We start from the raw sequence: 60,666 nt of genomic DNA on the forward strand, positions 1-60,666 counted from the left end.
AAAGATTTCATTAGAAATTTGTCTGTACCTTCTACTTCTCCTTCCACTTGCTGTCCAGTTCTTCTCTCTCCATATCTTCTTACAGTTTCTCCTCTTGATCTGTCCACTACATCAATGCCCTCCACTCCACTCATCTCTTCTCCCTCTCCTTTTCCTCTACTATATTTATCTCTTCTCCCTTTCCTTCTCCTCTTCTCTTTTTTATGCAGCCTCGGAGGCAGATCCGCCATGGCCTCCCGAGCTCCGTGCTCTGCCGTCGGTCCCGAAACGGGTGCCGCCCTGGAGGCCCTCCGCCCCGGGATCCCTGCCCCTTGAGGCCAGAGATGCGCCTTCCGGGAGGGGGAAGTAAATGTCTTCTCCCCGTTCACTCTGTGTGTTTCTTCGTTTGATTCCTGTGGATTATTAAAGACTGTTATATTGCAATGTTATATTGTTTCCTCATTCCTCGCTCCTGTGTGAGACCACTCTTCTTCTCTTTTGTTACACCCCTTTCTCTACACACTCCACAAACTTTCCCACTTGCACCTCTTTCTTTACTCATCCTCCTTTATTTATTTATTTATTTATTTACCCCCTTTCCCCTTTATAGTCAAAGCAATTGTGATAAATGTGTAATTATAGGGAAACTGTGTTTCCTGTGCTGTGTGCGTTATTAAGTTTTTAAGCATTGCGTGCATTATTAAGCATTTATTGGTTTGGTGCCAACTAAAAATATGCTATGTGCATTTGATGATATGACAAATTACAGAGTTTTGTTTGTTGTGTTTGGACAAATGGTACATACATGTTTGTGATTTGTGACTTAGATCGGCGAACAATATCCAATGGAGCAAGGCAGAGAGATAATCCAGGTACAGGAGCAGTAGTCCAAGAGAGGTGCAAACAGAGTCCGAACGGTCAGGCAAGGGTTAATCCAGGAAACACAGGCTATAATCAAAACACGTGAAAAACAGGCAAGGCAAGACTATGACAACAAACTGGGATCCGTAGAGTAGCTATCGTTTGGAGAGTGATAAACGCTATACAATACTGGTGATTACACAGAAACACGGAATGGCACGGTAAGTCAGCTAACACTAGAAGAAAGCTATAAGCAGATCAATACTCGGCAGTGTGACTGAGAAAGTCCATGGCTGTATCCGAAATCATTCACTATTCCCTACATTAGTCCACTCATACAGTTCACTTGAAGGAGTGAATGAAAACGAGTTAGTGAATTCGAACACTGAGTGCACCGATCGAAGGACTATCCCTTTGCATATTTGCTTGCTGTTTAATAATCATTTGAAACGGGCAGCTCCAGTAGTAAGATTGAAGGATGTACCTTGAACTCTGTCACAAAATTATGTATAAACCCTAATAGTCAATTTACAATTCATTTGTACCTGTGTTGTATTATGCTGTATTACGCCATGGACGAGCGCTTCTAAAATAAAAGTCAATGACTGGGAGACTTGAATGTTTTGTTGAAAATCTGTTATGTACATTTGAAAAACAGCCACGGGTAAAATTTACCCCGTGGCGGTTCTAGTGTTAAAATGGCTATCCCCTCAAATCAACCTGATCTCACAGAATTCCGTGTAATGTTCACGGACTTAATTAACCCCGAATCTGTGGTGGCATCACGGAATCGCCGAAAATTCCGTGATGTGCTCACAGAAGGCTTCAGCCGTGGTCCATGCACGGATTCACTGGTTCAACACCAGCGCTGCATCGGACCACGTAAAATGCACTCCGATGCAGTTATACTTTGACTGGAGTACCTGACCCCACCCCTACCCTAAACCTACCCAGTTCTGAACAATAATGATGACGATAAATTTCCCAGTATCGTGTCGGCATATTGATGCTAAGGGTTTCCGTGCGTGGAGCACGGCTGATGCTTGTCACTGACTTACATTGGTATCACTTCTGTGAACCCATCACGGAATTTTCGGCGATTCCGTGATGCCACCACAGATTCAGAGGTTAATTAAGTCCGTGAACATTACACGGAATTCTGTGAGATCATGTTGCCTCAAATAGTGCACTATTTGAGGGTATAGTGGGCAATTTCGGATACAGCCCATGGTTTATGTAGGGTGTGTGATCATGTGATAGTTCTCAGGTGTGAGTGTGTGATTAGTGCAATCAGCTGTGTGTGTTGTCAGTGCAATGGATGATGAGAATTGTAGTCTGGTGAAGTGCAACAGTAATGTAGTGCAAGAGTCAATGTGGTGAGTGAGTGACCTCTGGTGGTGAGTGAATGGAAGTTCATAGGCCGGATTCATGGCACATGGAGCTTTTAATACAAATTTCATCTTGTTCCCCAATAAGGTGGGAACTCCATAGTTCTAGAGTCATGTTTAATGCAAATTGTCATTGCTATTTCATGCCTCCGTCTGGAGAATGTTTATCTTTCATACTGTACTGAGTCGACAGACACCAACCTAAAGCCCTTATTCAGATATCCACAGATGTAGAGATAATTTTACAACAAAGCAACAGCATACATAAAAAAATATTTTATTAATTCGTTGTCTGATTAATCACGTTGGGTTAAATAACTAAAACAAAGCAGAATGATTTGTAATATAAAAAGTGATATACAAAAACAATAGAAGTGAAAATGGAAAGCTAATCTTAAAGGAGCATTTACCTTACATAAAATGAATCACTTAAATTACATTTATTTAATAAATGATATTTACTCATGGTATGATATCTATCAATCAATCAATCAATCAATCTATCTATCTATCTATCTATCTATCTATCTATCTATCTATCTATCTATCTATCTATCTATCTATCTATCTATCAATCTATCTATCTATTTAGCTATGTAGCTATCTAGCTATATATATATATATATATATATACTCCACTTCTCTGACTATCTGATTAATCAGCATTTGATTGTGATTTCTGGTGCTGAAGACTTCTGTATCTGATGTCATAAACCAGCACAGCAACAGCAGCCACACCCACCAGAGCAGAGAGAGCCAATCGGATCACAGCTTCAGTAAAACCACAGCAGCGGATACAATCTTATAAGAGAAGAAATGAGCAACATAAAACATAGAAATCTGATTATTGTACTATGTAGAAAAATATAATGCCGCAGACAAACCTAAATGTGTGTGACAGAGTTGACTGATGTCCAGATGTCTCGTCTGGTTGCTGATGGGATTGTTGAGCACACAGCTGTAGGTGTTGTTATCCTGATATTCCACCTCCAGAGGTAGAGAGAGACTGATGCTGAGATCAGACACACTGATGCTGGACAATAAACTGTTTCCTTTGTACCAGGAGAGAGTCACATGACCCACATTCACCGCTGAACACAACAATGAACAATTCTGCTGTGATGATGAAGATGATGATGAGCAGAAGATGAGAGGAACAGGCAGATGAGCTGCAAAATATTGAATAAATATAATTCAGTAAACAAAAGGGCGGTGATATGTATAAGTTCATTGCTATTTTAAAATAATTTAAAAGCACTAAAAACAATTGTTATTTTTAATAAAATTATATATATATTTCTATTTACATTAAATGTAATCTTTTAGCAGATGCTTTTATCCAAAGCAACTTACAAATGAGGACAATAGAAGCGATCAAAGTAACTAAAGAGCATAAGTGCTGTGACAAATCTTGGTTAATCTAATGCAGTACACTTATCTTTTTTTTTTTTTTTTTTTTTTTACAATAAATAAAAAGAATGAAAGCTGACTATAGAAAAAGAGAATGCTATTGTTAGAGAGACTAAATATATAGATATATTTTTTAAATATATCATAATATTTTCTATACATATTGCATAAGAATGCATAAAATTATACACAAATAATTTGTGCATCATCACATAATCTTTTTGTAATATTTTAATAATTACTACAGTGATTATTAGATGTAATTCTCTACTCACCATAGACAGTGAGATTGAATATGCTGAGTGGTGTTTCTGTGCTGGTGCCGAGTACTCGATAAAGTCCAGAGTCTGTGGTTCTGGTGTTTGTGATGCTCAAGGATCCAGTCTGATCCAGCGTCAGTCTGTCTCTGAATCTCTTATCAGGACACTCTGTCGTATTGTCCTTTCTGTTGAATTTAGCTATGAGACTGTTATTGTTGTTGTTTCCAAATCTCCACATTATCAGATTCTCTCTCAGCATATCAGCATCATTAGTGTTCGGACTCAGAGTGAAAGAATCTCCCTCCATCACTGACACTGACTTCACTTCATCAACACCAAACACATCTGAAGAACATACAGAAACAATTACTCAGAATTAGGAGATTTACCAGATTTGGAGTCTTTGCCATTTAGGGCATCTAGTGATGGAAACTAGAAAATATTAGAGACAAAATTAATGATGGAAACAATAAAGAACAGAAAGAAATAACTGAAACCATAAAAATACTTACCTGGCAGACTCCATGAGCACAAACAAATGAAAATAAACAGTTTCTTCAGTATTTCTCCAAACATTTTTTTTTTTCCAACAGAAATGTTATAATAATCAGGTGCTGGAACTCTTGAAAAAGTCAAATGAAGCTGTCAGTCTGTAGTGAAGTGGTTTAATGAAACTCTGCAGCGAGTGTGAAAAAGCTTCTCTAGTAGCTCCTCCCTTCACAGACAAACCCAATTATGTATTTTTTTAAGGTCAAGAACCGTTTTTTACATTTTACATTAATGTTATAATTGTACATCTTTTTTTTTTTTCTCTCGGAATTGGATTAGCCTATTATTTCATTCCTATTGGATCTGGACTGATGCACAGGGTCTGAAGTGCTAGAGTGCTGTTTTTCCCTGATTGTAAATGTTATACTGATTTTATATCAATTCCATACACAAGAAAATAGTTGCATAACTAATATTTTAGACACATATTGTCTGTTTTTGCTGCTTTAACAGAAATAGCTCCAAACAAAATCACAGCAGAACCCCAATAAATGCTAATCTACACAAACTCAAACGAGATTTAAGGTCTCCTTGCATTTTTCTGCAAAAATAAAAGCTCTATGGTATAACTTCTGAAAGCAAAAATAAATAAATAAATAAATAAAAAATGAACAAGAAATAAATATTGTAATTTTACTGTTATTTTATAATTTTATTATTATTATTATTAAATACCTTTTTTATTTTAGGTTCACATTCTCTGTTCTTTCTGTAGATAAAACATTGTCATTCTGAGAAATCATACAGTCTGTGAAGGGAGGAGCTGCTGGAGGAGTTTATTCACACTCACTGCAGAGCTTCACTAAAACCACTTCAAAATCGCAATTCACAAATCGACAGCACATTCAACATTTTCACGAGTGTCAGGACCCAATTATTATCAAAGTTCTGTTGTGAAACTTTGCTTTCTGCTGAAGAAAATGTTTATTTTCATATGTTTGTGCTCATGGAGCCTGACTGGTGAGTATGTTTATGGATTCAGTTCTCTTTATATTATCATTTGTCCTCAAACATAATTCATTCGTTTAGCCTCTATTTATTTCTAATATTGTATCAGACTAATATAATCAAATACTTCTTGTTTCCATGCTGCTGTTCCTTTCAATGAATATACATTAAAATTAGTGCAGATTGAATAATTGTTTTGCCATGACAATTTTAAATAGTTTAAAATGACTAATGCTGTCAGAAAGTCTTTTGTTGAGTAAATATCTCTGTGTGTTCTTCAGGTGTGTTTGGTGTTGATGAAGTGAAGTCAGTGTCAGTGACGGAGGGAGATTCTGTCACTCTAAACTCTGATGATACTGATATAATGGGAGATGAACTGATAATGTGGAGATTTGGAAACAACAACAGTCTCATAGCTAAAATGAACAGAAAGGACAATAAGGGACAGTTTATTGATGAGAGATTCAGAGACAGACTGAAGCTGGATCAGACTGGATCTCTGAGCATCACAAACACCAGAACCACAGACTCTGGACTTTATAAAGTCACCAGCACCAGAACAGAGACACCACTCAACACATACAATCTCATTGTTTATGGTGAGTTAAAATAGTTCAAATTTTCTACTAACATCATTCAATGAAAAAAACATTGTCTTTGTACAAATAGTTGCAATAATAATAATAATAATAATAATAATTATAATTTCTAAAAATGTCTACCAGTATACTTCATCATGAGAGAATTCTGTAATTCTTGTCTCTTCCCCGAAAGTTGTGACAATTTCTGAAAGAATATTGTGTTTGATCTTGTGATGGAAATTACATTTTATAATTTTTTGCAATAAATTTATATGTAATCACTTAATACTGATACTTTAATTCCATTTTAAACATTAATCCTTTGTAAATGTTAAGAGAAGGGTTAAGATCAAGATTGCCATTGACATCTGTGAGTGATAAATAAAAATATCTCTTACTTACTGTTAATTAGATTTATTCTCTATTTTTCAGCTCATCTGCCTGTTCCTGTCATCAGCAGTAATTCATCATCGCAAGGATCATCAGTGTCCAGTTGTGTGTTTCTGTGTTCAGTGGTGAATGTGGGTCATGTGACTCTCTCCTGGTACAAAGGAAACAGTTTATTGTCCAGCATCAGTGTGTCTCATCTCAGCAGAAGTCTTTCTTTATCTCTGGAGTGTCTGGATGATTCCTACAGCTGTGTGCTGAACAATCCTATCAGCAACCAGACGAGACATCTCAACAACACTGAGATCTGTCAGCCATGTTCAGGTATGTCTGTGATAGTATTTAGTGTTTATGTACACATTCTCTCACACTAACAACCCTCTCCTTCACATCCTCCAGACTCTGTATCTCTGATAGTGTTGATCTCTGCTGCTTCTGTTGGATCTCTGTTGATCGTAGCTGCTGTCGGGATCTTCTGCATCTGCAGCAAACACAGAAAAACAGACCAAGAAGGCAAGCACTGCTTACTTTTACCTACTGCATGTGTGCATGTGTGTGTGTGTGTGTGTGTGTGTGTAGTGTAAAACAATGCTCAAACATCAGTTCATTGAGTTTATTGTTTCTGTTATATTTTGTTACAGTTCAGACCCGTGATAGAGAGATCACTTACGCTGATCCCACATTTTACAAAAGACATAAATCGGTAAGAGAACATATTTCTGTCTATGATGTTTCTGTATTATTTCAGCAGTGATTCAGATTTAGATGTGTGTTTAATGATTTACAAACACAAGCACCACAACAGACTTTTATAAAAGCAGCAGATTTATTTTTGTGTCTTTTTGTCTTCTACTCTGATACATTCATATTGGGTCGCACAAGACCATCATTCAGAGGCATTAAAATAATGTCATGTCACAGACTCTTACATGTCATCTAAGACCAGTGATGGGCAGTAGCGCTAGTAGTTTAACTACATTTCTCAGTAGCGTGGCGGTAGCGTCACTGCTTTCTGAATCAAATAGCTTTTCGGTAGTTAAGCTCTTTTTTTGATCAAGTAGCGCGGTAGCGTCAACAAAAGCTAACGTTACATTTTCCAAAGAAAGCATTCTGAAACTCAAGCTCAAATCAGAAATATAACAGCTACGGATCACTGATCCTGGATCAGCAAGTGACGCCACAGACACTAAAGCTCGTAACGCCATTGGCTCCTCAAACTGTCAGTCAAACCTCATTATTCCTCCCGCCTCTCTCGTTAATGAAGTGCGGAGCGCAGTTTAGAGCATCTCAGCTTGTTTGCGGTCTGAAGGTAAATAAAGAACTGTTGATTGAATAAGTACAGCTGTTTCTTTACTCAGAAAACACTATTCATAAAGGCTAATGCTGTTTTTGTTTGTTTGTTTTTTGTTTTTGAGGAGCGGAGAAGAGTTTCTCTAGCATTTGTTGTCAAGTCACAGCCAAATATCTCGTGCGAAGCGCTGAATCTTTCATAATATGATACTTTGGCCAAATAACAGAAAAAAAACTGAACTCCCACATAATGACAGAAAACTGGGGAAAACGGGACACGAGTCAGGAAAATAAATAAATAAAAAAAAAACATTCGCTGGTCAAAAGCTTCGTATTTGAACTTGATTTTGGTGAAATATTTATATTATCTAATGACACATGCAACGATGCAAATAAACAGAGCCTATCTGTATTCCTAAACATCTGTATGGTAACACTATACAATACGATTTAATTAAAATACATTTGTTACAGTATTTATTAATCTTTGTTAATATTAGTTAATAAAAATACAGTCGTTCATTGGTAGTTCATGTTAGTTCACAGTGCATTAACAAATGTTAACAAACAACTTTGGATTTTAATAATGCATTAGTAAATGTTGAAATTAACATTAAGATAAATGCTGCAGAAGTATTGTTCATTCTTAGTTCATGTTAACGCTAGTTAACTAATGTTAACTACTGAACCTTACTGTGATGTGTTACCATTTATAAATGTATCTGTATACAATAAAGCCACAATATCAACAATAGGAGGTTTCCGGCCGACAGCAAAAATGTATTTTGCCTATGTCACAATATGAGGTCAATCTGGCCCTGCATTTGATACTGATTATGTTGCCAAATTGGTTTGGAACAGCTGTTGAATAAACAATTAAACTGAACATGCCTGTCTATCTGCTTGACTGACAGTTTTATTGATCACTGAGAGAGCATTGACTTGGTATGATGTTGGTTCAATAGAATTTTTTTTTAGTAGTAAACTACTTTTGCCATGTTGCCGTAGCTTAGCTTGCTACATTTCCCAGGGCTGTAGCTTTAGTGTAGTGAAGCTTCATTTAAAGAAGAGTAACTGTTAGCTTAGCTCACTACATTTTCCAAGTAGCTTGCCCAACACTGTCTAAGACACATCTATTCCTCCCAAATTGTGAAATTACTATATTATAGGCAAATTAAATTAATGAAAATATTTAATCAAACAAAGAAAGAGAGAAATACTGGAATATTTCCTTCATCTGTTGCAACACAATCTCATGCCAATTCATAACTATACTATGTTTTGGTAAAATGGTGGCTAATTTGTACATACAGTGGGTACGGAAAGTATTCAGACCCCCTTAAATATTTCACTCTTTGTTATATTGCAGCCATTTGCTGAAATCATTTAAGTTCTTTTTTTTTCCTCATTAATGTACACACAGCACCCCATATTGACAGAAAAACACAGAATTGTTGACATTTTGCAGATTTATTAAAAAGAAAAACTGAAATATCACATGGTCCTAAGTATTCAGACCCTTTGCTGTGACACTCATATAATTAACTCAGGTGCTGTCCATTTCTTCTGATCATCCTTGAGATGGTTCTACACCTTCATTTGAGTCCAGCTGTGTTTGATTATACTGATTGGACTTGATTAGGAAAGCCACACACCTGTCTATATAAGACCTTACAGCTCACAGTGCATGTCAGAGCAAATGAGAATCATGAGGTCAAAGGAACTGCCTGAAGAGCTCAGAGACAGAATTGTGGCAAGGCACAGATCTGGCCAAGGTTACAAAAAACAATTCTGCTGCACTTAAGGTTCCTAAGAGCACAGTGGCCTCCATAATCCTTAAATTGAAGACGTTTGGGACGACCGGAACCCTTCCTAGAGCTGGCTGTCTGGCCAAACTGAGCTATCGGGGAGAAAAGCCTTGGTGAGAGAGGTAAAGAAGAACCCAAAGATCACTGTGGCTGAGCTCCAGAGATGCAGTCGGGAGATGGGAGAAAGTTGTAAAAAGTCAACCATCACTGCAGCCTCCACCAGTCGGGGCTTTATGGCAGAGTGGCCCGACGGAAGCCTCTCCTCAGTGCAAGACACATGAAAGCCTGCATGGTGTTTGCTAAAAAAAACACCTGAATAAGATTCTTTGGTCTGATGAGACCAAGATAGAACTTTTTGGTCTTAATTCTAAGCGGTATGTGTGGAGAAAACCAGGCACTGCTCATCACCTGTCTAATACAGTCCCAACAGTGAAGCATGGTGGTGGCAGCATCATGCTGTGGGGGTGTTTTTCAGCTGCAGGGACAGGACGACTGGTTGCAATCGAGGGAAAGATGAATGAGGCCAAGTACAGGGATATCCTGGACAAAAACCTTCTCCAGAGTGCGCAGGACCTCAGACTGGGCCGAAGGTTTACCTTCCAACAAGACAATGACCCTAAGCACACAGCTAAAATAATGAAGGAGTGGCTTCACAACAACTCCGTGACTGTTCTTGAATGGCCCAGCCAGAGCCCTGACTTAAACCCAATTGAGCATCTCTGGAGAGACCTAAAATGGCTGTCCACCAACGCTACCATCCAACCTGACAGAACTGGAGAGGATCTGCAAGGAGGAATGGCAGAGGATCCCCAAATCCAGGTGTGAAAAACTTGTTGCATCTTTCCCAAAAAGACTCATGGCTGTATTAGATCAAAAGGGTGCTTCTACTAAATACTGAGCAAAGGGTCTGAATACTTAGGACCATGTGATATTTCAGTTTTCTTTTTAATAAATCTGCAAAATGTCAACAATTCTGTGTTTTTCTGTCAATATGGGGTGCTGTGTACATTAATGAGGAAAAAATGAACTTAAATGATTTTAGCAAATGGCTGCAATATAACAAAGAGTGAAAAATTTAAGGGGGTCTGAATACTTTCCGTACCCACTGTATTTGTACAATCTTATTTATTTTTGTACAATCTGCCTACACACCAGTAATGAGTATGTTTACACATGGACCTTCATACTTACATTTTTGTAATAATTGTAAGTTTTTGTACAATTCACACTGTACAAATTCATACGAAATCACCACGTCATAACATAGTTACATTTTCCTGTGAGATCAGATTGTCTGTTCTCCAAACTACTTGGAGCCGGGTGTGAGATTGCAGATTTCTGCTGATATGAGTGTTACTGTATGTGCAAAAATGCATAAAGACTGGTCCATCTGAAGATCAGCAAATATAAAGCAAATGGCTTTTTATTTAAAAATGCGTCTTTTAGCCTACTAAAAAACTTTTTAACAAGAAGAAATATAGATATACATTTTAGAGAATTCTTGGCAGGAAGAGGACATGAATAAGTTCTTGATAAATAAGTCAGTGAATGTGCATGTGTGTTTTCTTTCAGAGTGCTACAGAGCAGGATAATGTGGTGTACGCAGGAGTCTCAAGACGTTGATCAAGTCTTGATCAAAATGTGATTCTGTTTTTGTATTATTAACTTTCTACACCCCAAATAAAGAGACAGGAGACAGAATCACATGTTCTTTGTGAATATATGAAATATATGTAAATATATGCCCATTCAATGTCATTATGTCTACATACACTTGAAAAAATAAAGATTTTAGAAGGTAGTTTTCACAGTGATGCCATAGAACTATTATTTTTAAGAGTGTCAGACAGGGCTGAAGGGGCTTGATAAGTCGGTCTCTCCTCACCTTATACTTTCATGAGCTCTGAAATTCACCATCAATTAGTTTTGCTTTACTTTTGCTCAACATCTGAACTCGGCAGAGTGCACACTACTGGGAATCTGTGTTTCAGATTTGGCACATTTTTCAGAAGAAACCTTTAGAGTCTAGAAATCCGTTGCAGGTAAAGACACAAGTCTTGCCATGTATTTCAAATCTGAGAATGATGAAATTATTTTAAGATGATGCTGTGTCATTTATTTATTTATTTTTTTAAGATGAGACTTTCTTTTTGGGCAAACCAAACAAAATGTGAGGTATGAATTGAAACATTCAGTATGTTTCTGCTAATAGGTGCTGTAAGGGCAGAGTTTCCAAACACAACTTTTGCCTACAGCGCAAATGTTACAATGGCGGATTTGCAAATAAAACTATTTAATTTGTTAAATACTGAAGTAATACTTCAGTAATTCATTTTAGTTGAATCCTCTGTTGACCTGTTATGATTAAATTTACAATACAATTCACTGTATTTGAGTTCTACTTGTTGAGTATAAAAATAGTTTAGATAAAAAGAAATGTTTTGAGTTGCAAATAATTCTAATAATAATTCATAATGATGCAGTACTTTGTATAGTTATGAACTTTACCTTTTCAATAATTTAACCACACTTCAAATGGTGCTTTTCACAATTTTGCATGGTTGCAAAGCAGCTTTACGTATGTGACCCATCAACCAAAAAACAGCCTTAAGTAGCACGGAGTGTATTTGCAATAGCCAAAAATACATTGTATGGGTCAAAATTATCGATTTTTCTTTTGTGCCAAAGATCATTAGGATATTAAGTAAAGATCATGTTCCATGAAGATATTTTGTAAATTTCCAACCGTGAATATATAAACTTAATTTTTGATTAGTAATATGCATTGCTAAGGACTTAATTTGGACAACTTTAAAGGTGATTTTCTTAATATTTAGATTTTTTTGCACCCTCAGATTCCAGATTTTCAAATAGTTGTATCTCAGCCAATATTGTCCTATCACAGCTAACCATCCATCAATGGAAAGCTTATTTATTCAGCTTTCAGATGATGTATAAATTTCAACTCTTATGACTGGTTTTGTGGCCCATGGTCACATATAGAAAGTAGTTACAAAAGTAAAGATATGTAAACAATATAGTCATGGATTTGAAATGGTGAAAGAAATTTGTGAACTTGATCAGAAGGTTTATTACTTTAGTATATTCCCAATACACTCCAATGCACCTGGACCAACACACTTTTTTTTTCCATTAATGGTTCTTTAATGTCCCATACGAACTATGACAACTTGCACTTGGAAATATGGACTGCAGCCTTTTGGGCTGTCAAAATATGAATTATTAAACAAAACATAAAAATGATCCTGACCAGCCCTCAAAACTATACAAAAAGTTAAAATGTCAATTCAGAGATGTTAACTACATGAAAAGTAACAAAATGTATTAAAATAATTTCAATTCATGCGTCACATTTAACCCTTAAAGACCTAGAACATTTTTGGGGTTTCTTTGTTTTATCAGACCTATCTAGCAGTCAGCATCAAGTGCCATATATCATTATAAACAGGAGAACTTGAAGTTTCAGTCTAGCTAATTTAAAGTCCCAATTTTCCCTTAGTTTTCTCTAAGAATTAATGAATTTCCAAAATTTTAAGAAAAACGCAAGCAATGATTGTTTTTTTTTTGTTTTTGTTTTTTTACTGTGCACTCAAACAAAAACTCCTGAAGTTTGGATTTTTTTCTTTAGAAAGTTGTATCTGGGTGTTTTACACTTCCAAATAATTTTTTTTTTCTACATATAACATTTCCCAAGCAAATTAACATTTAAATTTCGCCATTAAGTCCACTCAACCAGCTCGCCGGGAATGTCCCAGTGCTCCTGATGACCAGTAGGTGGGTCATTCCACGAAATCGGTGCCTTTTGCATCCCTAAGAAATAATCAAACATAGATTTAATATAAAAACAAATACATTTGCAGTTTACAAACTTAGCAATACCATGTATTCTTTCATCACTGTTACATCAAAAAATAAATAAATAAATAGCATTTATGCTAATAAGGATAAGGTTTTTGGCCTGTCCCTCACTATGATTTTTCTTTTTCAGCAGGACTTTTAATTTGCAAAATGAAGGCAAAATTATATAAAAATCACATTTGCATATTGTTTTAAATATAGTCTCATTGTTAAGCAATGTTTTTGGCACAAGTATGCATTTTTTCTATAACATTTAAATCATTTTATCGGTGTCCCCTGATGTCATGTCAGCCCTGTTACCCTCATAAAAAAACCCTTGTAAAATAATGTACATTCAAGTGACTTCTAGGAGGTTAAATAATCTCTCAACCAGGATTCCTACACTTAAAACACAAGCATGTTTCTCTCTCACTTCTATAATTTTCTATTTTTTATGATTCATGAGGGACTTTGACTGAGGGAAGGGGAGTGCATCATGCAGTGTCAATACTTTAAAAAAAATTTAAAATGTGAATTTAAACAATTATTTATTACATTTAATATACTCAACATCTACAAGTAAAATCCTTTCAAAGTGTACAACGTGCTTTTGTGAACTTGACTATTAGCTAGAAATTAGCAAATTAGTAACAGTCAAACCTGTTACTGTCAGCCCTGTTCCCTATCAGTAGGGCTGTAAGATTCCGAAATTTTTGGAATCGAGTCCGATTCCGATTCCTGGTTCTGGAATCGATGGGAGTCAATTCCGAGAATCGATTCCTCTGTTGTTTTCGATTCTTTTTCGATTCTTGTTTTTTTTTAGATCGAAGGAACCTAATCTCGCCATGACTGCGGGATATAAAGGTCGTAGAAAGTATCCTTCTCATAATATGAAGCTTTATTTGTAAAAAAAAAATTTAAAAAAAAGACAAATTTCTATAGCTATGATTGATTTTTAAATAGTAATTTTGTCTGCTTTGCCCGTGAAATTATTCATAGCTCACTGCTCAGCAGGGACATGCATATCGCATGAATTGAAAAAGATACGAAGTGTTTAAAATAAATGTGCACAGTTCAGCTGAATGATGTAGTTTACTTTGACTGTATGCTTAGGATAAAATTAACAAACTGAACATTGAAACAAAATAACCAGAACATTAACAATAATACTGATAGAGCTCATGGTTTATCTGTCAATCAGATGCACTCTCGGCCACTGATCTATGCTCGTGACGTTTTCTTTTAGAATTGGCTGATAGAAATAAAAAAAAAAATAGTATTTTAGATGGAAATAAGATCCTCAATCACGTCATGATCTATTCTGTCATGCAGCGCTCAAAATTGTGGACAACATAAGCCAGTTCCACCATAAAATAACACCTGAATCATTTTTCTTTTCTTTTTTTAACTGGTTCATTAAAACTATCCGAAAGAAACTTTTCGTGGAAACGAATCAGACTTCTAATCACTTTTAGCGAGCATGAGGCGAAGGGTAATACATAAAAATGAAATAGATGTTTTATATATAAAAACAACTAACATAGGGGGGAGGTGGGGGTGCTACTTCTGGCAGTAGCCAGACTGGTCTAACGGTGACGGTGAGGAATTCCCCTCCGAGGAACCAACCTTCGAGGGCTCCTCCTTCCACCGGCCTCCATCCGGCTGCCGGTGGCAGCGCCTCAGTCTACTTGTCGCCGAGGGCGGCCCCCTGCTGCCGTCCCCATGCAGCAACCTCCAACAAAGCAGCAAAACCTTGACAAAAGAGCAATTTCTTTTATCTCTGGGTCCTCAGAGAGGACGGGGAGTTGTGGACAATTCACACTCACCCTCCTCTCTCGCCAGTGAGCAGCTGTGGGCGGTTCGAGAGTGTGGTCAATCGTACTACTCACGCACCCTCTGCCAGAACGCAGGTAGGTGTTGCACACATGCTGACCTCGCTTCGGACTGGCAACAAAACACCCGAGCCAGGTCCCTGTGTTCCCCCTCGCTGCCCCACTGCGGGTATGCCGGTGGTTCCATTGGTGCCACTTGTACGGTTTCTGGGATCCTGGCTAGCGCTTCCCAGTCTGCCTCGTTGGCTCCGTCAGACCATCAGACGGCTATGCGATTCAGTTCGCCCGGCGCCCTCCCAAGTTCAAGGGCATCCACTTCAATTCAGTGAAGGCAGCAGATGCTCCTGTCTTGCGTGCAAAGATTGCAGTCCTACTCCCTCCAGCTGATATGAGGACTGGGTTTTACAGCCCCTACTTCATTGGTCTCAACCCAACGCCTTTTTTGGGTACAATTTTGGATCTACTGACAGAGACGGGGCAACTTATGGCACCCGCGTCCAGACCTCTGGAAACTTCATGTCTGGTCTCTGGACGGGATGCGGAGGTTCTAGGTGACCTACCCCAAGAGGTAGTTGACACCATCACTTCGGCGAGAGCACCGTCTACGAGACATGCTTACACCTTGAAGTGGAACCTGTTTGTCAAATGGTGCTCTTCTCACCGAGAAAACCCCCGGAAGTGCCCGATCAGAGTCGTGCTGTCCTTTTTGCAGCAAGGGTTGGAGTGAAGGCTGTCTCCCTCCACCCTTAAAGTCTATGTGGCTGTGATTTGCTGTCAACCACGACCCTGTGGAAGGTGGGGAAGCATGACTTGGTCGTCAGGTTCCTTAGGGAGGCGAGAAGGTTAAATCCTCCTTCAATGAAGACTTTGCTCCTGCTTGCATTGGCCTCCATCAAGAGGGTAGAGGACCTGCACGCATTTTCGGTCGACGATTCGTGCCTAGAGTTTGGGCCGGCTGACTCCCAGGTAATCCTGAAGCCCACTATGAAGCCAGCTATGTGCCCAAGGTTCCCACTACTCCTTTCAGGGACCAGATGGTGAGCCTGAAAGCGCTGCCCCCGGAGGAGGCAGACCCAGCCCTAGCTTTGCTTTGTCCCGTCTGAGCATTGAGATGCTACGTTGACAGGACACAAAGCTTCAGGACCTCAGACCAGCTCTTTGTCTGTCATGGAGGCCGGCAGAAGGGGAATGCCGTCTCTAAGCAGAGGATGGCCCACTGGATAGTGGAAGCCATTACCCTGGCTTATCAGGCAAAGGGTGTTCCCTGCCCGTTCAGGTTGAGCGTTCACTCTACTTTAAGTGTTGCATCCTCCTGGGCGTTGGTTTGCGGTGCCTTGCTGGCAGATATTTGTAGAACTGCAGGCTGGGCGCCCCCAACACTTTCGCTAGATTCTATAGTCTTCGTGTGGAGCCGGTTTCCTCCTGTGTTCTCACCTCAAATGGGTAGAAGCACTGAGAGGCTCCAGTTTCGGGTAGGCTTGCTAAAACCACTCCAGAGGGATCCCAATTCCTACCAACTCACGCTGTGACTCGGAGTGACCAACTGAAAGGGAATGTCTCGGTTACCTGTGTAACCTTTGTTCCCTGAAGGAGGTAATGGAGACGTCACATCCTGTCGCCACGGCTGCTGTACCACCGCTGAGCAGCCGGGTCACCGGGTCACAGGACTCCTCAATGAAAACCTGAATATGCGCTGCACAGTGTTTGGCAATAGCATCGCTACAAGTAGTGACGCTAGTAGTTTAACTACATTTCTCAGTAGCGTGGTGGTAGCGTCACTGCTTTCTGAATCAAATAGCTTTTCAGTAGCGAAGCTCTATTTTTGATCAAGTAGCGTGGTAGCGTCAACAAAAGCTAACGTTACATTTTTTCCAAAGCATTTCTGAAATTCAAGCTCAAATCAGAAATATAACTGCTACAGATCACTGATCCTGGATCAGTAAGTGACGCCACCTCCACTAAACCTCATAACGCCATTGGCTCCTCAAACTGTCAGTCAAACCTCATTATTCCTCCCGCCTCTCTCGTGAATGAAGTGTGGCGCGCAGTTTGGAGCATCAGCTTGTTTGCAGTCTGAAGGTAAATAAAGAACTGTTGATTTAATAAGTACAGCATTTTCTTTACTCAAAAAACACTATATTTATAAAGGCTAATGTTTTTAAGTAGCAGAGAGTGTCTTAGTCTATCATTTGTTGTTGAGTCACAGCCAAATAGCTAGTGCGACGCGCTGAATATTTTATAATATGATATTTTGGCCAAATAACAGGGGAAAAAAAAAGAAAAAGAAAGGAAAAAAACTGAGCGCCCACATAGCGACAGAACCTGCAAGTTCATGAAAACGTAAATGTGACGCACGTGGCCTATCTGATGTGGCGGTAATGAAAAACATTCGGGGAAAAATGTTGGGGAAAAACATTCGCTGGTCAAAAACTTCATATTTGAACTTGATTTTGGTGAAATGTTAATAATATAATGACCAGTGTTGGGCACGTTACTTTAAAAAAGTAATTAGTTATAGTTACTAGTTACTTCTCACAAATAGTAACTGAGTTAGTAACTGAGTTACATCATTATAAAAGTAACTAATTACTAGGGAAAGTAACTATTGCGTTACTTTTAAAAAAATGTTCAAATGTCAAATAACTTTGGATGCCCCCAATATTAAATATGTTAAATTAATGAAATGGACACTAAAGAGAATAAATTATTATTATAAAACATTGTACATTAATCACTATTTATCTACTGACACTTAGTATCAGTCAGTCAAGCATTATAATATAATATTATGATAATTCAATATTATAGAAAGTTCTATCATATGATGATAGAACTTTAGTAATTAGAATAACCAAGTATGAATGCATATTTGCCATCAATATAAAACGCAGGGATTAAAACTAAGGATTAATGAGCTGCTGGGTTCATGAATATTAATCACGTTGTCTGCGTTCGCTCGAATTGATTTCGCATTAGCTCCGCCCACTACCAGAGAAACCGGCAGTTCTTAAAAGCTGAAGAACTCCAAAGAAACTCCTTTATTTTGACAGGAAAATACAACAGAGAATATCGTTTACATGTAGCGCGTCAGTTCTGCATGTTATGAAAGACTCTCTTGCTCTGTATCTTTCTTTGCGTGCGTGTATGTGAGAGAAAGTGACGGCGAGTCGTGCGCTTCACACTAGAGTTTATGGTACGTCAAATACAGCTACACACTGCGCATCCATTCAGATGAACTGAAAAATTAAATTCTAATAATATAATATAGTAACGCCACATTTTATTGACAGTAACGGTAACGGCTTTGTAACGGGGGAAACAGTAATTCGTTTGATTACTCGTTACTGAAAAAAATTAGTAGTAACGCCGTTTATTTATAACGCCGTTATTCCCATCACTGATAATGACACATGCAAGGATGCAAATAAACGTAGCCTATCTGTTTGCCTATACATTTATATGGTAACACTATACAATAAGATTTCATTAATGTATTAACTAACAGGGAACAATGAACCATACATTTATTACAGTATTTATTAATCTTTATGAAAATACAGTCTTTCAGTGGTAGTTCACTTTAGTTCATAGTGCATTAAACTAATGTCAACAAACAACTTTTGATTTTAATAATACATTAGTAAATGTTGAAATTAACATTAAGATTAATTAATGCTGCAGAAGTAGGCTATTGTTCATTCTTAGTTCATGTTAACTAGTTAGCTAATGTTAACTAACGAACCTTATTGTTAAGTGTTACCCTTTGTATAAATGTATCTGTATACAATAAAGCCACAATAGCCTACTTCCAGCCGACAGCAAAAATGTATTTTGCCTATGTCACAATATGAGGTAAATCCGCCCTGTACATGATGATTTTGTTGACAAATTGGTTTGTAACAGTTGTTGAATAAACAATTAACCAGGGGCCTGTACCATGAAGCCGGTTTAGCTGGCTAGCCAGGTATGTTTCAGTTTAGTTTGCACCAATCCTGGGTTTTAGGTACCATGAAAGTGGCTTGGCTTTTAGCTGCGTTAATTGTCATAGTAACTTACACTCCATGGCTAACCTGCTCCGGGGCAGCTTATGTTAGGGATCTCAAAGTGAAATTGAACCGATCAGATGTGCGCAAAGTGACACATGTCTGACACAAAAAAAAAGTCACTCCCCAAGTTTATCTTCCTACAAATTAAAGGTCACTATAAAGTACCTTATAAAAAATACCTTGTAAACTACAATTCACATATGATTTATATAATTATAATATGATTTATATTATTATTAATCCATTACAAACAAGCACTTTTAGTTTAACAATTATTATAAAGCATTTATTTTAAATGAATATTAATATATACAGATCATATGTAATATAAATAAGTCGTAGAATCAACAGACAACGCTTTTAAAATGGTTAAATGTCACCTTACATTGACTCAAGTCTCTATTAAGTTTCACTTGTGACTGCACTGATAGAGCAAGATAATTTCCTTTATTTGTCCTCTTTCATGGACAAGTACTTCAGTGGAAATGCATTTAAATTCCTCATTCTTTAATCTCTTAACTTTTAACAAAAGAGTTTTGAATCTCGCTGGCTTTCTCGTGAGAAGTGAATCACACTTGTTCTGTCTTGTGATTGGCTGTTCGCCACTGATGTCACACATTCATGTGCACACACTCCATTAACTCAGGATCAAAGCCTGGGTTGACAAAGAAAGCTGATGATCAGCATCATGGTACCAATAAAGCCAGACTGGAGTTGTTTGGTTTTGTCAACTCAAAACTAATCCTATAACTCTGAATTTGTTTATCTGCCATCATGGTACAGGCCCCTGAACTATTATAACTGTCTATCTACTTGACTGACAGTTTTATTGATCACTGAGAGAGCATTGACTTGGTATGATGTTAGTTCAATATAAAAATTATAAAAATATATAAAAAATTTTTTTAAATAGCTTAGATGTAGTAAACTACTTTTGCCACGTTGCTTTAGCTTAGCTTGCTACATTCCCCAGGGCTGTAGCTTTAGTGTAGTGAAGCTTCATTTAATGAAGAGTAACTGTTAGCTTAGCTCACTACATTTTCCAAGTAGCTTGCCCAACACTGGCGCTGCACCTGCTGCCTACTTATACTCATGCTATATTTATTCAGTTTTCAGATGATGTATAAATCTCAATTTCGAAATCGACCCTTATTTTTGTGGTCCAGGGTCACATATGTGAAAACTATCACATAGTTATAATTAAACTATAGTATCTAACGCTTGTGTTGGTAACAGGGTTGAAAAAAATATCAAAACATGAGGTAGAAAAATAGTCATAAAATAATAAATTACATAGGCTGAGATAGCACTTTGTCATTCTTGTCATTTTGAGGTGTCATCATTTCATGGATATTTAAAAAAAAAATATATATATTATCTTAGTTTATTTTGTAATTTTTGCAAGTGGAAAAGGCACCGATTTCGTAGAATGACCCAGGCCTATATGCCTGCATTTACAATAAATTAATAATAATAATAATAATAATAATAAAATCACCTGGCTAATAAAGCCTCTTAATTTGATTTAAAATGATTTGCTCCTGTGACTATTTAAGTTTCACTGTTGTTTCAAATCTACTTCTTTTGTAACGTTTTGTTACATTTAAAGTTTCTGAGTTTATGAATGTTAATGTGATAACAAAACAAGGTCAAAAGGTCAAACATTATAACATCCCAGTTAAAAATAATTAATGGATTATAATTCATGGCTTTTGAGCAGTGTTTTTGTCTTACATATGTTTGTGTTCATTTCAATGTTTTTGTCAGTCTTCTGTGTCTTTGCTGATACAGATGAACCTGCTGGAGCTCCACCTGGTGGATAAACATGATATTTCACTAATAGCTCCTCTATCACATATTCTATTTTATTTTGTAAAAGTTCTTGAAAAGCTGATATGCATCTGTATTTCAAGTATATTTGTAATTATTTTAACCTCTTTCTGTACAATGTTAAATAAACATGCTTTTATATATTCTTTAAATATATTCTTCAGGCCTTTTTTCTGTCCTCTGAAATAAAGAGTAGCAAACATCCTTCATCTCTTGCTTCATAAATACTGAAATCTAACATAAAATCTGTTCAAATTTATTGAAACCTTGTGTATAAAAAGTTTTTAAAAAGATTTCAGACTATGGTGCCAACATGAGCACCCAAAAAGATTAATACAACAATTGAGAATCAGGGCCCGGTGCGAGGTAGAGAGCGGGGGCCCCTCAAAGCAGGGCCCAAAGGACGGCCATGTTGAGAATAGCAGATCTATACATGATGTCCCACTGACAATACGATCCACTGGATTTTATGATATACAACAAAATCACTTCATATTACTCCTGGATTCTGCATTTAATTACATGTATTCATTAAACAGACACTTTTATCTAGAAAATAAATACTTTTATCTATCTAGAGAATACATGACAGAGACACTACCAAGCTGTTAAAAACTGTTAGATGAAAATAAAGAATTGTTGCGCATTTAGTGAATTTGCATAAATATATTCAATTCAATTCAATATTGCTTTATTGGCATGACTGTAAAAAATACAATATATATATATATTTTTTTAAAGGTGACAACCATTGTTCTCATCATGTCTGCGGGTGTTTCAGCTGAAAACATACTGTTAATCAGTTCTAGGAAGATGTTGACCACTGGAGTGAAATGAGAAACTGAGAAGAAAAACAACTGACCGCAGTCACACGTTCACAAAAATACATGCGTGAATATCAGTCACTTCTTCAGTTTATATTCCACTCTGCTCTTAGTTTGATCTTTATCTCTCATCACAACTATTTTAACACATTTTCACATTCATGTCTGTTTAACCCCGTGATGCACAGATGTTTGGCCTGATCATGTATCTCCATTGCCCTGCAGCTTGTAAAACTGTTGTTTGGTTTAGTTCAGTTTTGGTCCAGTGGATTTCTGCTCTCCACAAACCACAATGAAACTCCCCTAACTAGTCACTGAATCACCACATGAAAAGAGTTCAGCAAGAGATCTGAATCTGAATGCTTTACATTAACAAAACATGCATTTTGTGCAAATACCGATTCAAATAAACATGCAGATATTAACTCTGCAGCCTCATTGTTGTGATCTGGTGCAAAAGAACATTAGGTTTGCAAACACCAGCCCAACACAACATGCTTTTGTTCTGCTCTGGCCTTCAGTTACTCATTGATTTGGTTTTCATCTACACTGATGCATTTAGCAGATACTTTTTCCCAAAGTGACTTACATGTGACTTATATCTTATATCTTCTTTAGTCTTGAAGATTAAATCAGTGCATCTTGCATGGTCACGTTTGCCTGATGGTTGATAAAATATACTGCATCCCAAAATACAATATTCTACTCGCCATCAGAATCAATACTTTCTAATGACATTCTCTCCACTTCATTATGTGATACAAAATAAATTCTTCTGCATCTGCATTTTTTTTTTCATTCTATTATACTTGTTCATTTAGCACACCCTTTTAATAAGAAAATACAACAGACACTAGGCCTTTTATTGCAGAAATAAAATACAATAAATAAATAAGAACGACTTAAATACAACTACTACATGAAAAGAATGATCAAGAGAGAGAAAACGTTTAGTGAATACACATTCAAACCTTAAAAATGACTTTTAAAAGGTGACAAACATTAACCTCATCATGTCTGCGGGTGTTTCTGCTGAAAACACGCTGTTAATCAGTTCTAGGAAGATGTTAACCGCTGGAGAAGAAGAAAAAATGATGAGTGTGAAATGAGAAGCTCAGAAGAAAAACAACTGACCACAGACACTCGGTCGCAAAAATACATGTGTGAACATTAGTCATTTCTTCGGTTTATATTCCACTCTGCTCTAGTTTGATCTTTATCTCTCATCACGACTATTTTAGCATATTTTTTCATACATGTCTGTTGAACCTAATGATCTACAGATGTTTGGTCTGATCAAGTATCTTCATTGAGTTCAGCTGTTATAATCATTGTTTGGTTCAGTCAGTGTTTCTCTGCTTCCCACAAACCATCATCAAACTCCAGATCAACTAAACCACAGACATCAGCTGCACCAGTCACTGAATCACCATGAAAAGAGTTCAGCAAGAGATGAGTTCAGTACAACAGTCTGAATGATTCACGTCAACAAAACATGTATTTTGTGTGAATATAGTAGCAAGTGATCAATTGAGAGCAGATGAGAGAGAAGAACTGCCAGCGCAGAGACACTCCAGCCTTTAAACACACTGTGATTTAATGAGCTGCTAAAATAAATGCTGATAAACAGCCCTTCAAGAAACTGAAGCTCTCAGGAGCCAAAAAGATCCTCATACTTTATACATGTGAACATGTGAGAGAGAGATGGAGTGTGAAAACTGACCAGCGCATTGGAAATTTAGTTTTTTAATACTAAACGATAGCATTCAGATCTGCTTCATATAACAGAATCAAATCTGGTTGATATCACATTTGTTTAAAATGACAGAACTTTACATAACAGTGCACAGATAATGAGAGCTTGTACAGGATCAGGATCTACACGTCTGTGTGAACTGAAAAGATAAATGAATCCTAATGACTCAATATGAATCACGTGTCCAGGATTACTCTTTGGAACAATATTATATACATTTTGAACCATTTACAATTGATTTTTGACAGTTTAATGTCACTGTGTGAATGATTTAGACTAAAGGTCAAAAGGTCAAACATCACACACATACAGTTGATCATTATATGATATTAAATTAATTATTCTAAATTACCAATCCACATGTCAGAATGTTTTTAATCTTCAGATTCAGTCATTTTAACTCAGTTTAATGGTGTACAGACAGTTCATCTCTCCTAAAGACCCTTCTGGAGCGCCAACTAGTGACCGAACGTGTCATGTCTAAATTATGTTATGAGTTATGTGATCACCACCTGATCCTGTATTTGATTTTAATTAAGATTTGATCTGATCATCATCACTAGAAGCTGCTGTGAAAATCTCAGTATATTATTCAGTGATCTGTGTTTGATGAGGAAATATCAACATACTTGTTATATAGCAGCTCAGTTTCCTCACTGAACTCTGATTAAATCTCTATCATAGTGAAGGTCATTAAAATCATCTGTTTTGAGATGGATATATAATATTTGGAGGATTTTCACAGTATATGTATTGTCATGGCTTTATTGTGTGTATTGTTTTCTCTCTTCTCTTCCGGTCATGATCGCTCTGCTGGTAGATGCTGTAACTACACTATCTGGAGAACAGAGCATCTTCTTCTTTGAAGGCCATTCAAACGAATACGTGTAGTTGTATTTTCAAACAACATATGAAATTGTAAATATTTCATTATATTATATTTTATTTGTAACAGGGATTGTAGGTGAGAGAAGTGAATGACCAGCACTCTCTTCCACCCTCAATACCACTGAGGTGAGACAACTTGAGCACAGAACCCCCAACAGCTCCCCGGGTGTGTGTGTGTGTGTGTGTGTGTGTGTATGTATTCATTACTCACTGCTGTGTGTGTTCACTTGGAGGAGATAAATGCAGAGCTCATGGTCACTTTCACTTTCTCTCTCCTGCTGAAGCTGCTGTAGCTCCCTCTTGTGACTGAATATGAAAATCGCTCATCACTCTGATATTTTAGTGCTTTAGGAGCTGATATGAGAAAAATGTGTTAATTATCACTTCGCTTCTTTGATCATTTTTATACAGATTGACAATTATGTTGATATCTTGCTCTTACTGAAATCTGAAAAGTCTGAAAAAACGTTTTGGTTTTTTTTATGATGATGAACCAAAAGTTTAGAACAGATTAAAATAGAAAATAGAAATTTTAATAATTTAAAATTATTTAAAATAGCAATGTTTATTAATTGTAAATATCTATACTGTTTTTTTCTTTCATAATTTTATTGCAGAATTCGCAGATTACAATGCAAGACAGAAATCATATCCCACTTTCTAACATTTCATGTTTCTATTTTCAGAAACATGTTTTGTTGTTGAAGCCGGAGCAGAAATGTTGATGATGTCAGAGTGATTGACACTGGTTAGCGGATCTTATGTCGTCCCCACCTCCTCATTCACTACATCCAGATCATCTGCATTCAGCTCAGGTTCTCAGTTCACACATAAATCAGTTTGAGCTGAATTAACTGCAGAAACAGAACAGAATGTATGAGGAAGAGCCACAGCTGCCCCATGGTTAGAGAATCTCTCCCATCAGCATATATATATTTACTTATAACTAAAATTATTATTATTATTATTATTATTATTACTTTAAGAAGTACATTCCACTGTGCAATAATAAATATATTTCTGTTATCATTTCTTTAGGTAATACTGACCTTTATTCTTGGGTTGTTGTGAAGACGTTTGAGTTTCAGTGCGGCTACCACATACCTGCGTTTTAAAAGAATGAATGTATAAATACAGGCTACAATTTATGTTCATGGAAAAAAATACATCGGTGACCATGCCTTTATATTTTCTTTCAGAGGCATAAAGCAGGATAATGTGGCATACACTGGATTCTCAAAACACTGACCGACTCTTGATCAAACTGTGATTCTGTTTTTGGGTTAGTAACTTTTTACACCCAAATAAGGGGCAGGAAATGAAATCACACATATTATGTGAATACAAATATATGCACATTAAAAAGTGCTTGAAAGTGGTGCATTTCTCCATCATTTGGAGGGTTTTCCAAGTTTACACATGATTTCATTACGGCATATATAGATTGCACTTGTTTCTTACTAATTTTGGAGTAATGATGAAAAAAAATAAAAATAATAATAATAATAATAGCACCAGCATGTCCCACTTAATGACATTTTGTAGCATTTTTTTTGCTTTGGATAATCATTTGTAAGATGAAGTAGTTCTGTCCTGGAGTGGGGGGTAATCACATGGTTGCAAAAATATGTGAACCTTAGTCTTTTCAGTTCATGTTCCATTATGCTCTTAGTTTGATCTTTGATCTCTCATCACTATTTTCAACCCATTGTTGTATTCATGGCTGTTGAAGTCCATGACTAGTTATAACCAATACGTCCCATCACTTTGATGATTTCTGACCAGATTTCTGACCTGATTTATGGGTATATGACCCCTCTGTCACCCTGACTGTCACGTCACCGGGGTCCTGTCAGCCCTGACTGACATGTCAGTAGGGTGTGTGTGTAAATCAAAAGATCTAAACAGATGACATATGTTGGATTTATGATGTTTTATCACTCACCTGTGCCGTGGGGGTTTTATGGCATTCCTTCCTGGCCTGGAGGTGTTGGGCCTCTTCCTGATTGTGGAAAAATGGCTGAGCAAAGTGTGTGTATTGACACCTTATGTTTGTTTGATCTGTTTGTTATATGTTAATGCCTAGTCAGGGGGGTCATCCTGACTGTGGGAAAAATAGCAGAGGAAAGGGTGATGTAGTGGCTCATTAAGAGGACCAATGTTTGTTTGATTTGTATGGCATATGTTATTACCTAGTCAACAATTTGTTCCTACCGGCTTGTCTACATCGGCTTCTGAATAAGGAAGGTTGTCAGGACATCTACCTTTCCAGGTTGGGGATAAAAGAAAGGTGTCATGTCTGAGGGTTGTTCTTTGTTTTTGGGGGGATGGAAGGCATCCAAACACGTGTCTAATGTCAAACCCCTAAACGGTTCAGTTCTGCTTGATCTATAGGCTAAATGTTGATAGCTAAGACATCACTGTTTTGATTGTATGAAAACTGAAACATAGAATTAAAGAATTCACCAATTGATGAAAATTTCTATATGCGTCTGAAAAAGGTGCTATGTCCGGGCAAGTTTTTCTTTATCATCTCAACGTGTGTATGCTAACACCTCTGTAGGATCAGAACAACCTAATCTGTAGGTTGAATAGATAAACTTATAAGGAGGAGTCTTAAGTTAAAAATTATTCAAACCACCAACTATCCATTTACTTCTGACAGTGAAGGTGATTGTGGGGTCTGACTGACAGCGGACGACAGTATCCTCTTTGTGCTTGTGTTAATGGCTTTACAGCATTCACTCATATAGATGTGCACAGAATCATGCTTTAGTTCAGTTCAGTTCATTTTATTTATAAAGCACAATAAAACAACAATGGTTGACCATTGTGCTAAACAATATTGTTTAAATGAAAAGTACATAACATGATATGACAAGACAAACAAATAAACATTTTTAAATAAGCCTTGCTTTAGACAAATAATCAGCACTTTGGCTGATTATTTGGACTCTCTCTCTCTCTCTCTCTCACACACACACACACACACACACAAATCTGAGGAAACTAAATTTTAAGTATGAGCAAAAATGTTGTTTTTACTTTTTGTAGTTATTTAATAAATGTTTTCATTTTAATCTAGCCCGTAGATAGTATGTGTACTGTAAAAGAACAAATAGCCTATACATTTTACTTAAAACTTCTCAGTAAAACAATTACACCTACGGTTTTAAACATGTTTAAAAGGTTTTAAACACATTGTCACTAAAGCAAGTCATGCTGTCTATTGTCTTTAAATTAAACTTTAGTTTTATTCTTTAATTTCTTTAAAACAGCCTGATGATAATGCACCCAAGTGCTTTTCTCACGAGTAGAAAACTCTTTGGATGTGTTTGTGACATACAACACGTTCTCACTCCCAACTCGTCACATATTGAAGCTTGGTTGGGACCCCTTTGTTGTCATGTTTTAACTTGCAGGGCTTCCCGTAGACTTCTGACCGGAAGTGGCGGCGTTGACATGTGACGTGCAGGAAAGCAGACCGCAGTGTGTACTCGAGACTATGATAAACAGGAATAAAAAAGAAAACGCTGCAATAAATTAGTTATGGCAGGGCGAGTCAATTGGCGTCCCCCAGGTCATATTTAACTGATTTTTTATTTTAAATTTCCCGCTCGGTAAGTACAACAGTGTTGCCAGATTGGTGTGTTTTCCAGTATTTGATCAAAATCCACACAAAATTATATAGCAAACACACAAATCTTACCAATGATAAACTATACAAATTAATTCATAACTACAACAATAACATTTGCTCATCAAATGGCATAATAAAGCAAATTAATTAAATTAAGTTATGACGAGGCCCAAATTCCGGCCCTGCCCATCTTGCCAGACTCCCAATCAGGCAAGCAGGAAAAGTTGTTATGTCTGCTTTGGAAGTCTGTCGACTAAACAAAAATAAATGACAAAGTGGTGTCACTGGATAGCCAGTGGGGCAATCTGTCAAGAAAAGCAGAAATGTTGGGCGCATAATTGATTCTGCCCGTATTGCAGTAAGTAAAATGCAAATTTTTCATAAGTGTTATTTGAAGTGTTATTTTGTCACATAGTAAATGTCATAGACTGTTAGCAGTATGATGTGGCCTTTATAAACTTAGTCTTATGTCATACAAGGAAGACTCTTTGTCTTTAAATTGTGCTAAAGAGAAACAATAAGTTGTGTTCTCTGTCAAATAATGAGTCAGTCATGTTGGCAATGGTAGAAACTGAAAGAGTACCTCTGGCCTTATCTGAAGTTGAACTTTGATCATATAAAAAAAAAAAAAAGATTACATTTAAAGTCCATTAAATGACCTTAAAATAAAATTGCTTTATGCAGTACTAATGTATCTAATAATTCAGTGGGTTTAACTAATGCATAGTAACTGCTTTTGTTAATTTCAGGTGCGGAAACTTGAGGCAGTGGGTTACAAGCCCATTTTATTTATTGGAAAACAAAATAAAAAGGCTTCAAATAAGTGGGTTGCAGACATAATTACCCATCTGCACCCCACTCCTGTCACAAGAAATTTTTTGGAGAAGATGCGAAGGGCTTATGAATTTATCTTGACTAAGGGTAAGAGCAAGATTTGTGTTCAGAAATTATTATTATTATTTAAAATACATGTATTTTTTTTTGTTAATATAATACAGATTTGAAATGAATGTAAACTTGTATTAAAGCAACCTCCACAGCACAGCAGCTGGACAGTGACATCCCCACAGCAGAGCAGCACAACAGCCCCAGTCAGGAGCAGCGCAGAGCCTCACCGTGGAGCTGTCGGAGAGCCTCACCGTGGAGCTGTCGGAGAGCCTCACCGTGGAGCTGTCGGAGAGCCTCACCGTGGAGCTGTCGGAGAGCCTCACCGTGGAGCTGTCGGAGAGCCTCACCGTGGAGCTGTCGGAGAGCCTCACCGTGGAGCTGTCGGAGAGCCTCACCGTGGAGCTGTTGGAGAGCCTCACCGTGGAGTTGTCGGAGAGCCTCACCGAGGACCTGCCGGAGAGCCTCGCCGTGGAGCAGCCGGAGTATCTCACAAAGGAGTCCGAGACTGTATTTATACTCAACCTTGTTTCTCTGTCTTCCCCACACTCTCCAACTTCTCTCTCTCCTCCATCTTCTACTACTTTTACAGCTGTTCTTCCTCCACAGTCTTCTCCACCTCCACCTCCACTGCCATGCTCTAAGTCTTTGCAACAGAGGAAGAAAAGGACAAAAACCTCAATCTGTTCACCAGCACCTTCTGCCACCTCTGTCTCTCCTCCATCTCTTATCCCCACAGATCTCTCCCTTCCACAGTCTTGTCCTCCACCTGCTGCCTCTTCCATCTCCCAGTGCTTGAGTCAGGAGGGGCCAAATGTGAAGAAGAAAAGAAAGGGTAAGTTTTGTTTTGCCGTGGGATATACCTTAATACACACTATTAATATAATTTGCTCTCAGACAAAGTTGACTTTAGGCAAATTAAATTTATTCATCAGGTCATTGGTAGCCATAGCCAACACACAGTATTTTGTGCTTTAGTTATTTAGCTGTGTTTAAGTGGACAGTGTACTGCCATGGCCAAGCTGTCTCACCAGACAAAATGGTTTCCAAGCACAGAGTTTCAGTGTTTGGAACCATTCTGTTGTATTTCTCTACCACTGATGTCAAGATCCCCTTCTCCTCCCTGATCTTGCGGCGGATCCTGGCACGACCTTTGTTGCCATCAGTATCTTTACGTCTCTTGATACTCGCCACCAGCACCTCAATTCTGCTGGCCAAGGCATCAACATCATTTGTGGTTGTTGTTGTTATTGCTGAGAAGAAATGTGTGGGAAAAATTACAATAACAATTACAATTATTCATGACTAAATGCATTACTAGTTATAAAAACAAGAACCAAATGTTCATTGCACAGCTTCAAACACTAATAACATACATTAATGAACATCTAAAACAAATTCTACTGTTATTACCTTCTGATAACGGCGGCTCAGTGCGGTGGCCAAATTATTGAACTTTTGCTGATTCCAGCGCATGGCCATGAGAGTCAGCATGTCTGTGCGTCCTGCAAACACAGGGAATATCATGTTACCATATTCCCCCTACTTATTATTTAATAATGTAACTAGTGCAGTATGTGGTCATTTTACCTGGTTTGGACATGTGTTTTGTGGTCACTGCAATCCTAGACAGGAAAGCATTGCACTGTTCCACCTCCTCCCCTAGTGTTAAACCAGCCCCATCCTGATATGCCCCACTCCATTTCACCTGATTAGGAATAAAAACAAATAAAAAATACAAATAATAATGCTATACAAATAATAAAAGATGCAAGATCATTTGCAGATGTTCAGTTTTGATAATCACATAGCAAAGTTCACCTACCTCGCATTTAAAATCATGGGCTTTGGCATGGAAGACTGAAAGGAAGGGCTTCATGTTAAGAAGGTGCTGGAGCTCTGGGCAGCTTTTTGCAACTCTTTGGAGGTAGGGCCAATATTTGCAGGTCACATCCATACAAAAAAGTGATTTGCCTACTGGCCAGCTTTTCTTGCAGGTACAGGGATAGGCAAAATTTCACCCTGTACATATTTAAAGCACAGAGCAGCACTCCGTGTCGACACACCGCAAGCTCCAATCCCTCCTCGTCTACCTTGCTTGCAGATCTTTGGGAGGTCTCTCTGGCTGCTGACCACTCCCCTCCACAAACACCTCTTCCACTGACCTATAATATGGAAAATGGTTGATGAAAATAAGACTCTCCTAAACAAACTCTTCAGTAAGAGGTAAGTGTAGTCCTGTATATAGTCTAATTGTCTGTGATTTTACATGTTTGGATGTCTTGTGAATGTAGTCCACAAATCTTGTCACATCTTCATCCTTAGCTATAAAGACGTCTTCAAAGATGGCCTGTTCTTCAGATCTAAAAAAATAATAATAATAAAAAATACAGAACAGGTACACACAAGTTTATGATACCTTGTAATCTAATTTTACTTGGTGCACATTAAAGAGATATTTTTTCTTATAAATATTGTTTCAACAGTGTGATATTACACGCAATTTGAAATACCCAGCTGCATTCTTAAAACGCTAATGCTTGCGGTTTCCATCTACTGAAACTGCCAGCATATCTGGGGTGCACGCAGGACAGATAAAGGGCTCTTCCTTGCAGATTTTGTCCACCTCATATCGCACAGCCTCCCACTCAAAGAAACGTTTCTGAAAACTGTCTGTGGAGATCTTGCCAGTCTATTAAAATTAAGGAAACCAACAGCTAATAATGTACAACAAATACATTAGCATTAAAACATATTACGTTTCATCCCACAATACAAAGAGATTAACAATACTGTAGGATAAATAAATTCAATACTCACACGACCAAAGCGGACAGTTCGCTGATCCAGCATTCTTACAGTCCTGGTGCTGCCATCTTCATTTCTTCAAATGAGAAAAAGACATCTGTGGCATAAATTGTGGCAAAGTGAAGGGTCGCAGGCCAGTAGTCACTTCGATTTAGGTCGACCAGTCCAGCAGCCCAAGGGGCTTGGCATGCCTCACAACTCAACTCAGGCATGCTTAGATCATATCGTCCTGGAAAAATAAAAAAAACATCGACTTTAACGTAAACCTTATGTGATTAATCAGGGTTTGGATTCTTTAAACAATTTTTACATTACTTTGTATACGTTTTAAACATTACTCAGAAGTCATATGTAGATTTTACATACAGACCTGTGCCAAACTTATGGGAGTAGAGCATGTATAGATTTTTATCTTCACACCCTTATTCATTGTGATCACAGCAACAGTCTTCCCTGGGCTGACCCTCAATGACTCTGATGAACAACCACACATTTTGTCAGGAATCTCCACAGGTACAAGCCGTACTGAAAAAAAGATCAAACATGTGAATTAAGATCATTTGTATTGACTGAGTAATATAACAGTGTAATGGTTCAATGGTAATGAAGTACATTGTTGAAAAAGTATAGAAGAGATGCTCAAAAAGCTTTAATTCAATATCAAACAATACGAGACAAAAAGGCACTATTTAAATAGTAAAGCTTATGAGGCCTAACGATTCTCAGAATTAAATGTATGTTGTACACCTCACAAACCAGAACTTACCACAATGGGAAAGAGCCTTATCTACAACAAAAGTTGTTGGAGGCAGTGGCTGGTAGAGTCCAGGGGTCATGGCATCTCGGTTATGGAGAACATGTCTGGTGTGCATGCTGACATCACATTCAGCACAGTAGAAGGGTCGTGGTCGACAGTCACCACACCGGACAGCAGCTGGATTGCTCCCACACTGTTGGGAGATGCATGTTGCCACATTTTCTTGTGCCGCAGCGGTGTTCACCAGACGAGGTCTCTCTGCCCTCCACCTCTCTGAGAAGAGACTTTGTCGTGTGCTCCAGTTCGAGGAAGCTGGGAGAGGATCTCTTGAGGTTTCAAGAGGTGATGCCTCATCATCTGAGATATCGCTCAGTGAGTGCTGGAGATCTTGCAGAAAACACTCTGTTAAAATAGTATGGAATATTTAAAAACAACACTTTAATACATTAAAGTGTACTGCATGGAGTGCCTTTGACTGTGAAAAGGACAGTATTCTGGCAAATTTTAAAAATGTAAATTTACACAATGAAGTACACACCAACAGTCTCTGGAGCAAAGGTCACCTCACAGTTAGTGTCAGGAGCATTGATGGGAGGATCAGTTTTCCGAATGTGATCAGCTGCACCAGATTTAAAAAAAAAAAAAAAAACTTTTACAACGTTTTCAACTTGTCCCAAGGCTTGTGGCACAATTTTACCTCCTTTATAACCAGCCTGAAATGGCCAAAGCTCACTGCTTAATGTTTAGCTAGAGAGAAGGACTAGCAGACTTTTTATTTCCCAAACCCAAATGTGGACAGTACAGTTCCTTGCAGTTATCTATAAGGTGTCATAAACAGATGAAAGCAAATAAGAATGCTTGCTGTAGAAGCAGATCATTTAAAAAAAGAAACAAGCTGGTTGGCTACTGACAACACGCTCAGAACAAACACAGTCTTACCAAGACCAATATTATAGTGTAGTTTATACTGCTTTACACAAATACTGCATGTAATCAATTTATTTTCATGTTAAAAATCAAATGAGTGGTTCTGGTTTGATTGTTTCCCTGACATATTCCTTGTTTGATACATTCATAAGTGCCTAATCAATGTAGATATTCAATGGATCTTGAATGAAAAAATATACTGACCCTTATTTGACTGATTCCTGCTTGATCTTGGCCTTGCATAGACAATGTTTCCATCAATGTCTCTCTTTCTCCAATGCACCCTTGGTTCAGGTGTCTTTACTGGTGCTGCTTCCTCCTCTTCCTGCAGCTCACCGAGCAAGTCATCAAGACTTTGGAGTTCATCATTGAGTTCTTGATGATCAACCAGGTTATCCAGCTTCATAAACTGTTCTTGGAGTTCTGAATCACTCATGGTGATGGGCAGAAACACAAACAGACAGAAAGACTCACAACAAAGAAGGACAGATACGACAACTAGAGATGTAAACAGAGGGAGAGAGAGAGAGAGAGAGAGCGAGCTACAGAGAGACAAGTACAGGTTAACAAGACAGACGTGGCTCTTAAAAGTGCCTTTGGTTTGTGTGTGTGTGTGTGTGTGTGTGTGTGTGTGTGTGTGTGTGGAGGGAGGTTAAAATAAAGGAGAATGTTGGAAGCTGGCAAATTTGAAGGACCTGATAAGAGAGGAAAAAATATTGAACTCCTTACATTTTTACCAGTATTTTCTTCATCAGTGTTGGCAGATTGGGCAGTTTTGAGTTGTACTACGTGGAATAAAATGGGCTTGGACAGCTGGCATTTTGATATTTCTGTTGTACTCTTTTATTTCTTTAAGGCAAATGACAGACATGGAAAATGAGAGAACACTTAATTTGCTTTATTATGCCATTTGATGAGCAAATGTTATTGTTGTAGTTATTAATTAATTTGTATAGTTTATTATTGGTAAGATTTGTGTGTTTACTATATAATTGTGTGTGGACACCAATCTGGCAACACTGTTCTTCATCTGAACATTTATAAATGGCTAAAGTGTTGTGATCGAGCTAACTTACTGTAATATGGGTAACTGAACACACATCATAATTACAAATCATACAATCTCCTATGACATTATCCTACATGATTATATGTGAAAAAAAAATAAACAAGCTTGAATTTAATTAGCTAACTTAAGCTAGCCGACTACACATTTGGTGCAGCACGTTATATTTTTATAATATCTGCTGTCATTTACTGCATCACGAAACTGCTACCTTGTAATTCTTAAGGGTCTAAACACAATTTCTTGACCTGATTATACAGTTTTCGTTCCGTAAATGTAAGGATTGTCCCCATCTGTATTAATTAACTGTTCTACTTACCAAGCGGGAAATCGCAGTGGACCTTGGGATCGCGCCTTACAATGACGTCAGCATCACTGATTGATTTATTTATTAATAAATAAATAAAAAATAATAACAAACAAACAAACAAATACATAAATAAATAAATAATATAGGTTGATTGCATCGCATTGCGCTGATTAATCACTGATTAACCAAACATAATCACAGCACATTAAATACGTTTATCATCATCAACAAGCCTCGACAAAAACACCAGCATTACGAGGAATACACTACTGCTGTTGCTCGCTGGAGCGTTGTTAAAGTCACCGCTGAACCTGTTTCACAGACGCACTTTGATATCAGGCAACGAGTGGTTTTTAAAATAAAAAATCTGTTAAATATGACCTGGGGGACGCCAATCGACTCGCCCTGCCATAACTAATTTATTGCAGCCTTTTCTTTTTTATTCCTGTTTATCATAGTCTCGAGTCCCGTACACACTGCGGTCTGCTTTCCTGCACGTCACATGTCAACGCCGCCACTTCCGGTCAGAAGTCTACGGGAAGCCCTGCAAGTTAAAACGGTCGCCGTGATTTTGTCAAGTAAGACATGTCCTGGATCAACATCTTTTGTTGATCCTGGATCAACATTTTTGTCCAAAAATATAGACTTAACCCAATCTCTACCCCTAAACCTAACCCTACCCATAATTTATTCCTAAAATCAGTGAGAAATGATAGCTGGTTAACAAGGGTGTTGAAGCACCTAACCCTGATCATAAGCCTAAAACTTATATTTCCTGAAAAGTTATCCCACAATTCTGATTGGTTGATTGGAATGACGTTCCAGGATCAACAAGGATGTTGATCCAGGAACATGTTGTACTTGGTGAAATCACGCTCACCAGTTAAAACATGACGACAAAGGGGTACCCAGTGAGTTACAACATGACGCCAAAGGATCCTGATCATAGACATATAAATACCTATGATCCTGACCAAGCTTCAATATGTGACGAGTTGGGAGTGCGAACGCGTTGATTTAGAATGTAAACAATCAACTGAATTAACTGCCAGTGGTTTGTTTATTTTCTCTTGGTCAGGAGACAAGTTATTAAAAATGAAAAATAAGTCAAAACGTAGGAAAAAATAACATACTGATTTAAAAAAAAAAAAAAGTCCAGTTGTGTCCAAAATGTCTATGTGTTGTTCCTCTAAGTAAAAGCTCACAGAGAGCTATGAAATAGCAGTCTTATTTAAAATGTCTTTACCTTTCTTCTTCTGTAAGGTTTTTCTCTTAGTTGTTGTTTGATGTTATCTTTTCCAACATGAATATCTTCTTCTGAAGACAGTTATCCTGTGATTAGCTGTGATTTGCTTCTCCTGAACTTCCCTCAGATTCAAGTGTGGTTTAAAAAAAAACAAAAAACCCAAAATTCAACAAAAGATTCGTCTAAATGTTGTTTTGTTGAATCTACTACTTTTTGAAGATTTTTAAATGATTATCTCAATTTTTCTCAGTTTTGCAGGAGCTCAGCTCATGTCTGACCTTACTGTAGAATCTCTCCCTCTCTCTATTTAAAGATTCTACGATTATTTGTACTGAGAATAATAATAATCAAATTATAATTAAGTGCAGTTTAATGCAGTTGACTGATTTGCTTTATTTTGAAATGATCATATTGGCAGCAAGCAGTGTTGGCCCAGATTCAGCCCACATCTGGCCTGCATGGATTTCACACAGGCCAGATGTGGGCGGATCTGGGCCAACACTATGTTGCTGTTTTGACTTGCTATTTCAAAGATTAAATTTAAACAATACTACACTTAATTAAAATTTCTGTTATCATTTTATCATATTTTATTTATCTTGTTTTCATGGGTTACATACTATGCTGTCAGGTCACTGCCTGATCTGGGCCACATGATCACCGGACTGATCTGGGCCACACCTCCCACCAACAATCGGCCCTCATATTGTTTGCCGTGATCCACGCCGTGCCATCATTGCCACACACGGCCCAGCTCTGGCTGAATGGGTACATGTATGGAGTCAATTTAATGCCGCATATCACTCTAAAAACGTTGGGTTATTTACTGTACCCAATATCTGGGTTATGCATGTTGGGTCACTTTGTTGGGTTATTCCTGTGTTTATTGGGTTATTTCAACAACAACGCAACCAGTTGGGTTAAAATTTAAATTCCAACGGTCGATTGGTGCAGCTGCGACAGATGATACAGTGGTAAATTAATATGTGTGCGTAATGTTTTTCGTTACAAGGTGTCTTCATGCCCTGACACAATAATATTTCTGTTTTTCCTACGAGTTTGTTTACATCTCCCCTGTTGACTGAAACTTTAATCCGTTTTTTCTGCACTCTTGTCTTGACTAACGACACCAGCGCTTGTAGCAGATCGATTTCAAACGTATAAAAAATGGTTTCCTTACTTTTTCTGTTAGTCTCGACAATTTTGGGGGATTTTTTTTTTTTACAGACATTTCAGATATTAGGCAGAAGCGCTCACCTTGAAGACCAGCGGAGCCTCTTTCGTGGTGTCGTGTCCTCTGAGTGAAGGTATGTCGCCTTTTTATTCAAATTTAATGTCCTTTCCCCAGGAAACTACAGTGTAAAATTAAAATACTACGAAACACGCAGAAATTAAGCATTTTATTATCTCTAAGTTGCTTGTTACCAGAGCAATCATGTAGTGATTATTTTCACCAACAGAGGGCGCTGCGAGCTACACTGATTACACGCGCCGCTTCTTCAGCCACGAAGAACTGAACATGGAAGAGAGTGGGGCATTGTTATCATCAATTATCAAAAGATACCGTTATCGGTTTCAAGGTATGGTCACATACAAACTGTTCATGTTAAATTAAATTAATGCTGATTGTATATATATTAGGGTCTGAACAGGATGCTGGATTTTACACAATTTTAAACGTTACTGAAATTTCCACTGGCAAAACCTCATACGTCTTAACTATACCACTTGGATGAAAGTGCACTCTGATGTGGATAAATGAAAATACAAATAAATAATTGGACATGCAACTATTACATTTTCAGAATGTAATTACATTTTATGCTCAAAAAGAGGCTTAAATGCAAAATAATAAGGCTAAGTAAAGATGAATTTCCAAAAGCACAAACATATAATCACATTTGAAAAATGGATCTTACGGATATTTCTTCTGGTGAGAAAACCCTGCTCTGTATTTCATGCCATATTGTAATATTTTACGTTATGTACTGACAAGCACACCAACACACACTTAAAGGGTTATTTCACCCAAAAATAAAACTTTTGTTCTCATTTATTCGTCCTCATGTTATTCCACATCTCTATGAGTTTCATTTTTCTGCTGAACACAAAATATATATTTTACTTTCATAGTATTAATAAAAACACATTCTGCTAAATCTTTTGTGTTCAACAGAAGACAGAAACTCATACAGGTTTGGAACAACTTCAGGTTGAGTAAATAATGACAAAAGTTTAATTTTTGGGTGAACTATTTCTTTGAGCAATTTCACACAAGCAAGAATACTGTGAAGGTGTTTTACATAGCTGAGTTAAAGGAGAAGTTCACTTACAGAATAAAAATTTCCTGATAATTTACTCACCCCCATGGTGGCCAATGGTTTGAAGGTCCAAACTACAGTTTAAGGGCAGCTTCAAAGGGCTCTACATGATCCGAGCCAAGGAATAAGGGTCTTGTCTAGCTAAATAATCAGTCATTTTCTTAAAACAATAAACATTTATATACTTTTTAACCACAAATGCTCGTCTTGAACTAGCTCAACCTCACACATTACATAATCACACATGCATGACATTGGTGGAAGTACCGACCCAGTGTTTACAAAGTGATCGTGCAAAGAAAATCAAATGCCCTTTACAAAAAAGGTAAAACAACAACGTTGGACAATTTTGAAGTTGGAGGAGAAAATGAGATGGAGTTCTTCGCCCTACCCTAACTTTTTGAACCGGAGTACACACATGAAGAACTAACCACACGTGACCTTTTTTCAACATGATTACGTAATGCATGAAGACACACATGCGCATCACAGAGCTAGTGTAAGACGAGCATTTGTGGTTAAAAAGTAGATAAATGTTGTTGTTTTTTAAGAAAAATGACTCTTATTGTTCGGCTGGGATTGTGTAGAGCCCTTTGAAACTGCATTCAAACTGCAATTTGGACCTTCAACCTGTTGGCCACCATAGAAGTCCACTATATGGAGAAAAATCCTGGATTGTTTTCCTAAATAAAATTAATTTCTTTGTACTTAATTTGTATTCTGGAAGTGGACTTCTCCTTTAAGGCTGCTTGTGCCAGCTCAAAATTCTCTGTATAGATGCAATGCAGCATAAAAGGTAAACTAAATTCCAGCTCTGACCCGTTTCAGAATCTGAGTATGCACTTGTAATTCTGTAAATGCATTTATGCCCTTCTGAGACGCATTAAACAGTATTGTAAAGACACATAAATGCCACTTTCAGAAGTGCTTTATTGCCATCTTTATAGTGTGAATTTGGCATTAGACTCTAGATCATGTATGAGGCCACAGATAACCACAGCCTGCTGATATAGAGTCTAGCAGCACGATTACGAGTGTGATATAGCTTTTACCTAACTTAAATTTCATTAAGTATGTCATTGATACACTCACATTACCACCCACTAGCATAACAATGTAACATGCAGAAAGAGTTCAAAAACTCGCACACCTGTCTACAATGATACAAACACAACTCTTGTAACACTCGGCTAATCAAATTGATATATAACAGACATTAATCCATTATTACAACAGTAAGAAATCAAATGAAAAACTGCTACCATGGCTTAGAAAAGACCCCAGCCCCCTTTCCCCCCATTCTTGTTTGGAGATTAATCCATTGTTTTTTCTGTTTAAGTTGGTCTTGGAGATTGCATTAAAGTTGCAGTAAAACCCTGCCAGATATCCTCCTTCATTGCCATACAAAGTAGGTAAGTCATTTATCCTTATTATCATTTATCCAAGGCATCATTTATGACAATACATTTTTGGGTGTTATTTGATCCTATGTATGTGTGCGTATTTACCATTTTAAATTTCTGTTTAAAGGTTGGAACAAATTTCATTCTGTATTTGGAGGAGGAGGAGCAACCAAGGCAATTCCCTCATAATCAAGCCTTCATTATTGTGGGAGAAATGGCACTGAAGCAAGGCCGTCTTTTTTACAAGCAGTTGATACATGCTTTAAATTATTTTACATTTTGAACATTGAGTATCCCAAACCTGTTGCAGCTGTAATTGCATTGTCTGTACTAGCTTTGTTCTGTTTGTTTGTTTGTGAATTTATATTTATCTTGTAAACTGAAACAATTGCATATAACCTAATGTGATAAGGAAATAATTAATAACACAATTTCAACCAGTCATTTAATTTAATAGAAGTATTTGCAACTTTTAATGTAATGGAAATAAAGCATTTTCCTATATATTTGTATGCTGTACATTATTATTTATTTACATAGCAATAATAAGAATAATGATGATGATGATAATAATAATAATAATAATACCAGGATGGTTAAAGCATTTTAAAACATTTTGGCCAAATAACCCAACAAATTAGTTATTTTATAACCCAATGCATTGGGTAAAACTTATTACCCAATCCATTGGGTTAAAATAACCCAACATTAGGTAGGTGCTATAGTAACCCACCATTGGGTTATCCGTTGGGTCATTTTTAACCCAACTATTTTTAGTGAGTACTTGCCATATAGAATTTATGCCTACACAGAAGTAGGGTTGGGTACCGAACTTGGTACTTTTAAGGGTATGGACCGAATTGCGTCGGTACTACCGAGTATCGATTCACATTAAATCATTCGGTACCAAATTTCGGTACCCGATAACGCATTTATTGGGCGCATGCGAGAGAGAGAGAGAGAGAGAGAGACCGACCCTGTGACATGATATCACCCCTGCAACTCTTTAAAACACAACACACAGGGCAAACCGAAATGTTCTGAAGTGTGCTTACATTTCTAGGGTCATACGTTTTCCTCAAAGACGCGGACAGGATGGCGGAGTCCATTCAAAACTGAATTTACTCTATAGCGCGGAATGCCACGGAATTCGTCAAGTTTTGGATGAATAAAAGAATGTCTGTCACTTAATTCGAATCACGATATGAACTGGTGTATGTGAATATTAAAACGCAAAAAGACGATTTAAATTTGAATCCTGCATGTTCCGCTAGCCTTGGTATGTATGAATAGCGGAGACGCGGTTTTGTTTACTACACAAATACTGAAGCACAAGTGAACTCGTGGTGATTTTCGGCCTCTGCATCTCACAACATGAACACATGAACTTACAGGCTGTGAGAGTCACTTCATGAGAATTGTATCGTTTCATTTGAGAAAACCAGCATCATATACTGTACACACACAGAAACTTCACGGCAACCTGTCAAAATAAAAGTGCGGTTTAACATGTAACAAATATATTACTCTTGTATTACTTTTGTACAGTATAATGTACATCTTTATACATTCCTTTTACTGACAAATTTAAATAAAACAATTAAATGATACAAATAATTATTACAACCACATTAACGACTTAACTGTAGAAAAAAACAATTATTATTAAAACTTTTTTAAAGGAATATTCCCACAGTTTTTCTACCATGTATTAATTTTAACAGTAAACCTCTGTTTGTTTGCCAAAAATAAAAGGGTTTCATTTTCATTTGATTAAAAATAAATAAATGTTTCATGCCTTCATTTGATTATCAGAAGAAAATAAAAGAAGAACTTCTGGAACAAAAAAAAAAGAAACAATTGTAGGGCCCTATTGTTCAAAATGTTGAAATTGAGAGTTTTGGACTTATTTTTTCACTAAAATAAATGTTTTTGTTATTACACAGAGAGTAAAGTACCGAAAAAAGGTACCGTTGGGTACCGGTACCGAATTTCAGGTACCGATATGCCGGTACCAATATAAGTAAATTCAGGAACAAGGACAGGGGTAAAACAAGGAAAAACAAGTCCAAAATCCTGACATTATCCCGTGTCCCGTGTCCCGTGTCCCGCGCCCTGGAGGCTGGTCTAGGATGGGGAGGCCTCCAGGGCGGAGCAGGGAGCCCGGGCGGCCATGGCGGGTCCGGGGACTCGGGAGGCCATGGCTGGACCGCCTCCGAGGCCGCGGCCGAAGCCCCCGCCCCGGCCTCTACGACTGGAGCCCTACTATCCCCCCCAAAAAAATTCCTTGGGGAGAGTAGGGGCTCGATCCGGCAGTCCCACTGTAGGAACGGGCACTGGAGGGCGCTCTAGCGGCTGGCGGGCTTGAGTTAGCGGCGGCCAACGGCGTAGAGTTGCCCGTGGACGGTGGGCTTGGGAGAGCCACGGACGGCGGCGTAGAGTTCCCAGCAGACGGCAGTGTTGTTCTCCTATTTTGAAGTGTGTTTCTGTTCCTTTTGTTCAGTGTTCACTTCCTGTGTTTATGCTGTGTTCAATTTACCTCGGAAGTCAGATGTTGGAGCTGGGAATAACGTCACACCCAAGTGGACCATGTTCCAGTAGAAAAGTCAGAAAACCAATAGGGCTGGGCAAAAAAAGAGATTTTTCGATTAATCGGTTTTGTTTTTTTAAATGACGTCGATTCGATATCGATTCTCAAAAGCCGCGAATCGATCTTTTCCCGAATTTATTTCAGCACACATTTAAAACAAGATCTGATTCATTTGATTCTTATCATTAGTCTTCTCCACTAGATGTCACCCTTATTTACCGATGAGCGATGTTACAACAGAGAGCCTGTCATTCATTCAGTGCTTATCATGGCGGAGATACTGTTGACAAGAACCAAGAACAAAGCCATACGCGTGACTTGTAATGCTCAGGTGAAATGCTATAGTAATACTATAAATCTGTGGAAGCATTTGATATCACGTATAAGGCGCCATGATTTCCGCAATTAATGAATGGCGGATGGTGCGACGCACTCTTTTGTTTACTGCACACATAATAAGCGCAGACGACGCTCGCGGTGTTTTCATCTTCTGCCGTCTCACTATATGATGATATTAACACAGCTGCTCCGAGAGTCATTTCATTAGCATTTTACTGTTTAATTTGAGAAAACTACCGTCATATCACATGATACACAGCAGCTGCAAGTTCCTCACGGCAACCTGTCAAAATAAAAGTTTAGTTTAACAACTCAATGCTACTACTACTAATAAATATTAATAAATCTTTATTTTTAACGGAATAATTCCATTTTTTTTTCTTTTTAATTTTAACAGTAAACCTCTGTTGTGCAGCACTTTGTTTGCCAAAAAATAAAAGGGTTTAATTTTCATTTGATTAGGATAAATTTAATTAATGTTTTATGCCTTCATCTGATTACCAGAAAAATTAAGAACATTTTATAGGGCTCTATTATTGTTTAAGAAAGGACCCTATACAAAAAAAGAATAGGTTTAAAATACAGGCCTGTGGGTCTTAATTTCTTATTAATTCACCATTTGTAAACTGCGTTTACTGTTCATTTTTTAGAAATATCAATAGCTTTTGTCTTAAAACTATATTCACTGAATGTAATCAAAAAAATCGAGAATCGAATCGAGAGCTTGTGAATCGAAATCGAATCGAATCGGGACATCTGAATCGATACCCAGCCCAAAAAACCAAGATGGACGCATCCATTGTTAGCAATACCAGTCAATTAAAAACACATAAAAATAGTTATTTTGCACAGATAATGCCATAGTATCATGTCCAGGGGTTGGATAGTACAGTGTGCACCACTGAGTTTATTGAAACAGACAAACATATGCGCTAATAAACAATATATTACTACTGTTTCTCTTCTGTTGATGCACTGAACAGCCATATTGGATTCTGAATTTGGAGTTGTTGCAGGATTTCTGCAAGATTGCAAGATTCTGAGTCAGAACTCCAACTTGGGAGGGTGTTACAGTTAAAAGTTTCTACTGGGAACTATATTATTACAAGAAAAACAGGGGACAGGTGGTCAAATGTGAACAGAAAATCCTTCTTGTGTTTATTTAGAGCAGAGGTTTTCAAACCTGTCCTGAAGGCACCCCAGTATTGCACATTTGGTATGTTTCCCTCATCAAACACACCTGATTCAACTCAAATTAGTAGAGACCACAATATCTGAAATGGGTGTGTGTCAGATAAAATAAAATAATAATAAAATAAAAGCATAATAATAAAATTCCTAAAGCTTTTATTCAGGAAACTACAACTGTGGAGATAATTTTCTTACCAAGCATGAACCTGCAACTTATTTTACAGTAACACAACAACATACAAAAATAATTTTATATTTGTATTTTTATTAATTATATTTATTAATTATCAGAATAATCATGGTAGGTAGGTAAGTAAGAATTATTTTATTAAGAAAATTGCTATATAAACAGCTAAAGTAAAAAGTAAGAACTACAATGATCACTGTCTTTATAAATTTAAAGGAGCATTTATATTTGAAAAAAAAAAAATGAATTCATTATCTCTTAAAAGATATTTACTCAAAGGATTGTGGTCTAATGGCAGCATTTCTAGAGAGCATCTCTACCTTCCTGAGTATCTGATTAATCAGAGTTTGATGGTGATGTCTGCTCTTTCTTCTTCTGTTGAAGACTTCTGGATCTGATGTCATAAACCAGCACAGCAACCATAGCCACACCCACCAGAGCAGAGAGAGCCAATCGGATCACAGCTTCAGTAGAACCATAGCAGCAGATGGAGTCTAAGAGATTAAAAAAATAAAATAAAATAAAATAGAAATATGATTCACTAAATATGTGAAAAAAAATATATATAATGCCGCTGACATACAATAACTTGTCTGACAATGTTCACTGATGTTGAGATGTGTGGTCTGGTTGCTGATGGGATTGTTGAGCACACAGCTGTAGGTGTTTTTATCCTGATATTCCACCTCCAGAGGTAGAGAGAGACTGATGCTGAGATCAGACACACTGATGCTGGACAATAAACTGTTTCCTTTGTACCAGGAGAGAGTCACATCACTCACATTCACCGCTGAACACAACAATGAATAATAATATGATGATGATGATGATGATGAACATTGTGGAGAGCCTCCAATAATGACAGGAATGGGGAGACAAGCTAGAAAACATGACACTATTGAAATTAAAATTTAATTAAAGAAATATTATAATATTAAAATATGTCATTATAAGAATCCACAAAACAATGTGCACAAATGATCATCAGAATTCTCCATCATTTCATAATCTCAATAGCTATGACAGTACTTAATGTCAAAAAATGTGTATATATGAAACAACAAGTGATTCTCTACTCACCATAGACAGTAAGACTGAATGTGTTGAGCGGCGTCTCTCTTCTGCTGCTGGTGACTTTATAAAGTCCAGAGTCTGTGGTTCTGGTGTTTGTGATGTTCAGAGATCCAGTCTGATCCAGCTGCAGTCTGTCTCTGAATCTCTCTTCAGCACTGTTATTAAATATTGTCTTCATATTGTTCTTTCTGTCGATTTGAGCGATGAGAATGTTTTGTCCAAATTTCCACATAATCAAATCTTTTCTCTGTATATCAGTATCATCAGTGTGTAGAGTTACAGAATCTCCCTCCGTCACTGACACTGACTTCACTTCATCACCAAACACACCTGATCAACAAACAAAACAGTTTCTCAGAAACACATTTGGAGTTTTAGTCTTTTTGAAACATGTAAAAATTGTCATAGCAAAACAGTTATTCTTCTGTATAAAAGTATTTGAGTATATTATTCTGATAACACTTGAAAATATTAGAGGCAAAATGAATGATGGAAATAATAAATAACAGAATGATATGCAGTTGGACAAATGATCATATAAACAGAGCTGAAGCCATAAAAATACTTACCATCCAGACTCCATGAGAACAAACAGAAGAAAATAAACACCTCGAACATTTTCTTCAGAACAACAGAATTGTTATAATAATCAGGTCCTGACAATCTTGAAAATTTTGATTTATTATTATTATTATTATTTTTAAGTGAATGAAGCAGTGTGCTGTCGGTCTGTAGTGAAGTGGTTTAGTGAAGCTAAACAGTCAGTGTAAATACACTCCTCCAGTAGCTCCACCCTTCACAGATTGTATACCTTCTCAAAATATAAATAAAGAGAATGTCAACTCTTTCTAAAAACATGTTTTAAATGTTAAAACAAATATGATCCTCTAGGCCAGTGGACATAAAGATTTTGTCCACTGACACAACATGTCTCCACAAAATCCAGTCAGATATCTTTTAAAATTAGAGAACTGAAGGTGCTACTTTACAAAGACATACAACTTTCCCAAGTCAGCCACAAAACCAGGTGCTTTCTTGCTTAGTGCTACTTGAGCCACCTAGCTACCATGAAGCCTCTAAAGTAATTGACAAAACCATTCCAACTTCCAACCAGTACTTCAATAAAAAAGGTAGGTAGCTATTGCTGCAAGTTTTCATCCCTAAAGAAAAAAAAAAACATTTTATTTGACTCAGACCATAATTAAACTGTTGTTTTTGTTTTTACTTAATAGTAATAATAATAATTATAATAATAACAATTTATTAAATGCAAAAATATATTACAATATTACAAATACTACTGTACTGTAAGATAAAAGAGTATTTAATAAGAAAAATAAAAATTTTAATTTTATTTTACACAAGAACAGTAAATTTATAGTACTCACATTTATGGTTGTCTTAATTTATTTGCTTAAACTGTAGAGCTTTTATTTTGGTGGAAAACCACAGGTTTTAAAATTTCTCTTCTGTTGACAACAGATTTGTAAATTATTCTCATTACTAATTTGAAAAGATGATTTGTGCGTTTAAACAGTACTTGCAGTGGGCAGTTGTTCTTTTTGTAAATTTTGATGCCATTTTTTCCTAAGCTTAAACATAAATTATTACTAAATAGATGTGTGAGAAGGCATGCAGCATTTGAAGGGAGGTGCTACTGGAGGAGTTTATTTACACTGACTGTTTATCTTCACTAAACCACTTCACTACAGACTGACAGCACACTGCTTCATTCACTTAAAAAATAATGATAATAATAAATCAACATTTTCAAGATTGTCAGGACCTGATTATTATAACAGTTCTGTTGTTCTGAAGAAAATGTTTGAGGTGTTTATTTTCTTCTGTTTGTTCTCATGGAGTCTGGATGGTAAGTATTTTTATGGCTTCAGCTCTGTTTATATGATCATTTGTCCAACTGCATATCATTCTGTTATTTATTATTTCCATCATTCATTTTGCCTCTAATATTTTCAAGTGTTATCAGAATAATATACTCAAATACTTTTATACAGAAGAATAACTGTTTTGCTATGACAATTTTTACTTGTTTCAAAAAGACTAAAACTCCAAATGTGTTTCTGAGAAACTGTTTTGTTTGTTGATCAGGTGTGTTTGGTGATGAAGTGAAGTCAGTGTCAGTGACGGAGGGAGATTCTGTAACTCTACACACTGATGATACTGATATACAGAGAAAAGATTTGATTATGTGGAAATTTGGACAAAACATTCTCATCGCTCAAATCGACAGAAAGAACAATATGAAGACAATATTTAATAACAGTGCTGAAGAGAGATTCAGAGACAGACTGGAGCTGGATCAGACTGGATCTCTGAACATCACAAACACCAGAACCACAGACTAAAAAGAGACCAGCAGAAGAGAGACGCCGCTCAACACATTCAATCTTACTGTCTATGGTGAGTAGAGAATCACTTGCCCTGTTTGACGTATGAGTGTTTTTTCAATGATTATGGCTGTATGGACTGTATGGAAAATAAGCATCTTAAACATTTGTAATAACATTGCTGACTCCTTTTTGTTTTGCTAAAGCTAATTTTGTAGCTAGCATTTGTGTGTCCTAGGAACAAAAAGCTGAATAGCATTTTCACACTCCCTGCATAATTTGACCATTACAGCTCGATTTCAAATGAAGCAAAATAAAAATATTCTGTCGAATTTAGCTTGATTTCTGCTTGTTTTGTTCACACATCACTTTTTATTGCATCTCAAGCTCTTTACTGACAATATTGTCTGCTTATTAAACAAGTGCACTCACCTTTGATAACACTGTTAGCGGCAAAATTGTTAAATGTAGTGCAAATGACATAACAATTATAGACTGTTGTGTGGTTTAAACTAATACGTATTTTAAAAATATAAAATTTTTTAATTAAGAATATAATTAATTTTCACACAATACATTTTATTAAAAACTCTCAGTTTAAATCATAATATACTTTTAAACATGCTTAATACAGTAATAGCTGTATGATGGATTTTTCATATTTAAAGATTTAATGTCTCAGTCTGGGGCTAAGCAACTAAAGCAACTTAGCAACTAAAAAGCAACTGACTAAGCAACTAAAGGCCAATTCATACCGCACCAACAAATGCATATCACAGACAATCAAAGCACCAAAAGTTAAAGAAACACCCATACATTTGTCATTTGATATTATGAATTATTAGTAATATTTAGAATAATAATATTGTGATGTGACAGATGATTGATTTTGTGTTTATGACATACAGATTCACTTTCAATGTCAATGTGAATGTTATTTATATAGCCTTATTAAAACAACACATGTTGACCAAAGTGCTTTACATCCTCTCAGAATGAAACAGAATAAAAAATAAACAAAAAACTTTGTGTATGACAGCAATAACAATAATAAAAATGATCCACAAGAAGAATACGCCACAGCAAACAAATGTGTCTTAAGCTGTATTTTAAAAACATGTACAGAGTCAGCGTCTTTGACATGTATGGGTAAGCTATTCCAAAGTATTGGCGTTACTGCCAAAACCGCACAATCTCCTTTCTGGCTTAACTTGGTCCTTGGAATTTTAAGTAAATTTTGAGTTGTTGATCTCAAAGTTCTTCCAGACTGATACTCAATTAGCAGATCTGATAAATAACCCGCTGCAAGGCCGTGCAAAGATTCATACACTAATTAAAGAATCTTAAAATCAAAACTATATTGTACCGTATAGAGAGACCAGGGACAGAGTGATGTGTTCACGTTTTTTTAATATTCATTAACAGTCTTGCGGCAACATTTTGAACCTTTTGCAACTGTAGGATAGATGATTGTACGTTTTCATTATGCGATAAATTATGAAATCATGTTATTCAACATTTTGAAAACTTTTCTTGATACTGATACTTTAATTTAATTTTAAACATGAATCTTTTATACATGTTGGGGGGTTTAGATCAAGACTGTTAGTATGCACTGATCTCCGTGTGTGATGAAACGGACCAACATCACAATGAAACTTCACTCAGCACATCAAATACTGACAGATACTATTCTCTAATATATTTTTCCAGCCCCGCTCCCCACTCCTAACATCACCAGAGACTCTTTATCTGTTCAAAACTCATCATCATCTTCATCAGGGTCATCAGTGTCCAGTTGTGTGTTTCTGTGTTCAGTGTTGAATGTGAGTGATGTGACTCTCTCCTGGTACAAAGGAAACAGTTTATTGTCCAGCATCAGTGTGTCTCATCTCAGCAGAAGTCTTTCTTTATCTCTGGAGTGTCTGGATGATTCCTACAGCTGTGTCCTGAACAATCCCATCAGCAACCAGACGAGACATCTCAACACTGAGCTCTGTCAGCCATGTTCAGGTAAATCAATAGTAATATTTTGTGTTTATGTACACATTCATTTACATTATTGTATCTCTTTATCATCACAACACACTCACTTTCTCATCTTCCAGAAGCTGTATCTCTGATAGTGTTGATCTCTGCTGCAGCTGTTGCTGGATCTCTGTTGATTGTTGCTGCAGTCATGATCTTCTGCATCTGCAGGAAATGTAGAAAAACTGATCAAGAAGGCAAGTGTTACCTACTGCTAATATAATTGTAAAAATATAATATTATTAATATTAAAATAATGTTGCATATGTTTCATATAAAACAGTAATTCTCAAACAACTTTTTTTATTATTATTTAGAGATTTGTTCTTTTAATTTGTCTGTTGTTTTTGTTGAAACAGTTCAGTCTCATGAAGAGGAGATCACTTATTCTGATCCAACATTCTACAAAAGGAGTGGAGGAGGGAGGCTGCAAAACTGTCATGGGACAAAGGTAAGGGACGACCATATACTGTATACAGGTGTCTTCTTACACTGATTAGTTGATTACCTGAACATGCTCGAACATACTATATCCCAGACAGCAAGCAGTGCCGGGCATGGATTTCACGCGGGCCAGATGTGGGCCGGATCTGGGCCAACACTATGTTGCTGTCTGGGATCATTCTTCATTTGTTACATGTTCCCTGTGCTTGTCTTTGGACTTTTATTGTGAAGTGTATGAATGCAAATCTTATATAGAATAAGAAGACTTTGATCAGTTTGGGTGGAAATGCTGTTAAGAAAAAATAAATTACACTAGAATTACATTTATAGATAGGAATGCAAAAAAAAAAAAAAAAAATGTAAAGGAAATAAATGAAATAATAAAGGAAAGCTGATCCATTAGAGAATGTAGTTTTTAAATTCTACATCAACAAATGTGAGAATAAAGCTGAAAACTGTTGAAAATGTATGCATACATTTTAAAGAGTTTTATTGATGGATGAAGAAAGTAGGTCAATAATGTTCAGGTTAAACAGGCCTACCATCTCATGCCGTGTAGTATAAAGAAGGTGGTTCAGGTTCCAAATAGTTTAATAACATCCACAGGTAAATCCAAGTACAAAAGAGTGAAGCAACACAAGTAATAGACGAGACACACATGAGCTGCAAACAAGGATGATAGAAACACACACCTGAACTAAATGCTAAAACCTTTAATTATGACAAATTAAGGAGGAACGGTGCGAATGAAAACAAAAGTCCATGAGGTGTGAACGTGTGACATAACGCCCCTCCCTGAACTACAAGAGAAAATGAAGGGATTGAAAATACACTCTCCCTCATTAGAAATCATGGGGGTTTCTTCCCCTTCTCCAGAGGCCACCTTCCATTGTTGGGCCCTTGGAATCGTCCTAACCAGTGGCGGTTCTACATTGAATTACTCCCCGAGCGAGACCCCCTCTGAGCGCCCATCCCCCCCCCCCACCCCCACCCCATCCGAGAAAAAAAATTGTAGGTTTTTTGGCTAAAAAATTTTGCACAAACAGTTTTACTATAACAATATAAGTGTAAGACAAGCTTATATTTCTCAATTGCACAAATCCTTCAACATGAAAAACACAATTCTGCACAAAACAGTATAAGTTATCAGAACTTAAATAAATATACTCTATATACATAATAAACACTGTGTTTATTTGGCACTCGACAATCAACAGATTTCCCATCCCCCAACACTGTCACTCACGACCAGAAGTCAAGACTAAACCACAAAGTGAAAATAGCAGTATTCTTTAGTGATATGTTATTTACACAGTGCAGATAGCTTTAGATTCTATTTATTCTATGTTAAAATAAAATAAAAACATGGCGAAAAACATTATTAGAGAAAAACATTACTTATTGCAAAAATAGTGGTAATTATCTGCACTTCTGCATTGTAATACATTATAAAATAGTATGCAATAACTTATTGAGTGTAATTTTTTAATTTTATTTCTAATTATTAAATGGATGCCACCTTATTGGGACAAAAGCCCTCTCTACACCTACCCTAACCCTACCCGATACTTTGTTCAACTTTTTGATTATTTCCTTCATTTTTATTAAAAAATAAATGCTTTTCTGATGTGATTTGAAATTTAAAAAGCGAGAAAAAAAGTTCGCCAAAAGGCAGATTCGATCCCGGTCGATCGTGTCAAAAGAAGTGTATTGCAAACTTTACCATCTGCACCACTGAATCTGACAACTAGTAACCGTCTTTTGCATATTTGACTATCCCAATCATACATTTGTGGGTGGAGTTAATGTAAATAGCCTCTGCCAGCAACATAGCTATTTGCACTTAAATAGACACTCCTAAAACTAGACACTTTTTTTTTTTTTTTATATTCCCAACAATTAAACAGTTGCCCACATAAAAACAGGGGTGCTACAGCACCCTCAGCACCCCACTTCCCGCGCCCCTGGGTGTGACTGACTTTAGCCCACTTGTCCCACTAATTTGAGAGAGGTGAACTGTCCCCCGCGGCCGCACCCCCTCCCGTTCCACTTCTCACACAGCTTCTGTGCTCGGTACCTTCTCAACAAGCAGGCGCCAATTTGCCAATTCCCCGCACAGTTATATAATAGATAATATGATAGATAATAGAAAACCGCTTAGCGGCGCAGATGATTTTTTTCCAAGTGCTTGTGCCGCCCCCACGTGTCATGAAAAATGCGCCCGGCGGCTGCCCGCTCGCCCATGCCTAAAACCGCCACTGGTCCTAACCCCCCCCCCCCTTATGGCGCCCCTGCTCACTCTCAGTGGCTGGACTCAGGTGGGTGTTGCTCACTTCCATACCCTCGTGCTCTACAACGACTCCCACAGCAATGGAGGGTACAGCTGGTCAGACTTTCACAGCTCAGGCTCCGAGACGATGTTCAGCTCAGTCGCTCACATTGGCACTGGTTCAAACATCACGGCAGAGGTGGACTGGTTGTCTGCAGTGGGATCGTGCTGGAACTCCTGACAGTGAGATGGTATCTGTCTGGACACTGGAGTGGGAGTGGGGCTGGGGTCATTGTCTGCTGGTCCGACGGTCAGCGATGACCCATGATATACCAGTACCCACTCCACATAATCAACAAAGCTCCCCCACAGGGCCCTCCCCAGACAACTGTACTTTTGTAGCAGTGTTAAGGCTGGCATATAGAAGCATATGGAGGCAATCATCTGGGAAGTTCGATAGATGTGATAAATAGAGGAAATTCTTCAGGTGTTCCTCGATGGAGCAGCTCCTTTACCCAAGGTATATTAATGAAAAGGAAGGATTGTCCATGGTGAAAATACCAAAAAAAAAAAAAAAAGAAACACACCAAAAACACCAGATGAGAATACACAATCTGTACACATAAATCACTTCTGGGTTGGGTATTCTGTCACACGTTGTCTGGTATTAAGCACATGAAGAAGATTTTAAACTTCAGGTTCAAAATAGAATTTAGTAACGTCCACAGATAAATCCAAGCACAAAAGAAAGAAGCAACATAACCATAGACGAGACTTGACAAACTAAAGTTAACATACATGAACTTACATACACTTGCAAAAACTTAAATACAATTGTAACACACCTGAGCTAAATGATGAAATGAAAACAAAAGTCACATACAAATACATTTGTGTTTGTTTTCTTTCAGAGAGTTAAAGAGGAGAATGAGGTGGTGTATGCTGGAGTTAATGTGAGATGAAATATGGTAAATAAATATATTAAAAATATATGTAAATGTAAGTTTTTGAATATTTAAAATAGCATAAAAGTTTGCATTTCTCACCATAAGATTGCAAAAGAATGTTTACACGGACTTCTATGGATACATATTTACACATAGAGAACAAATTAAAATTACTTTGGCTATTAAAAAAAAAACAAGAACATGTCTCAGTTAATATGTGATGTTCTGATCCTGTAACTGTTTAAGTATCACAGATGTTTCAAATGTGCTTCTTGCGTAATTTTGTTTTGAGTCAAGTTTCTGTATGTTTTGCGAGATTCTGAATTTGGGATTCAATCAAGATCAAAAGGTCAAATATTATAAGTTCCTATAATTTCAAAGTATTGTAATTAATGTGATTTTAATGGATTGCTATGCAGGGCTTTCAAGCAGTATTTTTTTCTTTTGTGCATGTGTGTATTGTTTTCATTCTTCTATTTTGTCAGTACTGTAGTAATGGTGTTCAGAAAATACAGCTCACCCTGGAGCTCCATCTACTGGATGAACATGTTCTTGCATGTTCTTGTTCATGTTCTCTCACTAAACAAGACTAATATAACCAATGGCAATACCAGATCAATGTGTAATATCTTACGGACAATAAATCCACTGCTGTTGATAATACAAAACAAAATCACTGCATCCTTTTTTTTAAATTCTACATTTACATTAGTTCATTTAGCAGACACATTTATCCAGACAATAAAACTCGAGACACTACTTGGCCATTCAAAAGAACAGCTACTAGATAAAAATAATGAACTGGTGTTATAGTAAGTGAATTTAAATCATAAAAAATTTATTTTAAAAAGTTTACAAACATTAAAAACATAATGTCTGCAGGTGTTTCTGTTAAAGGCCTGAAGTTGTAGGAAGATGTTGACCACTGGAGTGAAGAAAAAAATGTTGAGGGTGACGAGAAGCTGAGAACAAAACAAAAAAAAACTGACCACAGTCACACTGTATTTCACAGAAATAAATGTGTAAACATTAGTCAGTTTATATTCCACTCTGCTCTTCGTTTGATCTTTATCTCTGATCACAATTATTTTACCGCATACATGCATTCATGGCTGTTGAACCCCATCAGGTTCCTGCCTTTTATTGTTTTACAAATGTTGGGTCTGATCAAGTATCTCTATTGTTTTCTTTCAGCTCTTGAAATTATTATTAAGTTTACAGAAGAACTGTGAATGTAAAGACACTTTAACTGTAAACAAGCTGTACTTCTGATAAAATAAACACTGATAACATCCTAAAGACCATGCTGGAGCTCCAATTAGGGACCAAACCTGGGAGTTATACTACATTCAAACAGTGACAGGAAATTAAAGATATTGTGAAAAACAGCTCATTTATTTATAAAATTGTGTTCAAGTAAAGTTCTTTGACATGGAATGTGTCAGGCCTCTGTCGTGTGTGTCATGTGTCCCCGCCTCTTGTTTCCATATTTGGTCATGTTCCTGTCCTTGTTCTATGTGATTATTAGTTTATAAAGTTCAGGTGTTTTAGTAATTATCTGTGATTGTCATGTGTATTTAGTTCCTGCCTGTTTAGTTAATTTTCATCTGGTCTACTTGTTATTCCCTGGTGTTCCTGTCTGTGTCTGCCTTGCCCTGATGTTGGCATTAAAGACTATTATTTTTAGTTATCCTCGTCTCCTCGTTCCTCCCTGCTGTGTGCACCGTGACAGAATGGAGTATTTGAACATATTTTTCTGCTCCTTTGCAGACTGTAAGTTCACTGATACATTTAGAATATTCTTCAACTTAATTCAACTTCTGTTAAGAACAATAAACCAACAAATAAATACTAATTATAAATGAAATTTAAAAAAAATTAATTTGTCTTAATGTACTAACTGGATTAGGATGAACTGATACTTTCATAGTATCACTGCTGTTTCAAATGCACTTTTAGTTGTGTTTTGTTTCATTTAAAGTTTCTGTGAAGGATTGAACGTGGTATCCAGTCAAGGTCAAACATTATAACATTAAATAATAATGTAATATTAATTTGTGTAATTTTGATTTGAACTGATGAAGAGGTTTTTGAGCAATAAACATGTTATTTCACTAACAGCTCTCTCTGACTGTGACATTTTATAGTGTAAACTACTTAAAACATTATATACATGTATTTTTACTACTTTATGCCTTCTTTTGAACTATATTAAATAAACATATTTGGTAACACTTTATTTTAAGGTCTCTTAACTAGTTGCTAATTAGCATGCATATTAATAGAATATTAGCCATTTATTAGTAGTAATTAAGCACATATTAATGCCTTATTCTACATGACCTTATTCTACATCCCTAATCCTACCCAATACCTAAACTTAACAACTACCTTACTAACTATTAATAAGCAGCAAATTAGGAATTTATTGAGGGAAAAGTCGTAGTTAATAGTTAATATGTGTTCCCTATTCTAAAGTGTTACCACATATTTTGGTATAATCTTTAAATTCTTTAGCCTCATGCTTGATCTTTGCAGACATCACAACATATGCAGCTCTACTCATTGTTTATTTAATTTTACATCTTTATTCTGTTAGTTTTGAAAAATAAAAATAAGTACACATACAGTTTTGCATTGTTAAGTTTGCTGCATGAATAATGAAATCTAATATTAAAAACTGTTAAAAGCTATTTCAGAATATACCTTTCATGTGAGCACCAAACAAGTCTCATATAACCACCGAGAATAGCAGATCTACACACAATATTCCACTGACAATAACATCTACTGCTTTTCATGATATAAAACAAAATCACTCCATATCGCTACTGGATTCTATATTTAGTTACACTTATTTGTTTATTAGAAGATTTAACCTATAAAATAATTACTGGAGACGCTACTGGACCATTCAAAAGAAAAACTATTTTAGATAAAAAGAATGACATGGTGCAATGTTCATATTCAAACTTTAAAAATGTCTTTCGAACGGTGACACACATTAATCTCATTGTGTCAAAGGGTGTTGAACAGTTCTAAGAGGATGCTGATGACTGGAGTGGGGGGAAAAAAACAGAGTGTGAAATGAGAAGCTGAGATGAAAAAAAAATTTCACAGTCAAACTCGTGGTCACAAAAATAAATGTGTGAACATTAGTCACTTCTTCAGTTTATATTTCCACTCTGCTCTTAGTTTGATCTTTATCTTTCATCACGACTATTTTAACACATTTTTGCACTCATGTCTGTTGAAGCCCACGATCTACAGATGTTTGGCCTGATCAAACATGTCCACTGTCCTTCAGCCGTTAAAATCATTGTTTAGTTCAGTGTTTCTCTGCTTCCCACAAACCATAATCTAACTCCAGACCAACTAAACCACTGAGATCAACATTCTAAATGATTCACATCAACAAAACATGTATTTTGTGTGAATATAGAAGTTAAGATCAATTGAGAGCAGATGAGAGAGAAAAACCGCAAGTGTGCCCTTACGAAAAAGAAGTTTATTCAAGTGTCTTATTAATATAATTATTTTAAACTAAAAATAGGAAAGTATACTTTCAGTCTACTTTTTGTACTTCTCATAAATGTGATTTATGTACTTCTCAGAAATATACTTGATATTTGATATTGATAAAAAAAATAATAAAAAAAGATATTTAAGTATACTTATACTTAGAAAAACTCTAAATTTATTTGAGCTATACTTGTGCTCCAAGAATGTTTTCATTGTTATATGGTAGGGGGCGCTTTTACACATCTTCTGTACAGAATTCCCAAAACACAAGCGAAGAAGAAACATAATCTAACATGATCATCAGATATAAAACAGCATCAAAACTGTGTAATGCTATGGAATAAAATGTTGACCCATGAAGAGGTAATAATGATTGTCAAGTTTTGGGGTGCAACAATATTATTTGACAGTCATAGGCCTTAAAAACTGAGATGAGAAAACATTTTCACATAAACTCTTTTTTTTAAGTGCATGCTAACTATTCAGTATTTCCATAATCTATATAAAATATATATTCCCTTAATTATTTTATGAGTTATGTGATCACTAGAAGCTGCTACGACAACCTCTATATTATTCAGTGTGTTTGATTAGAAAATATCAACACTTATTAGCAGCTCAGTTCCCTGAACTCTGATTTAATTAATTTAATTAAATGTTGATCATGAAGGTCATTGAACATGCTAAGAACTCTATAAAACTGCATAGTAACAATCTGTAACAAATACCAACTGCCTAGCAACACGATAGTAACCACCCAGAACAACCTATCAATGCCCTACCAACCATCCACAACACCTTAGCAACCACCTAGCAATGCCCTAGCAACTGCCTGGCAACAACACAGCAACTGTCCAAAATTCCCTAGCGACCACCATAGTTACCATAGCAACTGCCTAACAACCACCCAGGATATCCTAGCAACCACACCATAGCAATCATCCAGAATTAACTAACAACTGCCTAACAATATCCTAGCAACCGCCTAGCAACACCATAGCAACCATCCAGAATTCCCTTGCAACCACCAAGGTTACCATAGAAACTGCCTAGCAACAACCAGGATATCCTAGCAACCGCCTAGCAACACCAAAGCAACCATCCAGAACACCCTAGCAACTGCCTAGTAACACCCAAACAACCACCCAGAACACCCTAGCAACTACTTAGCAACAACTTATAACACCCTAGCAGCAACCACCTAGAAGCAACCGAGTACCAAGTTTTGCCACTCAATAGTGGTGCTTGCCAAAGGCAAAGCATTACTATTTTTATCTCACATACTTATTATTATATTTCTTCCGTACAAACTTTGTTGCGTAACTCATTCCCCAATGAAAGAGGCTTCAACATAACTCTGGATCACAATGTCATAAAGGCATGGGGGTGAGCTCATTTTACTCAGACAACCAATCAGACTCTGATCACTGTGAATCTATCAAGCCATGCCATAGAAACCATTTAGAGCACCCTAGCAACTGATCCTATAGACTGCCATTATAAAAGGCCCATATGGATATCTTTGGAACACAGCATTGTAGATACATGGGGGTGGGCTCATTTGACTCGGGAAGCAAATAGCCAATCATAAATCTTCACTACTTCTTAGCCACACCTTAGCAACCAAGCAACCCAAACCCAAAGAGCCATATCTTCAAATCTGAATGTCATAGAGACATGAGGGTTGATTTATATCATTCATGCTGGCAAGCAGCCTTTGAAGAATCATCACTGACAGCTGCGAAGCCACTACTTAGCAACCAAACAGAGTACCCTAGCAACCATTTAGCAAAACCTATATCTTTGCATCAGAACATCATATAGACATGAGAGTTGTTTTTTGACTCATGCTAGCAAATATGCCTCCCAACATGCTACACATACTAGCAATGAATAGCTACATGTTAATAGTGATTAGCTAAGTGCTAAAACATGCAAAAAATTACAGGTAGGCTAATTGCTAAAACGATAAAAATATGTCAAAATATGCTAGCATCATGCTAACAATGTTATATTATGTTAGCATTGCTTAGCAAAGTGCTAAAACTTGCTAAGAACATGCTAAGAACATGATAGGATCACCTACCTAAATTCTAAAACATGCTAATAGCATGCTAACATTATGCTAATGACATGTAAACTGTCATTGTTAAAATAACTAAAATGTTGATGATGTCACTGGTGGGCGGGTCTTATATTATTAAATTGAACTAATGACAACATCTTACTATCAAACCTCCATTAGAAATAAAATGTGTGAAATCATTTCAATGCCATGTAGCACATTTGCAGAAAAGGTTACAATAAGCATAGAAATATACAAGTAGATGTCAGGACATCTCATTCTCTTCTCTGCTTTAGTCTTTTTGTTTTCAATTTCCTTCGCGCTTCGGTTGTTTATTGACTTACAGCTGTCTCTAATCTTTTCTTGATTTCTCCACTTTATATTCTTCCTCTTCTTTGTCCAACATGATCTCACAGAATTCCGTGTAATGTTCACGGATTTAATTAACCTCCGAATCTGTGGTGGCATCACGGAATCGCCGAAGATTCCGTGATGGGCTCACAGAAGTGATACCAATGTAAGTCAGTGACAGGCATCAGCCGTGCTCCACGCACGGAAACCCTTAGCATCAATATGCCGACGCGATACTGGGGAATTTATCGTCATCATTATTGTTCAGAACTGGGTAGGTTTAGGGTAGGGGTGGGTCAGGTACTCCAGTGAAAGTATAACTGCATCGGAGTCACTCTTTTTACGTGGTCCGATGCAGCGCTGGTGTTGAACCAGTGAATCCGTGCATGGACCACGGCTGATGCCTTCTGTGAGCCCATCACGGAATTTTCGGCGATTCCGTGATGCCACCACAGATTCGGAGGTTAATTAAGTCCGTGAACATTACACGGAATTCTGTGAGATCAGCTTTGTCAGTGTGCTACTCACATTCTCACATTCACAAATACAAGTTTTAATTTTGTATATTAAGCAGTTTGAGCTGAATTAACTGCAAATAGAACAATAGAAGGTAAGAGAAAAAACTGTGGCTGCAGTTACACTGGCACAAAAAAAAGACTTTTTGCTCACAGATTGGAATTTGTTGTACTGTAAGATCTGATTTTTTCATATCCGATCCTGGCCACTTCCAAATGTGGATTTAAAAAAAAATAAATGTGTGAACATTCATAATTTCTTCAGTTTATATTCCACTCTAGTTTAATCTTTATCTCTCATCATGGCCTGATCAAGTATCTCCATTGTCCTGCGGCTTGTAAAACTGTTGTTTGGTTTAGTTTAGTTGGCCTCCACAAACCACAGTGAAACTCCACAGAGCAACTAAACCACCAACACCAGCCGCATCAGTCACTGAATCACCACATGAAACAATTTTCAGCAAGGAATCAAACATGAATGCTTTACATTAACAAAACATGCATTTTGTGCAAATACACATTATTGGGATCTGGGACAAAATAACATTAGATTTGCAAACACCAACACAACATGCTTTTATTTGATTTGGTTTTACATTTTCATTGATGCATTTAGCAGATACTTTTTTAAAAAGTGACTTATATCTTACATCAGCTGGAGTCCTGAAGACTAAATCAACACATCTTGCATGGTCATGTTTTCTTCATGATTGATCAAATATACTGCATCCCAAAATACAGTATCCTACTGGCCTTCATCATATCATACTTAATAGTTGTTCATTTAGCACACTCTTTTAACAAGAAAATACAACAGACATGACTAGGTATTTTATTGCAAAAATAAAATAAATAAATAAATAAGAATAACTTAGAGAGAGAAAACTTTTAGTGAACACATTAAAAATGTCTTTTAAAAGGTGACAAACATTAACCTC

At 36.9% G+C, this 60,666-nt stretch overlaps 3 protein-coding genes and 1 long non-coding RNA gene across 8 annotated transcripts; 2 read left to right on the top strand and 2 right to left on the bottom strand.

Moving 5' to 3' along the window:
* The first annotated feature begins 5,367 nt into the window (after positions 1 to 5,367).
* Positions 5,368 to 11,084, top strand: LOC131530979 (SLAM family member 9-like). Its single transcript, XM_058761532.1, has 6 exons — positions 5,368 to 5,407; positions 5,677 to 5,994; positions 6,409 to 6,687; positions 6,763 to 6,876; positions 7,005 to 7,066; positions 11,034 to 11,084. The coding sequence occupies exons 1-6, from the start codon at positions 5,368 to 5,370 to the stop codon at positions 11,082 to 11,084; spliced, it is 864 nt and encodes a 287-aa protein (XP_058617515.1).
* Positions 11,085 to 26,989: 15,905 nt separating this feature from the next.
* Positions 26,990 to 31,011, bottom strand: LOC131530655 (uncharacterized). Its single transcript, XM_058761042.1, has 6 exons — positions 30,846 to 31,011; positions 30,611 to 30,728; positions 30,434 to 30,525; positions 30,052 to 30,273; positions 29,251 to 29,814; positions 26,990 to 27,998 (listed from the first exon to the last, which is right to left on the bottom strand). The coding sequence occupies exons 5-6, from the start codon at positions 29,803 to 29,805 to the stop codon at positions 27,900 to 27,902; spliced, it is 654 nt and encodes a 217-aa protein (XP_058617025.1). The 5' UTR covers positions 29,806 to 29,814; positions 30,052 to 30,273; positions 30,434 to 30,525; positions 30,611 to 30,728; positions 30,846 to 31,011; the 3' UTR covers positions 26,990 to 27,899.
* Positions 31,012 to 31,052: 41 nt separating this feature from the next.
* Positions 31,053 to 35,323, bottom strand: LOC131530745 (uncharacterized). Of its 3 annotated transcripts, none has more exons than XM_058761185.1 (9): positions 34,898 to 35,323; positions 33,717 to 34,207; positions 33,124 to 33,204; positions 32,595 to 32,972; positions 32,199 to 32,353; positions 31,841 to 32,057; positions 31,534 to 31,712; positions 31,290 to 31,383; positions 31,053 to 31,185 (listed from the first exon to the last, which is right to left on the bottom strand). In XM_058761185.1, the coding sequence occupies exons 2-6, from the start codon at positions 33,946 to 33,948 to the stop codon at positions 32,043 to 32,045; spliced, it is 861 nt and encodes a 286-aa protein (XP_058617168.1). In that variant the 5' UTR covers positions 33,949 to 34,207; positions 34,898 to 35,323; the 3' UTR covers positions 31,053 to 31,185; positions 31,290 to 31,383; positions 31,534 to 31,712; positions 31,841 to 32,042. The 3 variants fall into 3 exon arrangements, with proteins under 3 accessions (XP_058617168.1, XP_058617167.1, XP_058617169.1); XM_058761184.1 differs by having other exon boundaries at positions 32,595 to 32,987; XM_058761186.1 differs by lacking the exon at positions 33,124 to 33,204 and having other exon boundaries at positions 32,595 to 32,987.
* Positions 35,324 to 36,662: 1,339 nt separating this feature from the next.
* LOC131530746 (uncharacterized) lies at positions 36,663 to 40,303 on the top strand. Of its 3 annotated transcripts, none has more exons than XR_009268472.1 (5): positions 36,663 to 36,908; positions 37,362 to 37,441; positions 37,595 to 37,714; positions 39,795 to 39,867; positions 39,986 to 40,303. It is a non-coding gene; the product is annotated as an uncharacterized LOC131530746 (long non-coding RNA). The 3 variants fall into 3 exon arrangements; XR_009268471.1 differs by having other exon boundaries at positions 36,663 to 36,902; XR_009268470.1 differs by having other exon boundaries at positions 36,663 to 37,441.
* Positions 40,304 to 60,666: the final 20,363 nt, after the last annotated feature.

Source organism: Onychostoma macrolepis, chromosome 22, assembly GCF_012432095.1.
Source record: "Onychostoma macrolepis isolate SWU-2019 chromosome 22, ASM1243209v1, whole genome shotgun sequence".
NCBI lineage: Eukaryota > Metazoa > Chordata > Actinopteri > Cypriniformes > Cyprinidae > Onychostoma > Onychostoma macrolepis.

What these genes read in the sequence shown, in the direction of transcription:
- LOC131530745 (XM_058761184.1), bottom strand. Translation starts at nt 33,948, where the DNA reads ATGAGTGATTCAGAACTCCAAGAACAGTTTATGAAGCTGGATAACCTG. An exon ending in CAGGAATCAGTCAAATAAGG is followed by an intron (nt 33,205 to 33,716) that starts GTCAGTATATTT and finishes AATCTGGTGCAG; the next exon opens with CTGATCACATTCGGAAAACT. An exon ending in TAAGGCTCTTTCCCATTGTG is followed by an intron (nt 32,354 to 32,594) that starts GTAAGTTCTGGT and finishes TCTTTTTTTCAG; the next exon opens with TACGGCTTGTACCTGTGGAG.
- LOC131530655 (XM_058761042.1), bottom strand. Translation starts at nt 29,805, where the DNA reads ATGGAAGAGGCAGCAGGTGGAGGACAAGACTGTGGAAGGGAGAGATCT. An exon ending in GGCTCTCCGACAGCTCCACG is followed by an intron (nt 27,999 to 29,250) that starts GTGAGGCTCTGC and finishes TGTTTATCATAG; the next exon opens with TCTCGAGTACACACTGCGGT.
- LOC131530979 (XM_058761532.1), top strand. Translation starts at nt 5,368, where the DNA reads ATGTTTATTTTCATATGTTTGTGCTCATGGAGCCTGACTG. An exon ending in GTGCTCATGGAGCCTGACTG is followed by an intron (nt 5,408 to 5,676) that starts GTGAGTATGTTT and finishes TGTGTTCTTCAG; the next exon opens with GTGTGTTTGGTGTTGATGAA. An exon ending in CAGAAAAACAGACCAAGAAG is followed by an intron (nt 6,877 to 7,004) that starts GCAAGCACTGCT and finishes ATTTTGTTACAG; the next exon opens with TTCAGACCCGTGATAGAGAG.